The 72,089-nt window shown below is 40.1% G+C and overlaps 2 protein-coding genes across 3 annotated transcripts in view; both read left to right on the top strand.

Annotated features, from left to right (window-relative positions):
• SKIL (SKI like proto-oncogene) overlaps positions 1 to 26,424 on the top strand; it is a 30,020-nt gene extending 3,596 nt beyond the window's left edge. For both annotated transcript variants that reach the window (XM_023260407.2, XM_023260406.2), the window contains exons 3-7: positions 14,991 to 15,088; positions 17,077 to 17,309; positions 20,554 to 20,795; positions 21,112 to 21,336; positions 21,991 to 26,424. In XM_023260407.2, the coding sequence (XP_023116175.1) occupies positions 14,991 to 15,088; positions 17,077 to 17,309; positions 20,554 to 20,795; positions 21,112 to 21,336; positions 21,991 to 22,149 (957 nt within the window). In that variant the 3' untranslated portion in view covers positions 22,150 to 26,424. The remainder of the gene's footprint in view (positions 1 to 14,990; positions 15,089 to 17,076; positions 17,310 to 20,553; positions 20,796 to 21,111; positions 21,337 to 21,990) is intronic.
• Positions 26,425 to 40,016: 13,592 nt separating this feature from the next.
• Positions 40,017 to 55,106, top strand: CLDN11 (claudin 11). The gene is made up of 3 exons (XM_003991920.6): positions 40,017 to 40,449; positions 44,191 to 44,355; positions 53,819 to 55,106. Exons 1-3 carry the CDS (start codon positions 40,224 to 40,226, stop codon positions 54,049 to 54,051), a joined length of 624 nt encoding a protein of 207 aa, XP_003991969.1. The 5' UTR covers positions 40,017 to 40,223; the 3' UTR covers positions 54,052 to 55,106.
• Positions 55,107 to 72,089: the final 16,983 nt, after the last annotated feature.

Genomic DNA, 72,089 nt, shown 5'->3' with positions numbered 1-72,089 from the left:
ACTTAACCTGTGCGATGTTAAGAAACTGTTACTGCTCATGCAACAACAAAAAATACTGGTCTTTGTAATGTGTTATGTTTGTATCACACGTTTTAGGCTATAAAGCGCTTTCCTGTGTGTGTGTTCATTTGATCTTTCAAACAGCCTAGTGCAAGAAGTAGGATTATTCCCATTCTACAGATAAAGAGAATGAGGCTCAGATCAAGTGGCTTTCCCAAGATTATATAGACAGGGTGTGGAGGATTTGGGGCTTCTTTGTCAAGTCATGATCTCTTTCTTTTTCACACATCCTGCTTTTTGATGACTAGATCTGTTGTTGTCCTAGGACTCCAGATAATTTACACTTTGGTGTTATTTCCATTTGCAAATGGTATAATGGCTGGCCAAAACAATTCTGGTTGTGGGCTTCAAACAGCATTTTTCCAAGGTAGATCTAGGATTTCTGACATTGTTTTTATCCCTGGATATTCAGGTTTGATCAATATTCGGAATAAATGGAAAAGACAGGTTTATCGGAAGAATTTGTGATTCTGGTAAGAGGTTTTTTTAAAAGAAAGAAATAACTTAAAAAAATTGTGACAGCTAGAATAAATAGATTATTTTAGGCTAAATAAATACTAATATAAAAACCTGTCAGCAAAGAGATATTACTATTTTTCCCACTGCAATATCTGCTAGGCTAAACTAAGGTCTTCATTCTGAGAGTCTGAATGCCTGGGTAATAAACAAGATTTGGGTTATTAAATATCCAGCTTGTTGATTTGGTTGTTAAATATATTTTTTACTTGATTAAAGTTAGTATAATAGCTAGCACTATTTAACACTTACATTGTGGCAAGCATTGTTTTTGAGCAGTTTCACATATATAATTTTATTTGAGTTGTACAATGAAAGATTGGCCATGTTTCATCGTAAGAATCTGAGTTTTCCACTATTAGTTTTTATTTCTTGAAATAATCTCTACCTTTTCTACTTCACAGAAGAAATGAGTGAAGCGTATTAAATGACCGCAGCTTATTCACAGCAACATTAGAGCTTGGGCTTGAATCTAAGATTTTGGTGTCGTGTGCTTTATTATGGTACCTTTAAGGTTTTGAGGGAAATTTAGTTACAGTTGAGTTTTAAAACTGTGATTTGCTTCTGAAGCTCAAGAAGATAATTTTAGACTCTTAATTCAGGGTAGTTTGCTACTTGCTGCTTCCAAAGGGTCAGCACTCTGAAATTCCTTGCCTGTGGCTACTAGATAAGTTTATATTGTTCATGTGCAGTTATTGACTGATTTTGAAGCAGGATTGACTTCAAGCCACTTCTCAAATTACTGGACTTGCTTACAGCTGGATTGGTCCCATGCTGAAGCTTGTGCTTGGAGATGATCTGTATTCTCAAAATGTGGAATGCTCCTTTTGATATTTATGATATCTTGCTCAATGCTAATTAGAGCCCTACCCTTACATGTCCATAGGTGACCACATTATTTGCTAGATATTCTTACTCCAGTCTTCATTGCTCTGACATAAGCGTTTTTGGGATAAACTGCTTTGCCTGAAGTTCCTCTTCTGTATTTGTGAGCAAAAACATCTGAGAACCATGATAAAGATTAGAAAGAAAAAGGTGATGAATTTACTTAACTGAAACTGTATGTGCTAGGGTTTAGGTAAAATTGAAACCATTCTTCATTTGAATGTAGTCCTTTATTGTCTCAGAAATGATTAATTTGAATTCATTTTTTTTTGGGGGGGGGGAAGGTGTGAGATTTTTTTTCCCTCACCTTTTGGCTGTTATCTTTTTGCAGGATTTACTATAATGTTTTTGGTTTCATCTTGGTATTGTTTCCAATTTTATGTGAATTGTAAGCAATGTAAGGGAATTTAAGAAAATTTCTAGCAATGAAATCTTTAAGAAGACTTTTGGGTTCACATGTAATACATACTTGAGTGGTTGTTTTATTATGCTTATCACTCCATATTTTGAAAATTTAGTCCTGAAGACTTTTTTGAAGGTCTGTGAACAAGGTTTCTTAGATGAGAAACCAGTCCCAGATGGGTCACATGTTCTGGTTGTATAACTGGTGGGTGGTAGAATGAGGAGCTGAATGCAGTTCTTCTGACTTGAAGTCTAGTAATTTTCACTGCTTTTCCCTAAAGCAAACTTTGTAGTACAAACTACTACTGAATTTTGAGAAACATTAACTTCTTATCAATTTTCCTTAGTGTAATGGTTCGTAAACTCTGTGTTAACTTGAATTTTATACTAAGGTCCTTAACAGGGAGGGGGTGCTAGGAGATATCCTTGACTGGGGAACGTTTTTTATTATCTCCTGTGAGTCAGTGAGTTGGTTGCCAAACAAACCAAATAGACCCAGAGGAAGCTCATTTGAAGAAGTCAATACAGGCTTTCTTTTCTTTTCTTTTTTTTTACATAGAAGAGTAAACTAAATATATTAATATTTTATGTAAAGAACCTTATGTTTAATGTGAATACTAACGTAGTTCAATACATTTATACATAGTTAATTTAGTTAAAGTATTGTTTTAGATTAAAAAACCAAAATTATGAAACTCAAAAGGCAATTGTTTGAAATGTAGCAACTGTTATTTCCAAGGTTGGAAATTATATTAGTAATGATCACCTAACTATTTGCATAACTAATAGCTCCATTTAATTTGCATAGTTAGTAGCTATATTTAGATGGGAGAAGTAAGTGGTATAAGGTCAGTGTTCTAAGTGAAGAACTGGCTCTGTGTAGAAACTAACGGTATATTTTGAAGCCTTTCTTACTCAGGTCAGGACAAGAAATACAGCTGGTTTTAGATCTGCCTAGGTGGCTTTGTAAAATGATGTTCTTAAGCAATTTATTTCTTCGTATCGCCTGAACTTTTTATGCTTTTTGTTAGAAATATGGCTGTTCTATTATTTATTTGATCTAATTCTGATTTAGTTGCTCTTACATTTTTGTCTATGGAAAAAAGGTTGCTAAGCAAATTGATCATTTGTAAATAAAATTTGAAGGGTGATGTTTAAGATTATTTTCAAGCACATTGGAAAAGCCCACTTGTAGTGATAGGTGGTTCTTTACTCTTACAAAATGTGACAGAAAATCTTTAAGTTAGAGATGGTGTATGCCCTTATATTTAAAAAAAAAAAAAACATTTAAAATGTAGATTTTTTAACATTCAGAATTGACTACTCTTAGGTAAATAATAATATGGTATTTACTTAGCTTAGGAAAAAAATAGATTATGATGCACATAAATGACCTAAAGATATCAATTTAAACTTTTTTTAAAGCCTGTTAAACATTTTACTATTTTTAGTTTTGCATTTTCCTTTCAGTTCCTCATTTTTGCAGAAGTCATTGGAATAATAATAGTACAAAAAAATTCTATCTTGTAAACTGTTATTTTTCTGTTTAGGAAGTGCATTTCTTAGTCCAATAAGGTAAGGAAATACACTAGAGAAAATGGGCAACTACAGAGAGTAGTGTTGAGACAAAATGTGTTTCAGTAATAATTGTGGCCAATTTGGTGGTAATTTGTTACATCAGTGATATAGTTTGTATTTTGCGATTAGCATAAATTTTGATCAAGTGGGGGGTAAGGTTAGAATCAGATGAAGTATTTGTGTTCATATGCACGACGAGTATGAATATTTTTGTCTACTTTTCTGAAATTAATAATTGACTTCATGAGTTTAGAGACCCTTTTTCCTGTTTTCCCAGAATGTAGTTTAGTGCTTGGTGCATCAGAGGCAGTCAATGAAATCTTTTTTTAAACTGAATACATTTTTGAAGAACAACACACTGCATTATATTTTAGAATGTTTGGAGTTTTTGGGTAAAATAATGGTTTGATCTGTAAGTAAACACCTGTGATTTGCAAATAAACTGTTGAGTGAGAGAATGGAAGCCAGAGCATTTTGGAAGAGTCTAGAAATGTAGGATGGTACTTCAAACTATTATTAAAACATTTACTAATACGTATTTGGGGACTTTTCCTTTCCCCAAACATCTTCTTGACTTACCTGGAATTATGTGAAGACATTTCTAACACAAATGAGATAACTGAGTAATGGGTTCAAATGTATCCCACTCTTAGTTATTTGTACACAGCTGTTATACTAGTTGGATATTTTGTTTACTTACTAAAAATGAAGTATGCAAGAACATACAAAACAGGTCTATTGTAAGAATTATAAGGACATTTCAATGAAATCTTTAGAATGGCTTTGGGAATAGTGCCCCCTTATGGTTTAGGAAATACAGAGCCTATATTCGTTTTTACCATTAAAAAAATGGTAAAACACTTATAAGTATTAACATTTTTAAAAAGGCTGGTGGTAAGTTACAACTTTATTCTTTTTGATCTGATAAATGGGAAAAAATTAAGAAACTTCAAGGAAGAAGAAAAAGGGTGTACTTGAATCACTGTGTAGGCAGCCAGCAGTGTTCTCATAGCTATGCATACGTTATAATTTATGCCACTGGGAGAACAAGGAAGTAATCAAGAATTGGGTTAATTTCAATTCCTTTAGTATTCTGGGAAAGGAAAGTGTGGAGCAAAACTCATTTTGTTCAAGTAAAGAGATAGAACTAGTTTGGGAATAGCTTTAGTAATGACTGGAAACTGTATTTTGTCCACATGCAGAATTTTGGTCTAATGAGGGTTCATATACTTAAAATAACTTAAGGATTTTATTGGACTGTGAAAAGCAAAAAGAAGATATATAATTAAATTCTAAATCTTTTCTTAAGGTGAAGCTTGCTTCATTCACTAAATTAAGTATTACAGTACCATGCTAGGCAGAAAAAGGAATGAATAGAAAGATATAAATTACTTTAAAACTCATACTGGTTTCTAGACTTAGAAGTGGGTCACAGAAATATGTACATAAAGACTAAATGGAGGCTCCTTAGGGCAGGACTTTATCTTCTAGTTTTTGAATCTAGAATGTGGTAGATGTTTAATAAAGGTTTGAATAACTGAATGAAGAGTCTTAACTAGCCCTCTAAAGTTACCAGTGATTTTTGAGGAGAAAAAGAGGCTTAGTTTTAAAGCAAAGCAGCATTTTGTTTTTACTTGTGGTATTGAATTTGTTTTGAGATTTCAAATAGCCCTAAAAGTGCGTATTTTGTTTATCTTATGGGGACAAGGAATATGAAAGTTTAGAGGCTCACTAAAGATCATTTTGGTAACACTAGGGCTTTTATTCCACATTAAAAGTGTTTTTGTTGTTTTTTGGTGTGGTTATGAAAGCAATATAGGCCCACTGTAGTAAATCCTAAACAAGTGCAAAGAAGAAAACACAATTTTGTAATTCATAATTTCAACATAGATGATAATTAACACTGGAGTTTATTCCATTACACATGTAATCCTTTGTAAATCTGTGCAAATGCACAGTGCACAAGTGTTATTATTAATACAAGACTAGTTGTTGAAAAAATACTTGTGGACCAATTCTAGGATCGTTCACTTAGAGCAAGGTTTTTCAAATTGCAGTTTGTCACTCACGCAGCCCTTTTCATCTGGGGTTTCAAGAAAGGAGATTTAAGCCCTACAGAAAATGATCTGAGTGATGGTTTCATCATTTCTCCCAAAGATGGTGTATACTACCATTCTCAAAGCTTTGAAGTGAAGTTAATTCATTGCATACAGTGGATGCCTTGGGGCATTTGGGCTTATCTCTTGAGAACCCCAGTTGAGGGCCAGGAGGGTTACGAAATCAATTTAGTGGGTCACCGACATTAAAAAAATGAAGTAGAGTAAAATAAAAAATAGACTACATTGCATATAGTAAAATTAATCTACATTAAAGAATTAATCTTCATTTTGATATTCTCAATATACATTAATTGAAGGCCAAAATGATCTGAGATCATAACTTTTTATTTTTATTTTTTTTAATGTTTATTTTTGAGAGAGAAAGAGACACAGTGTGAGTGAGGGAGAGGCAGAGAGAGGGAGACAGAATCTGAAGCGGGCCCCAGGCTCTGAGCTGTCAGCACAGAGCCCCACGCCAGGCTGGAACCCATGAACTACGACATCATGACCTGAGAGAAAATTGGATGCTTAACCAACTGAGACACCCAGGCGCCACAGAGATCATAATTAAAAACATTTTTTATTAATGTTTACTTATTTTTAAGTGACAGACCGTGAGTGGGGAAGGCACCATCATAATTTTTTTAAAAAGCACATATGCTGGGGGGCCCCTGGGTGGCTCAGTAGGTTGAGCTACCGACTTTGGCTCAGGTCATGATCTTATGGTTTGTGGGTTTGTGGGTTCTTCCAGCCCTACATTGGGCTCACTGCTGTCAGCGTGGAGCCTGCTTTGGATCCTCTGTCCCCTTCTCTCTCTGCCCCTCCCCCACTCATTCTCTCTCTCTCTCTCTCTCTCTCTCTCTCTCTCTCTCAAAAATAAACATTTTTTGAAAAAGCATATATGTTGAAATGGGCTGGAAAAGCAAAACCTTAGATTTATACAGATATTTTAGTAAAAAGATGTATGTGACATGGAGATTGCTAAGTTATTGTCATACTAAATGAATTGGTCTCTGTAAAATTCCAGTATAAAAATTTTTATTTTTAGGGGTGTCTGGCTGGCTCAAATCGGAGGAACACATGACTCTTGATCTCAGGGTCGTGGGTTCACACCCCACATTGGGTGTAGAGATTACTTAAATAAATAAACTTATTATTATTGTTTTTTTATTATTTTAGAAGTAGGAACTTAACAGGACTTATATCAGTTTGCTCCTTTTCCTTCACATTGTGAAGGGAGTGGTATCATACTACTAACTTCACATGGCTTTATTTCCATAAAGGATTTAAGATAATAGTTGCACATTATAAAAACGTGAGCCTTTGCTTTTCCTGTGAGCATCTTTGAGCACTTATTTAAACTTGAAATTGGCTTTGTGAAATAGGTGGTGTCTTTCAGTGTGGGGGAGCAGCAGACGTTGCTAGATCTCCAGAAGATCTATCTGGTTTTGGTAATTCAGTGGAGGTGCTTAGATCATATTGTTTCAGTTTTGCATTAGGTTGATTAATTCTAATAATTACAATGAAGTGAGGCACAAGATTGAGCCTTAAAATCTCTTAAGTAGCTATTTGCTACCTTGTAACACTATTCCTCTTTCAGTTGTTGAAACGCTCATTCACAACATGTTGGAAGTACTGAGGAAACTTGATCCTTCAGTGAGAGATTCAGTTTCTTTCAGTAAGAGTTGTTGGCAGCTGTGTGGTAGGGTGTCTTTGTGTCCTTCTGAAATCATTTATTGACCACTTGAATGCCTTAGTATTATAATAACACAGCAAAAAGGCCCTGACAGGTATATCCACTTTATTCCTAAGGAGTTATTGCTTAGCTGTGTATTCAGTCATGTGTTTAGTAAGGTTGCTAATGACTTATGTTGGGCTTGTACAAAGTAATGTATATTTAATGTATATTATCTTTTATTTCTTGTGTAAGCACATCATTAGAATAGTCTGTTAAATTTACCAATCTGCTAGTCCTTTGTATGCATACTGTTTTAGGAATAAATACCACAATCTAAAAATTTACCTCTTATAGCTCTTTCTAAATTCTGTTTTTAAAAATAATTTTTCCACATATTAAAAAAAATTTTAATGTAATTTTTGGAGAGACTTTGGAAATCCTACCAGTATATGTTGAGGATATTATCTGGATTTCTTTAGTTCATCAATATATGTCATTTGGATTTAATTAAGGGTCATAATATTAATCTGTTACTATAATTAAAAACTAGAGTATCATCTAAAAGCAAAGTTTATTATTGGAGATAAGTCTAGGAATTGTAAAGTGTTGTGTTTTTTTTTTTTTAAGTATAAATTGGAATGTTTATATGTGAATAGTGCCGAGTGGGTAGGATTGCTTTTGTATCCAGAAAGTGGTGACTAAAATGTTTATTGTTTTTTGTTTTTTTTTTGTAAATGAAATCAAGTTCTCTAAATTATTTGTCATTGTGAGACTAAAAAGCATTGTACTACCAAAAACACAATAGTTCTTTATTAGAAAATGTGATTTTTAAAGGATCATGTGTATATAACACCGTAGGTTGAAATTTAGAGAAATTTTTATAAAACATTTCCTAATTTTTATTTATTTAAAATTTACTCTTGTGTACATTTTGGGATTGTTTTAATTTTGCTTTCATAGATGTTATTTGTTGTTTTATGACTTAGAGAAAGAATGAAATAATATGTCTGAAAATTTTCCTGTGTTTCAGATGAGGATGCCATCTGTTCATTTCGCGGTAGATAACGGTGGGGAAGTTGGGCGATAAAAGCATTTAAAAATGTTTAGGGCTCTAACTTAAGATACTAAGTGATCTACTTCTCTCCTTTGCCAAGTAATGTAATGAATTCTATTCTGATGTTTAAAAACACCAAGTAAATAAATTCTTCCCACCTTGAAAAGTGAGATAAGAGGCAATACGTGCTCATATCTTGGTATCTAATTTTTATTCCTGATCAGTAGTAGCAACACTGCTGTGCCATTTAATTACATTGTTCTTTTTTTGAAGACCTAATTTGTATGTTGACACAAATGCAGAATAGATGAGAAAATCTGGCATGCCTGTGAATGTTCTGTTGTATAATATGTGCTTTTCTTAATTGTTTTTAACACACAGTTAGGATAAGTTGTTATAAATGTGTTTATGGCTTACCACATGTTAGATAAAATCAAATCCCAACATTTTATCATGGTTAGCGTTGTATATTTCCCCATCATTTGTATTATTTAATTTGTAGGTCTGATTTCTAAAAATACACCCCAGAGACTGTTGGGCTTTCTGGTACTTCATGGAGTAGAAGGATATTGAATGTGAAAGAGACTATCTTCTTTCTCAGTTTCATGGTAGCACAGTAACCCGATAAAAGGCCACCCTGGGAATTAATGAGCTAAGCTGTCATTCAGGATTCATTCAACAAATATTTATTAGTTCCTTCTACATGCCAGGCATGGTGCTAGGTACTGAAAATACACAAAAGTAAAGAAGATGGCCCTTGACCTAAAGCTGCTGTACAAGCAGAGGCTGGATAGCCACTTGTCAGTGATTTTGAATAGGGAATTCAGACGTTGGCTAGGGGACTGCACTAGGTGATCTTTAAAGAGGGTTTCTTTAAAGTCCCTAGACTGTGATTCTGTTAGTTGGATTGTGTGAGATTAGAAAATAAAATAAAGGGCAGAAATTAGGGGTGGATATTTAAAATGCTAGCAATTCTTTATGGAGGCATCTGAAGTTTAGAGATGATAGAAAATAGAAATATGCACTGGCTTTGGATCATGAATAAAATAGTAAAACTTAAATCAAGCTTTGAAATGAACTTGATCAAAATTGAGTCAGATTTCAAGTCAAGAAGTTTAGAACTTGCTATTCAGGAGATTTGAGATTCCAGATATCTATAATAGAAAAAACTTTTGGGGCGCCTGGATGGCTCAGTCGCTTAAGCTCTTGACTTTGGCTCAGGTCATGATCTCACGGTCTGTGAGTTCGAGCCCCGCGTTGGCTCTGTGCTGACAACTTGGAGCCTGGAGCCTGCTTCAGATTCTGTGTCTCCCTCTCTGTCAGCCCTACCCCCACTCACGCTCTGTCTCTCTCTCTCTCTCTCTCTCTCTCTCTCTCTCTCTCTCTCTCTCTCTCTCAAAAATAAACATTAAAAAAATTTTTGAAGAAAAAACTTTAGAAAATGTCTCAATTTTGGTAATTTTAATTAAAAAAAAGAACTGAGAAGCAACTGATATCTTGGGCAGTACATCCAGAATTATTTGGGATATATAACTGATTTAAAGTGGAGCTTGCTTTATTTTCTAAATAATGAGTTTAACAAATGACTTCTAGAAAAGAAATTCCGATTTAATTGAAGCTGATCTATTTTTTTTAATATTTATTTATGTTGACAGAGAGGGAGAGTACTTGTGCATGAGTAGGTGTGGGGCAGAGAAGGAGAGAGAGAGAGAGAGAGAGAGAGAGAATCCCAAGCAGACTCGATCCACACTCAGCACAGAGCCTGACACCAGGCTCGATCTCATGACCCTGAGATCATACCTGAGCTGAAATCAAGTCAGATGCTTAACCGAGTGAGCCACCCAGGCACCCTAGCTGATCTTATATTTCATTGATTTGTTACAGTGAGCTTATCCATGCTTATTAACACCTTGTCATATAGTGTTTTGGTGAAAAATGTTCTGCCTAAATGAGTTTTCTGGATGATGAAGCTACTCTTTTCAGCACTGTGTTCTTAAAAACTTTAACCTTTTTCCTGAATTCTAAAATGTCTTAAATAGTTTTCAGTCTTTCTAAGTGGTAGGTATGTATGTAAACAGTGTAGTATTTATATCTGGTATAAGTTATAGAATATAGTTTAGCTATGTCATGTTAACTCAAGACTTTTTAAATATCAGTTTCTGTGCTCTGTTGTGAAGGTAGGGGACAAGTGAGCTTTATTAAATTATTTGCCCTGGTCTGTGATAAAGCCCTTAGATTGTCTTGCTTTTTGAATTAGTGTTTGTGTTTGCATTTTGTAATTCTCCTTAGGCTGTCGATTGTCACCTGGCATCTATTATTTAGTATCGTTGTTACCAGCAATATCCTTTCTAATTTACTTGTAGAACTAAGTTATCTGAGAAACTATGTAAACAAGAGATTGGCTTATTTTATAAATAAACATATGATTTTGCTTCAGATTCTGAACTTTAGAATTGATCAGGATTGTGAGGTTGTTGTTGTTGTTTTGTTTGTACTCTTGTAGAGAGCCTAGGGTCCCCTCACTGAATACTCAATTCTTAAATCCTTTGAAAATCTCTTTATTTCCCCTAGTCTTGTGGTCTTGTTAGTTTTTCACATTACTTGTTTATTCTTTTTTTTTTTTAAGTTTATTTATTTATTTTGAGAGAAAGCAAGCGCTTGAGCGCCTGCAAGCAGGGGAGAAGCAGAGAGAGCAGAAGGCTAGAGAATCCCACGCAGGCTCTGTGCTGCCAGCGGGGCTTGAACTCACTAACCGTGGGTCTTGATCTCATGAATCGTGAGATCATGCTTGAGCTGAAGTCAGGTGTCAGATGCTCAACTGACTGATCCCCTCAGGTGCCTTCCTTGTTCATTTGGTTAACAAAATGTTGGCCTCCTACAAATAGAAGTTACCATATTTTTATTTTTGTGGATTAAAAAAATTGTTTTTAATGTTTATTTTTGAAAGAGAGAGAGTGCGCGCGTGTGCGTGCATGTGAGTGGGGGAGGGGCAGAGAGAGAGGGAGACACAGAATCCGAAGCAGGATCCAGGCTCTGTGCTGACAGCTCAAAGCCTGACGCGAGGCTCAAACCCATGAACTTCAAGATCATGACCTGAGCCAAAGTCAGACACTTAACTGACTGGGACACCCAGGTGCCCTGTCCATATTTTTAATTTTGGCTTTTAATTGGCCTGATTGATCAAGTTGTGTAATGTTTGCTCCAAAAGCTGTTTTCCTTTTCCTTTTTGGCCCATTAACAAAATGGGTAGTGGGTTGTCAGGTTTCTTCTGAGTTTCTTCCCCCATGAGTGAGATCTCCCCAATCAAACCATGGACAGTTTATGAATTAATTTTGCTTGAATCACAACTGCTTAGCATCTAGAGCTCTGTTTCCCTTCCATTTTGTGTAGTTTCTTGGTTCTGAACTGGAATATTGGGACATGAGGCAAAATAGTTTTCTGGTTTCTTGGTATTTGGTGGCTGTCCTCTGAGTGCTGTGTTTATGAATTATCGGATGATGGGATCATTTCCTACACACTTTACCCAGTTGCAGAAGTGAATGGAGACTCTCAGAGGCAGTGTCAGAAGAATATGAAGCTCTCCTTTTTGTCACATCCTTCTTCTTCTTCACCTCATTCTTAATTCCATTCTCTCTTACTCCACTGGGTTTGTCTGTTAGCCTCTTGTTTTTGTTCCTCACCCAAATACGGCCACCTTTTAGCTCCCTCCTCTACCAAGTGAGTCTTGTTCCCCCTTTAATAAGATACTCTTTTCCCACAAGAGCAGGGTCATTACTGTAATGTGAATGGTGGTGGTGGTGGTGGGAGTAGGAGTGGTAGTGAGGAGGCCATGTGAAACAAACCAAATAAGGGAGAAGTTAGTAGCCACAGGTTATTCTTTTCTGTTTCTTTTCTTTCTTTAAAAAAATTTTTTTTAATGTTTATTTTTGAGAGACAGAGACAAATCACGAGCAGGGGAGGGGCAGAGAGAGAGGGAGACACAATCCGAAGCAGGCTCCAGGCTCTGAGCTGTCAGCACAGAGCCCGACGTGGGGCTCGAACCCACGAACTATGAGATCATGACTTGAGCCGAAGTCGGATGCTTAACCAATTGAGCCACCCAGGTGCCTCATCTTTCTCAGTTTCTGAACCTCACTTTTCTAATGTGTAAAATGGAGATCATGATACCTACTTAATGTAAGTTATTGTTAGAATTAAGTAGGATGTATAAAGTTCTTATCAGGTAGGTGCTCATTAAGTAGCCAAAAGGGTTTACCTTCTTCTTTGCCTTTATTTACAGGTACAGTTTATGAGGAAGTATGGTTTACTGATAAGTGTTAGGCAAAGTAGTTTAGCTTGGCAAACTTTTGTGGTGCTTGTGTGTTTGTTTTTTGTGATGTTTATTAGAGATCAGTTGCCTGTGAAAGGAAGGGAGTAGGGGCAAGACTGGGTAGAGGGAAGGTAAAAATGTGCAATGCAATCCCATCACTGTTTCATCCAAGTTGGTAGGGAGCTGTGGAGTGAATAATGCCCATTTGAGTTGTGCCGTAATAGGATAAATTGGCTGCTCTTTGGACTCCTACCCCCCTCACATCAGTCACCATATTAGCTGCATGACCCGGCTTTGAGAAATTTCCTCACAAGCATGGGCTGCTCAGGTACTATGCTGAATTCTTTTTTTTTTTTTTTTCAACATTTATTTATTTTTGGGACAGAGAGAGACAGAGCATGAACGGGGGAGGGTCAGAGAGAGAGGGAGACACAGAATCGGAAACAAGCTCCAGGCTCTGAGCCATCAGCCCAGAGCCTGACGCGGGGCTCGAACTCACGGACCGCAAGATCGTGACCTGGCTGAAGTCGGATGCTTAACTGACTGCGCCACCCAGGCGCCCCACTATGCTGAATTCTTGAGGTAGACCCTCCACAGATCTGTGGAGTTCTCTCTGGGCACCTTTCTCTGTGCTGCAGACTCTATTTGCCTTGGTCTTTCTGGACATTCTACTCCTCCACTCAGGTTACTCTGTGAGGCTCTGCTTGGGTTCCCTTATCTTTTTAATTTTTTTTTTTTAAAATTTTTTTTCAACGTTTATTTATTTTTGGGACAGAGAGAGACAGAGCATGAACGGGGGAGGGGCAGAGAGAGAGGGAGACACAGAATCGGAAACAGGCTCCAGGCTCTGAGCCATCAGCCCAGAGCCTGACGCGGGGCTTGAACTCACAGACCGCGAGATCATGACCTGGCTGAAGTTGGACGCTTAACCGACTGCGCCACCCAGGCGCCCCAATTTTTTTTTTTTTTTTAACATTTCACTATACTTCTTTTATTATATATCTACCTATTCATCCCTCTATCAATTCACTTTTCTTCCCCTCCAGTTTTATTCAGAAATAATCGATATCATCACTAAGTATAAGGCATATAGCATGATAGTTTGATTTGCATATATTGTGAAGTGAATTACCACAGTAGGTTCAGCTAACATTCATCCTTCTAGTGTAGTCTGTCTTCGTTTCTGAGGCGCGATGGGGCGCTTCAGCTTCACCACCCCCATCTCGTGTTACAGCATTCTCTCACTGGTGACTTGCCCTTGAATAGATGTTAGTTGTTTTTCTTGCATGTGGCAGGGGTGGTGGGGCAAAGTCAGGAACAACCTATGTTGCCATCTTAGTGACCTCACTCCCCTGGCAAATATTTGTTGCTATAGAATGCCATCTAATCCATTAACAAATACTGTAGGGAAAGGGTATATTCTAGCTGATTGTAGCAGCAAGAAGGATCGGAACTTACCAATGCTGTGCATTTGTAAGGTGCTACTTAAAATGGATTTAAAAAATAGATTCCAGCAGTGCCTGGCTGGCTCAGTGGGTTAAGCATCTTACTCTTGATTTCAGCTCAGGTCATGATCTCACAGCTGTGAGGGAATCTGCTTGGGATTCTCTTTCCTCTCCCTCTGCCCCTCCCTTGCTTGCACGCTCTCTCTTGCTCTCTCTCAAATAAACATTAAAAAAAATAGGGGCGCCTGGGTGGCTCAGTCAGATAAGCATCTGACTTCAGCTCAGGTCATCATCTCATGGTCCATGGGTTCAAGCTCCATATCAGGCTCTGTGCTGACAGCTCAGAGCCTGGAACCTGCTTCAGATTCTGTGCCTCCCTCTCTCTTTGCCTCTCCCCTGCTCACGCTCCATCTCTCTCAAAAAATAAACACTAAAAATTAAAAAGCATTTAAAAAATAGATTCCGTAAGTATGAAATTTTATGAAATCATTTGTGATAATCCATGTTGAACATGCATACTGAAACTATTTCTTTAAAAAAAAATTTTTTTTTTTTTAACATTTATTCATTTTTAAGAGCGACAGAGCATGAGTTGAGGAGGGCAGAGAAAGAGGGAGACACAGACTCTGAAGCAGGCTCCAGGCTCTGAGCTGTCAGCACAGAGCCCGACATGGGGCTCAAACTCATGAGCTGTGAGATCATGACCTGAGCTGAAGTCAGACGCTCAACCGACTGAGCCACCCAGGTGCCCCTGAAACTATTTTTGAAAGGATGGTTGATGTTGTTTTGAGTGACTAGATTTGGTACTTTAAGGACAGACTGCCTTGTTAGAAGATGACTCTTAAATAATGTAACTCTTACTAGGGTTCTCCGGAGACATCCTATGGCCCTATCTGGTTGACACATAAAATTAACCATCACATCTTCCTTCAATGAACTTTTTCCCTTCTACATTTTTCTACAGATAGATACATCATCAGGAATGGAATTACAGTCATGGTACCCTGTTATAAAGCAGGAAGGTGACCATGTTTCGCAGACACATTCATTTTTACACCCCAGGTGAGTGGGTATTGGCTTATTTGTTTGTTCGTTCGTTCATTCATTCATTCATTCATTCATCATTCCTTCAACATCTATATGTCAGGTACTGTTCTAGACTCTGCCAATTCATTATTTAGTTTTAGGCTTGTTAATAAATGAATTGTAAATTGTGTTGAATATTTGAGATGACCTTTTCTTGGTGTGTATGTTCTTTCTAGGAAATCATCATTTCCTTTTCACCCTGAAGTAAACACTGAAAATTTTCCTTTAAGGGGCGCCTGGGTGGCTCAGTCCGTTAAGCGGCCGACTTCAGCTCAGGTCATGATCTCGCGGTCCATGAGTTCGAGCCCCGCGTCAAGCTCTGTGCTGACAGCTCGGAGCCTGGATCCTGTTTCAGATTCTGTGTCTCCCTCTCTCTCTGACCCTCCCCTGTTCATGCTCTGTCTCTCTGTCTCAAAAATAAATAAACGTTAAAAAAAAAAAATTAAAAAAAAAAAAGAAAATTTTCCTTTAATTTCCTTCCTTTTAAGAGGTAAATCAACTCTTCAAGAGTTTGGTATGCAACTTTGATATTTTATAAGGAAATTTTTTGAAATTAAGTTTTCATAGTAACCATATCCCTCAAAATCCAGTGTTCACATTTTCAATAAAAATCCACCTTAGATTATAAACTTTTTATTTGTCGATTCCTAGATTTTTATTGCTGTAAATATATATCCCCCCCCCCCCCCCCCAAACACGGTGATGAAGAATCTCAGTCTTACTTACATTTGCACAGTTCCTACCATTCCTACTGTGTGGAAGTAACTCTTTGGATATTATTAAACCTGTCCGTTTTCTTAGCAGAATACTGAGTTTTCATCTGCAGAATTCATGTGATTGGTAAAGAGGAACAATATAGATTACTACGTAAAGAAAATCAGATGTAAGAAGAGATCATTAGCATTTAGGGAATGAAGTATTATGTCAGTTAAATGGTTGCATCTTTTGGCTAAAGGTTATGCAGATTATAGTTAATAGTATGGTACTTCAATATCTAGCTCCAGTTTGTTCCGTGGGTCTCTCAGGTAATCTGCAGAAAATTTTATGTGAGCTTTGAGCAAAATTGGTAGTCATGCCTTCAATCTTAGTTTTGTGCAACTTACTATTGAATTTTTATCAAATTAGGAAGTACTGAAGTATTTTAGGAAGATCACTCTGTGGGGTTTCAAACAAGTAGGACTTGTTGCCCAGTAGCAGTGTTCAGACTGCTATAGAAGACGGGCCCTGGGAGCTCCTGATTGGGCCTGTGGTGAATCTGGCTCTAGCCTATAGTGTGGAACTGAATCAGCCTCTCTATAACAGAGCAAGGATTCCTTGCTTTGGACGGGTGGCAGGCAAGAAAATGGTTCTCCAAGTAGTATATGGTCTGTTTTCTTTCTAGCATAAGCCTTACCTATTTAGGGCTATTAAATAGCTCTAAAAGTGCTTGATGCCTTTAATTCTCAGGTGGTTTTGAGGGAAGGAGATGAGACTAATTTTCTTTCCCTGTAGGTATCTCTCTGTGCTTAGAGATTACTTTTTGCAAAATAACGAAAATTACTCATAATTTTGCACTTACTGCCTAAAGTACTGAATTTTTTTTTTTTTAATTTTTTTTTTCAACGTTTATTTATTTTTGGGACAGAGACAGAGCATGAACGGGGGAGGGGCAGAGAGAGAGGGAGACACAGAATTGGAAACAGGCTCCAGGCTCTGAGCCATCAACCCAGAGCCCGATGCGGGGCTCGAACTCACAGACCGCGAGATCGTGACCTGGCTGAAGTCGGACGCTTAACCGACTGCGCCACCCAGGCGCCCCTAAAGTACTGAATTTTTAAGGAATTCTTTTCTGTGACCCTTATTTTCTGAGTTGTTATGTTGTCTGTTTCAGTGTAAAATTTTTTAATGATAGAAATAGATTTAATGTATTTTGCTTTTTTACCCAAGTGTAATATGTGTCTTATTTTGCCTTTCTCCATCTGTAGCTACTACTTATACATGTGTGATAAAGTGGTTGCACCAAATGTGTCGCTTACTTCTGCTGTATCCCAGTCTAAAGAGGTCACAAAGACAGAGACAAGTAGGACCGTACCAAGACCATCAGAGAAGCCTCATAGTAGTGGGAAACATCAAAAAGTGGTATCGTATCCAGATGTCTCACTGGAGGAACAGGAGAAAATGGATTTGAAAACAAGTAAAGAATTATGTAGCCGTGTAGGTAAGTATTCAGAAATTATTTTTTGAAATCAAATATCTAATTAATCTGTTTTTTCAGCACTTTCAAAGAAGATTTCTAGGTAAGAGAATGTTCCAGATAATTGAAGCTTTTATCTTGAAAAAAAATGTACCTTCAAAACTCTGAGTTTTTTTTAGCACGGTGATAGCTATCGTGGCTAAAGATACAGATATGTGGACTACATGGTTTCATACTGTGGGTGATTTTTGTATGACTTTTTTTTTTCCTTTCCTGCCTTTTTTTTTTTTTTCTGTCAGTTTTTTTTTTCAGAAAGTCCTTTTTAATTTGCTGTCAATGGAGAAACCATTTACTAATGCTAAGACTTAGTACGTAAGAGTAGTGAGGTGTAGGACTCAGGGAAACTTAGTCATGGGATAAGCAAGGAGTGAAAACTCATAGCTGTGAGTGAGAGCCAAGCAGATGGCATAAAAGCAGAATGCTGGCTGGACATCTTAAAAAAATAAAAGAGCTGCCTATTACAGTGGCTTTTAAAGTGCCGTGGACCAAACAAGACATATCTGTACAAATGCTGCTTCTTTTATCCTCTTTGTAGCAGCAGAGCTTTGCTTACAGCTTAGGCAAAGTGTGATAGTTGTTGCAGCTTTCCTGGAGTAGTTGAAGATTCTTGGGGTCAAGGGGGTTTCTATACTTTAATTTTGAGATTTTTAAAATTCAGCTTTCTTTGGATTTAAATATGGTAAATAATAACCGGTAACATACTAGTAAGTCTTATTTGCAGTATATCTCCCAAATTAATTCTAGTGACTTGTAAAAAATTGTTGGGATATAGTTCATGTACCATAAAATACACCTTTTTAAAGTGTACAGTTTTGTGACCTTCAGTAAATTCATAAAGTCGTTCATCAGTACACCTATTTAATTTCAGGACATTTTTCTCACCCCCAAAAGAAACCGTGTAATCCATTAGAAGTTACTCCTCATTTTCCTCTTTCTCCAGCCTCTATTTATTTTCTGTTTTTATAGATTTGCCTATTCTGGACATATCATATAAAAGAGATCATATATTATGTGACCTTTTATTGTCTGACTTCTCACTTTGCATAATATTTTCTCAGTCGTTGTAGGATATTTTAGTACTTGTTTTCTTTTTATGGTTTAATAATACTCTGTTGTATAGATAAATATACCACATTTGGCTTGTCCACTCATCAGTTGATGGACACTGAATTGTGTCCACCTTTTTTTTTTTTTTTTTTTTAAGTAGGCTCCATGCCCAACATGGGGTTTGAAGTCATGACCCTGAGATTAAGAGTCTCATGCTCTACTGAGTGAGCCTGCCAGGCACCCCAAATTGTGTTCACTTTTTGGCTATAATGAATAATGCTGCTGTCAACACTTAGGCACACATTTTAATGTAGACATGTTTTTTCATTTCTCTTGGGTATATATTTAGGAGTGAAATTACTGGATCATATTTAACATCTTGAGGGACTGCCAAACTGTTTTGCAAAGCAGCTATACCATTTTCCTTCTCACCAGCAGCTTATGAGGGTTCCAGTTTCTGCACATCTTTGTCAACACTTATTGTTGTCTTTTGATTATAGCCATCCTAGTTGTTGTAAAGTGGTATATCATGGTTTTGATTTGCAGTTCTCCAATGACTAATAATATTGAGTACCTTTCTATGTTTTATTGAATCTCTTCAGATCCTTTGCTTATTTTTACTTTGGATTATTTGTCTCTTTACTATTGACTTGTAAGTGTTCTTTATATATTCTGGATAGTAGACCCATATCAGATACATGATTTGCCATTCTATCAGTTGTCTTTCATTTTATTGTTGGTGTTTTTCGAAGCACAAAAGTTTTAAATTCTAATGAAGTCCAATTTATTTTGTCTTTGATTGCTTATGTAGATGTTATTCTCAGAAACCATTGCCAAATTCAAGATCACAAAGATGTGCATATAAAAGTTTTAGCTCTTACATTTAGGATTTTGTTCCATTTTGAGTTAATTTTTACATACAGTGTGAGGTTCAACCTCACTCTTTGTATATGAATGCAGTTGTTCCAACACTATTTGTTGAAAAGACTGTTCCCGGGGCGCCTGGGTGGCTCAGTCGGTTAAGCATCCGACTTCGGCTCAGGTCATGATCTCGTGGTCTGCGAGTTCGAGCCCCGCGTCAGGCTCTGTGCTGACAGCTCAGAGCCTGGATCCTGTTTCAGATTCTGTGTCTCCCTCTCTCTCTGACCCTCCCCTGTTCATGCTGTCTCTCCCTGTCGCAAAAATAAAATAAACATTCAAAAAAAATTTTGAAAAAAAAAAAAAAAAAGACTGTTCCCTCCTGACTCCGTTGTTTTGGTGCCCTTGTCAAATACCAGTGGCCCATGAAAGTATGGGTTTATTTCTGTATTCAGTGTTTATGCCAGTACAGAGTCTTGCTTTCTGTAGCTTTGTAGTAAGCTTTGAAATTGGGCATTGTGAGTCCTACACATTTGTTGTTTTTCAAGATTGTTTTGACTATTTTGGATTCCTTGCATTTTCATATGAGTTTCTGAATCAGCTTGTCAATTTTTGCCACAAGCCAGGTGAGATTTTGATAGGAATTGCATTGAAAAAGTAGATCCCCTTGGGGAGTATTACCATCTATCTTAGTCTGTTCAGGCTGCTGTAACAAAAATACCACAGACTGGGTGGCTTATACCACAAACATTTATTTTTCATACTTCTGGAGGCTGGGAAGTCCAAGATCAGGGCATCAGCAGATTTGGTGTCTGGCAGGGCCCTGCTTCCTGGTTCATAAATGTCTGTGTTCTGCTCAGATACATGATGGAAGTCCTCACATGATGGAAAAGGCAGGAGAGGTCTCTGGAGTCTCTTTTATAAAGGCATAGATTCCATCGTAGGTCTTATGACCTAATTATCTCCCAAAGCCCCCGCCTCCTATTACCATCATTGGGCATTAGTATTTCAACATACTGAATTTTGTGGTCACTGACATTTAGTTCATGGCCCCATCTTAACTGTAGTAAGTCTTCCAATGCATGAACATGGGGTGTCTTTTCATTTATTTAGGTCTTTAATTTCTTTCAATGATACTTTATTGTGTAGTTTTCATTGTAGAAGTCTTGCACTACTTTTCTTAAGTTTATTATTTTATTATTTTTATTTTATTTGTAAAGGAAATTTTTTTCATTTGTGGATTGTTCTAGTGACTTTTTAACAGTGATGCTCATTTTTTGTTACCTCATTTTTCCTCTCAAAGATCCATCAGTCTCAAATAATTCGACAAGTAAAAAGAAACCCGAGTCTACCACTTGCAATTTCATCAGAGACACAAGCAAGACAGGAACTGACCGTGATATTGTAGCTTCATCGCCACTTCTTGTCAAAGATATCATTTGTGAGGATGATAAGGGAAAAATCATGGAAGAAGTAATGAGAACTTACGTAAAACAACAGGAAAAACTGAACTCAATTTTGCAGAAGAAGCAACAACTTCAGATGGTAAAATCTAAATGATAGTCTATTGTGAAAACAGGCTTTTGCATATCTTTAAGAAACAAGAGATTGTAAATGTGTTTAAGATTGTTTAGAGTTTTATTACTCATAAGCAATTTTCTTTTAAATTTTTAGAGATGTTTTCTTTTTTTTTTTTTAAATTTTTTTTTCTTTAGAGATGTTTTCAAGATAATTACTTCTATATGAAACTGATACGACAGCTGAATATTAGATGTTTTCTGACCTATTTTTTTTTCTGCATTGAAATTTTTAACATGATGGAAATAAAATAAAAATTGTATTGTAATTCTTCATATTACAGGAAGTTGAAATGTTGAGTAGTTCAAAAGCTATGAAGGAACTCACTGAAGAGCAGCAGAATTTACAGAAAGAGCTTGAATCTTTACAGAATGAACATGCTCAAAGAATGGAAGAATTTTATATTGAACAGAAAGACTTAGAGAAAAAATTAGAGCAGGTAATGAAGCAAAAATGTACCTGTGATTCAAATTTAGAAAAAGACAAAGAGGCTGAATATGCAGCACAGGTAAGAATTACTCAGTTTGTATAATGTTGCCCTTTCAGTGTGGAAATTGAGGTTGTTACCTTCTCTATTAAAGAAGTTACTTTTTATCAAGCTCATTTCATTGGGCAAGATTTAAAAATAGATAATTCTGTTAAACACAAGTTTAAGCTGTATCATCCAAGATGATTTTTCTATTTTGATTGCTTTATTAAACTTTCATTAGGTTTCTGTAGTTGCCCAAAATGCTACTCACTAGCTTTTGAGTAGCAAATGTTACATTATCTTAATATAGAATATGGGCTTTCACATCAACAAATTAACAGACATGAACTGTTGCCCACTATGTTCAGAAGCTCTCGAGCAAAAATGAATAGTAGCTCACTGGGGAAGGTGATCAAATAACCCTTACCATGAGCAGGCTGTGTGAGAGGTATATCAAAGTGTAGGGCATAATGAAAGTGCTCTAGGTGTTATGTTAGTTCTCTTCCCTTTGTTTTTCTTTCAATTCAATGCTATGTCAGAGTCAGACGAATAGTATTAATCAAGAGATTGTAATATGCACGAAGTAGTTCATTTTGTAAAAAGTAATTTGAAAGCAGGTCTTTGCCATGATCTGAGGACTAAATGGAAAAACAAAACTGAATGAAAACTGACACAGTCTTTTAAATCCCACAGTTGGCAGAACTGAGACAGAGATTGGACCACGCCGAGGCTGATAGGCAAGAACTCCAAGATGAACTCAGACAGGAACGGGAGGCAAGACAGAAGTTAGAGATGATGATAAAAGAGCTGAAGCTGCAGATTTTGAAATCATCTAAGACTGCTAAAGAATAGAAACCTTTAAAGAGATACGTCTGTGTTTCCCAACAGGGTTTATTTTTGTTCTTTCTGTGTGTGCTTTGATTATTGAATTCTGAATAACTTGTCTGCATGAAGATAACTAGGCATTCTGTCCATTTGTAGATCAGAGAAAGTGAAGAGATTATATATTAGTACATAAATTTTTACATTTTCCAAATGAATGAAAATGTGTGTTTCTTTGTACTTTTTTTTCAATTGGCTTAGTGACAGTAGTACATGGTTTCAACTGTTAGATAATCTGCCTAGATTCTGTTGCAAATTTAGCAGTTGTACACTTTTTAAAAGCCGCATTGTGTGATGGATAGTTGTGGTCAGTTTTGTTATCCATATTTCACACTCAATTTTACATACATTAGTGACTTCATATTTCAAATATATAGAGCTATTGAAGGAGTTGAATCTCCATTTTTTCATTAACACAATCTCCTTTCTAAATTGATAACAGTTTTACTCATTATTATATATAAAATTTGCTTTTATTTGGTTCATATTAATGAATTTCCACCAGTTCTTTTCTTTTTAATGTCTCCTAAGAGACATTTTGTCAAAAGAGGAATTTCATTGATGGGGTTATAGCACACCCCATAGGCATAATGAGGAAGGATAACATACTTTGTTATACGCTGCTGTTAAAACACAAGAAGTGGTTGTAATTTGTTTTTTGGTTAAATGTGGTTGTATTTAGAATTTTTTTATGTAGCAACTTTAGAAGAGGGAATAAAATGTAATAATTTTTGAACTTTTGTTTATGTTGTTAATAGAGGTGTGAAAATATTAATGTTCTTGAGAAAAACTGATACCATTGATGTATATCAGTTTGTATACAATCCATAATCCTCCTGTACAGTTTTTATATGTAGTTATGGGTCTTACTGAAATTTATATAATAGATTTGTTTTCCTTAATGGGTTCATTTTTCCTTAAATTGTAAAATATTAAATACCTTGAAGGTTATTTTAGATTTTTGTATGTTTAAATGTTAAGTCTTATCAATATTTGCACGAATGGACCATTTTCAATTACTACTTAATATCAAAATCAGGAATTTACAGTCACCTGATAGTGTATGAGAGGTTAATATAGGGAAGTTTAGTTACCTGCTACTAAAAGGTTTTTAGATAATTTTTAGAAGACAAAGAAATTCCATAGTTTGGGGGGAGGACAAATCTTCTGCACTTTTTTTTTGCACAGAAAAGTCTGTCATTCTTTAATGGCAAATTTCATATTCTTTAACTCTTGGCTTAAAAAATACTAGGTAAAGTTCTTAGTATGCATTTTTTAAAGGAAGTTTCCTGAAGTTACCATTTACTGATATTATTATTCCAGTAATTTTATGTTTATGTTCTCATGTAGGGTACTGTATGAAATTACTTGAGAGCTAAATTTATTTTTGAAATAAATCAGCTAGAGTTAAGGTTATATACTATTCCCAGCATAGACGATAGATGCTCTACTGGTATAGAACTTCAAAAATCAGTAGGTTATCATTCAGCCAGTTATTTTCGTATTTTGCTTAATGGTACTTACATATCCTAAAGGAATTTTTGTACTTCTCAAAGTATAGTTTCTTTACAAGAGTGTGATCTAAATGTGTATTTTCTATTTTCCATTTAATTTTACTATATTAACCCTGCAATTTAATTTGTTGATTCTTGGAGTCTCTTCAAGGAGGAACAAATGTTAAAATGACATACAGGAGCAAATGTTAAAAATGATATAATCTCCTAATACCTTTTTTTTGGATCTGGAGAAAGAAAAAATCATGAAGACATTTTATGATAAAGTTCATTTCAGTTGTGTCACAGTAAGCTTTTTGGGAGATAAACTCAAGCCTTATAATTTCATTTTTCTAATTTATTAAAAAATCTTTGTGCTTGTGTTACATAGTAAATGACAAGCTTACTTAAGTTTCAGCCCAAAAGTTCTAAAACAAATTGCGATTTGAAATATTTTATTTTAAAATTCTAAGCAGTGCTTAAACACCTTTAAATTATCATAAACTCTTGATGTTGAATTGACTAAAGAAATATTTTTTCTAGTCCTTTGTGTAAGGAAAATTTGCCACATGAAATTGTATAGTCTTCATTTTCCGGAAGATACATTGATGTGCCATAGGTTTATGTCTGTCTTCCTTGAAAATATAGCTTTTTAGTCAATTGTAAATATTATGCCTATTCTAGTTAAAAGTAATTTTAAGTTAAACTGCACCACATAGCTTGAAAATAGATTTTGTAATACTTTAAAAGTGGCCTCTGCTGAAATAACCTTATCCATATAAACTTATTCTTCTATACTTTGCATGCTCATTTTGTGTGTTGGTTGCTAGCTTAAAGTTTGTTTTGGTGTTAGTTTTTGTGTGCCAATTCATTAGACAAGCAGATTTTGCCTCAGACTTTGTAATATTATTCTTTTTAGGAAAAATATAAAAATATTTACTTTAAAAAGCTGCATTAAAGAACGGCCTAGCAAAAGTGCTAGAGCATCTTAAGGAAAAAAAGATAGAATATTAGCTTACTGGGTGATGGGTGATGTTTAATTTGGGTGATGATAGTTTCTATTCTTTAAATGTTACGAGTAAAAGGTACCAAATCTATAAAGGTAGTAAATGTAAAACCTGCTGTCATTGAGGAAGCTCTAAACCACCCTGATTTCACAAATGCAACTTGTAACACTATCAAAAGATTTGACCAACCACATAAGTTTGGCTTGTGCTTTAGTTCTGTAAAGCATATTGTTTTGCTTGAATTTCTGTGTCCATGAGAGTCGGGATGTTTTATGCTTCTTGAACTAATTTTATAACATATTTAATATATTACCAGTTGAGATATAAAATCATTTGTACATATTGAATTAAAAACCAGTTGCTAAAGTAGGTGAAATAGATTGAGAACAATGATATTCGCAGGTTATCCATATGTTTCAGAAGTCGTGACCGAACAACCAATTTCTTTGCACATCTATGACTTCTGTTTGAAGGAAAGTAGAATGGTAAGGAAACTCGAGTAATATGAAGTGCGTTCAAGATATTTCCCTAAAGTTAGTTGTAAAGCTGATGCTGAAGGTTTTTTATCAGCTTCTAATGTTTTCTTCTCAATGACTTCTGTTTTGATTGCATAGGGGAAAATCCACATTTTCATTTGCTCTTACGCATTTAATCTGCACGACAGGACATTAAAAGTCAATATAATGAAAAGTTGTGCTCATACTGTACATCTATTTCTGTGCTTAGAACTACTTGTTAATTTTTATTGAAGCTGTCAGCAATAAGAGACACATTACTGCTGTATTATACGTTGTGGGATTGAATAAACAGCTTAAATTTTTTTTTCTATTGTAGGATACTGAAGCATTTCCATTACTGGAAGAAGTTTGTATGGGTATTCTGTATTGCGTCTTTTTAAAAGGACAGTTTTTTTTTTTCTTTTTTTAAATTTTTTTGTAAAATCTTTCCATTTTAGATGGCTTCTAAGCTGCATAATGCAACCTGGAGCCTTTTTCTTTAGTAATAGACTTAAATGTCTTATATAGCGCTACTGTTTTTGAATTAGAAAATGATCAAATGTAAAAACTGAAATTTAAAAATTAAGCCCAGAAAACAAAATAGTGTATTTAGTTGAATGTAAAAGAAATTTGTAAGATTTTTTCTTCAATATAGATACCTCACTTGAAAATAAAGCACAGCATACTTAAAGTAGTTCTAGTAAAAACGTCCTGCTAAAAGAATTGCTTAATCTAGGACAACTTTGGGGGGAGTTATAGTTTGGGAAACATAAAATACACTTGCTTTTAACCATCCTGTTAGAAGTATTTGCTTATCCTGATGATTTTAAGCCAACACAGTAGTCTTAAATTATTTCTGAATTTCTAACCTGTGAAAGCAGTAAATGAAATACCTGTTCTGCAACTATTGAAACAAGTTGTTGACTATACTATTATTCAATTTAAAATTTTGCCAATGATGTACAGTTTTATGGTTAAAATTGCTGTGGTTGGTTGCATCACATGACACAAAACTGTCCTCTACCTCACGTGAAATAAATATTTTATATGGTTTTACTATAAAACAAGACTCATCTATCTGGTCACTTAGTTTACAAATTTTGAATTATATTTATTGAAACATGACATACTGTGCTCTCAGCTTATACCTCAATCGTATTTTGTGCTGTTTTCCATTTTCATGCCTTGTAAATAACTTGTATAGATTGTGGATTAAATTCTGAATAAAAACTTTTAATGCCAATGAAACTGATTCAAGCTGTCTTAATATCCTGTGTGAACTCAACTTTCTTGTCTCTTAAGATTGACATATTCTCCTTTTGTCCTTTAAAGTTTATTATTCGTGACACACTAAATGATTAACTTGAGAAATATTTTTAAGATTATAAATTAAGACATTTAAAAAAATTTAACGTTTATTTTTGAGAGAGAAAGAGAGGGGGAGGGGCAGAGGGAGACAGAGACAAAATCCGAAGCAGGCTCTAGGCTCTGAGCTGTCAGCACAGAATCCGACATGGGGCCTGAACTCCTGAGCAGTGAGATGGTGAGATAGTTACCTGAGCCAAAGTCGGATGCTTAGCTGACATGAACCACCCAGGTGCCCCTAAAATAAGACGTTTTATGCAATATTTCAGGTGCAGAACACACCAGCATTTGCGATGATTTTCTTTCATGATGTATTCTTGTTTTCACATCTTTCCCTTATTCCTCTATCCCCACCTCTGGTATTAGTGGTTTATGACAGCATAACAAATTACTCCCAAATTTAGCTGCTGGAAATAACATTTCACACAGTATCTGAAAATCAGAAATGCAAAGGCAGGTTAGCAGGGTGTGATGGTTCAGGACCTCGTAGTAGTGTGCAGTTACTATGTTACCTGGGGCTGAAGTCATTTGGGAGCTTGACAGCTGGAGGATCTGCTTGCAAGTTTATTCATATGGTTATTGGCAGCTGTTCAGTTCCCTACTGTATGGACCTGTCCATGGAGCTCTGTACAGCGTGGTAGATGGCTTCCCACAAATGAATGATCCAAAGGAGAGTAAGAATGATGCCAGTTTCTTTCGTTGCTTAGACTAAGTGAGTCCCAAGTCCAGCCCATATGCGATTGGAGAAGATTACAGAAGGGTATGGAATACCAGGAGGCAGGGATTACTGAGGACCATTCTAGAGTCTGATTACCATAACTTCCCAAGTTTTTTGTGGCAAAATACACATAACGTAAAAGTTAACATTTTGACTATTTTTAAGAGTGTAATTCAGTGGCAATGGGTACGTTCACAATGTTCGACTATCACCACTATATTCAGACTTTTTCATTATCCCAAACAGAAACTATGTACCTATTAAACAGTAATTTCCCCCTATGTTTTCTTCTAAGATTTATATTGTTTTAGCTTTTCCATTTAGGTCTTTGATCCACATTATGTTACTTTTGTATCTGATGTCAGGTAAGAGTCCAATTTTATTCTTTTGCATATGGGTATCCAGTTCACAGCATCATTTATTGAAAACTGTCCTTCCTGTTGAATGGTTTTGACACCTTTGTCCAAAATCATTGACCATATGTGTGAAGTTTTATTTCTGGGCTCTCTGTTTTATTCCACTGGTCTATGTATCTGTCCTTATACCAGTATCACACTCTTTTGGTTACTGTAGCTTTGTAGTAAGTTTTGAAATGAGGAAGTGAGTCTTCCAAATTTGTTCTTTTTCAAGATTGTTTTGCCTATTTTGGGTCCCTTGATATTCCATGTGAATTTAGGGTGGGTTCTTCTATTTTTACAAAAAACACCATTGAAATTTTGTTAGGCATTTCACTGAATCTGGATCACTTTAGATGGTATTGTCATCTTAATGATATTAGGTCTTCCAGTCTATGACCATGGGATATCTTTGCATTTATTTAGGTCTTTAATTTCTTTCAGCAATGTTTTATAGTTTTCAATGTACAACATTTCCCCCTCAGATTTATTCTTACATATTTTGTTCTTTTCGATGCATTGTAAATGGGATTTTATTAATTTCCATTAAGATTGTTCATTGCTAGTTTGTAGAAAATGCAATTAGTGTTTGTGTATTAATTTTGTATCCTGGAACTTTGCTGAATTTGTTTATTAGGTGTAACAATTTTATCATGTGTGGAATTTTTAACATGTAAGATCGAATCATCTGCAAACAAATAATTTTACTTCTTCCTTTTTAATTTGGATGCTTTTTATTCATTTTTCTTGCCCAATTATTCCAGCTAGAACCTCCAATACTATATTGGATAGAAGTGGTGAAAGCAGGCATCTTTGTTTAGTTCTTGATCTTGGAGGGAAAGCTTTTAGTCTTTCATCATTGTGTGTAATGTCAGCTGTGGATTTTTTTTTTTCAACGTTTATTTATTTTTGGGACAGAGAGAGACAGAACATGAACCGGGGAGGGGCAGAGAGAGAGGGAGACACAGAATCGGAAACAGGCTCCAGGCTCCGAGCCATCAGCCCAGAGCCTGACGCGGGGCTCGAACTCATGGACCGCGAGATCGTGACCTGGCTGAAGTCGGACGCTTAACCGACTGCGCCACCCAGGCGCCCCAGCTGTGGATTTTTCATATACGGCCTACTTATGTTGAAAAAATTCCATCTATATCTAGCTTATTGAGTGTTTTTATCATAGAAAGGTGTTGAATTTTGTCAAATACTTTTTCTGCAACACTTAAGATGATCATGTGTTTTTTTTCCCCTTCTGTTTTTGTGATGTGTTACATTGCTTGGTTTTCATAAGGTGAACTAGCTTTTGCATTCCAAGAATAAATTCCATTGCTCATGGTGAATAATCCGTTTAATATGCTGTTATTTAGTTAAATGAAATATATTTGACATACAATGTGTAAATTTAAGGTGTACACTATGTTAATTTGATACATTTATTTAGTTTTTAATATGTTGAATTTAGCATTTTGTTGAGGGCTTTTGCATCAATACTCATAAAAGATATTGGTCTGTAGGTTTTGTTTGTTTTCTGTAGTGTCATTGGTCCTAGTATTGGGATAATCCTAGCCTCACAGAATGACTTAGGAAGTGTTCTCTGTGCTTTGATTTTTTTTTTTCTTAAGATTCATTTTATTTTTATTTATTTTTTTAAGAGAAAGGGAAAGAGTGAAAGTGCAAGAACATGGAGGAGGGCCAGAGGGAGAAAGAATCTTTAAAAAATTTTTTTGAAGTTTATTTATTCTGAGAGAGAGAGAGAGAGAGAGAGAGAGAGAATGCACGGGAGAAGGGCAGAGAGAGAGGGAGAGAGACAGACGGAGAGAGAGAATCCCAAGCAGGCTCCGCACTGTCAGTGTAGGGCTGGATGCAGGGCTTGAATTTACGAACGCTGAGATCATGACCTGAGCCAAAATCAAGACTCTGACGCTTAACTGACTGAGCCACTCACGTGCCTCAAGAATCTTTCTTAAAAAATGTTTGTTTGTTTATTGTTTATTTATTTTGAGAGAGAGCACGAGCTGGGGAAGGGCAGAGAGAGAAGAGTGAGGATCCCAAGCAGGCTCTGCATTGCCTGTGCAGAGCCCAATGTGGGGCTCAAATCCACAAACCCTGATATCATGACCTGAGCCCAAATCAAGAGTGGGACATTTAACTGACTGAGTCACCCAGGCACCCCTGTGCTTTGATTTTTTGGAAGAGTTTGAGAAACACTGGTGTTAGTTCTTTCTTCAGTGTTTTGTAGAACTCCCCACTGAAGCCATCTGGTTCTGCACTTTTCTTTGTTGGGAGTTTTTTTTTGTTTTTTTTCGTTTTTTTTTTTTAATATAATTTATTGTCAAATTGGCTTACATACAACACCCAGTGCTCATCCCAACAAGCAACCTCCTCAGTGTCCATCATCCACTTTCCCCTCTCCCCCACCCCCCATCAACCCTCAGTTTGTTCTCCATATTTAAGAGTTTGCCTCCCTCCCTCTCTGTTTGTAACTATTTCCCCCCCTCCCCTTCCCCATGGTCTTCTGTTAAGTTTCTCAAGATCCACATATGAGTGAAAACATATGATACCTGTTTTTCTCTGACTGACTTATTTCACTTAGCATAATACCCTCCAGTTCCATCCACATTGCTTCAAATGGCCAGATTTCATTCTTTCTCATTGCCAAGTAGTATTCCATTGTATATATAAACCACATCTTCTTTATCCATTCATCAGTTGATGGACATTTGGGCTTTTTCCATAATTTGGCTATTGTTGAAAGCCCTGCTATAAACATTGGGGTACATGTGCCCCTATGAATCAGCATTCCTGTATCCCTGGGGTAAATTCCTAGCAGTGCTATTGCTGGGTCTTAGGGTAGTCCTATTTTAAATTTTTTGAGGGACCTCCACACTGTTTTCCAGAGAGGCTGCACCACTTTGCATTGTTGGGAGGTTTTTGATTAGTGATTTAATCTTACTAGTTACAGGTTTATTCAAATTTTTTATTTCTTCATGAGTTATTTTTGGTGGATGGCGTGTTTGTAGGAATTTGTCCATTTCATCCAGGTTATCTTTTTTGATGGCACATAATTGTTGATACTACTCTCTTAAAAATCCCTTTTATTTTTGTAAAATAAGTAGAAATGTTCCTATTTTCATTTCTGATTTTAGGAGTTTGAGTCTTCTTTTTCCTTAGTCAATCTAGTTAAAGTTTCGTCAATTTTGTGATCTTTTCAAAGAACCAGCTTTTGATTTTACTGATTTTCTCTACTGTTTTTTCTTCTCTATGTCCACTCTTATCTTTATTTTTTCCTTCTACTGAACTTGAGTTTAGTTTACCCTTCTTTTTTTTTATTTTTAAATTTATTTTATTTTATTTTTTAAGATTTTTTTTTCTTTTTTTAATGTTTATTTTTTGTGTGTGAGAGAGAGAGCAAACATGAGCAGGGGAGGGGCAGAGAGAGAGGGAGACACAGAATCTGAAGCAGGCTCCAGGCTCTGAGCTGTCAGTACAGAGCCTGACGCAGGGCTTGAACTCATGAACTGTGAGATCATGATTTGAGCCGAAATCTGACTGAGCAACCCAGGCGTCCCTTAAGATTTTATTTTTAAGTAATCTCTACACCCAGCATGGGGTTAGAACTCACAGCCCTGAGATCAAGAGTCATATGCTCCACTGAATGAGACAGCCAGGGGCCCCTACTCTTTTTTTTTTTTTTTTTTAGTTCCTCAGGATTTATAGTTTGGTTATTGATTTTGGATCTTTCATTTGTTTGTTTGCTTGCTTTGTTGTTTTTTGTTTGTTTGTTTGTTTAAGTAGGCTTCACACCTAGTGTGGAGCCCAGTGTGGGACTTGAATTCACAAGCCTGAGATCAAGACCTGATCCAAAATCAAGAGTTGGATGCTTGACCAACTGACCCACCCAGGTGCCCAACACCCCCTTTCTTTCGAGAAGAGTTTTATCTAACTTCTTTCCCCTCTTGATACCTCCACCAACCATGCAGCCAAACACAGATGCACATGACCCTGACATCAAGAGTCGCATACTCTGCTAAGCCAGGAAAGTGCCCCAGCATATTTGCTTCTTAACTGAACACTTAGTTGAAATGTAAGTTGAAAAACTTAACTGAATACTTTTATAATGATTTTCTTAGGTAGACTTTTAGAAGCTGGGTCAAAGAATATACATATTTAAGTCCTTTATATATTGCTGAATTATTTTGAAAAAGCATATCATTTGTGTTATTGGTATTTTGTAATGTTCATTCTTTCTGTTGGTTATTTTTATTAAATCACTTTGATAGAGGGTTAATGAGAGGCTGTGAGAGCCCTCCAGTGGCTAAGCTGATTTCTGCAAAAATATTATCATGAGTGGAATTAAAAAGGAATTGTATCTAGTTGCTGAATCTTAATGGCAAAAAGAGGGAAGTGCTAGAAATATCTTGCCTGTTGAAAAGGGCTTATCCTTTAGTTAGAGTAGGGCTGCCATTTGCTTTCTTTTCAAATTCTTGTTCATCTGCTACCAGATTATGAAATGTTTTGAATTTCACTGCTATGTAATATGAAGATTATGCTGGTTTCAAACAGGTTTAAAACCAACTGATTGCTTATAAAAGCTAACGTTTATTGAGTACTTATATGTGTCAGGCACTGTTTCAAGCATTTTACATACGGTAATGGATTTAAATCTCATGGTTATTATAACATAATTACTATTTTTCAATTCCATTTTACTGGCAGGAAATAGAATTCTCGTTACTAAATAGAATAGCTTAACAGAAAGTTTAAATAACTTGCCCACAGTCACACAAATCATAAGTGATGGAGTTAGAATTCCAACCCAGTGCTCTTAACCACCTGCTCTAATGTCTCCTTTGGATCTTGGTGTCCAAGAATGTTCTCATTCAGGACAATTCATAAAGTAGAATCTTTATTTATGTAACAAATGAATGAACAAAGAAAACAATCGGTACAGTTGAGACACTGGCTTCCCTTCTAGTAGTTCTTTAGGAACAGTATAGTGTTGATAACATAATTTATGATTTTATATCATGTGTTGAATGAATAACAAGAGGACACATGATAGTTGTGATTATTTTATAATTCATACATTTTTCAGTGAAAGACTTAAAGTTTGACAGATTGCTCTGTATTTTGACATCCTAGGTGGGTAAGTAGAAATACCTGCTCTTAATTTCTAAGAGAATTTAATGGTGTGGCTTTCTAGTTAATTGTCTTATTTTCCTTTCAGTACTTACATACTTTGCTACTATTCTATTTTTAGAAAATGTGATCTCCTGTTTGAACTAAAAATAAAGACTTCTACTGTTCTTCAGGATGTATGATCTTTTTTAAAATTTTTATTTATTTTTATGTTTATTTATTTATTTTGAGGGAGAGAAAGAGAGAGACAGCGCATGCCCATGTTGGGGAAGGGCAGAGAGAAGGAGAGACAGAATCCCAAGCAGGCTCTGCACCATCAGCACAAAGCCCTATGCGGGGCGGGAACTCATGAACCGTGACCTAAGGAACTCATGACCTAAGCCATGATCATGAGTCAGATGCTTAACTGACTGTGCCACCCAGGTGCCCCTAGGATGTATAATCTTACAGGTTGAATGAGGCCTATTATCTAATGTATTCTGAAACTCCTGGTAGAGAAGCAGATAAATGGCTATTTGAAAGCAGAGGAGAAAACACATTCTGGAAGGGACTCAAACCTAACAATCCAGGTACAGCTTTTTATTATTTTGCTTTATCTCTGAGTGGAAGGAGGAGAAATTTGGAATAAAATGGCTCCTGAAGGAATTAAAAAAAAAAATGTGTATTTATTTTTGAGAGAGAATGAGAGCGCATGTGTGCGAGGGCCAGAGAGGATCTGAAGCTCTGAGCAAATGGCACAGAGCCTGAGGCGGGGCTCGAAGTCACTATGAGATCATGACCTGAGCAGAAGTCAGACACTCAACCAACTGAGCCACCCAGGGACCCCTGAAGGATTTTTAAAAAATGTTTATTTATTTATTTAAGAGAGAGAGAGAGAGAGAGAGAGAGAGAGAGAGAGAGAGAGAGGCAGAGAGAGAGGGAGACAGAGAATCCCATGCAGGCTCCTCACTGTCAGCACAGAGCCCGATGTGGGGCTTGAGCTGAAACCAAGAGTCCTACACTTAACTGACTGAGCCACCCAGGTGCCCTAGGAATGTTGTTTTAATTGCATGATGCAGGCCAAGAACTGGGACCCTGAAAAGACAGTTGTTGTTGTTGTTGTTTTTTTTATTTTTATTTTTATTTTTATTTAAAAAAAATTTTTTTTCAACGTTTTTATTTATTTTTGGGACAGAGAGAGACAGAACATGAACGGGGGAGGGACAGAGAGAGAGGGAGACACAGAATCGGAAACAGGCTCCAGGCTCCGAGCCATCAGCCCAGAGCCTGACGCGGGGCTCGAACTCACAGACTGCGAGATCGTGACCTGGCTGAAGTCGGACGCTTAACCAACTGCGCCACCCAGGCGCCCCGTTTTTTTTTTTTCCCCCAGTAGCTGAAGTCAAAATTCTAGATGGAAGTAATTTGTGAAAGTGCTGCTTTGCTCTCAATGGAGTTACCTTGACTGAGGCCAGTATCTCTAGGTAATCAGAGACATTCCTGCTTGAGACCTGAGCAGCACACATTCCTTACTGGAGAAGTCTCTTCCTTACCAAGGACAGCAGGTGGGTACAGAGACCACATAGGGCCTTCATTACTGCCTCTTGCCTGCTCTCAGACCAGTTCTAATCCCTACCTCCTGACTTCTTCTTCTTCAGATTCCCATCTGCTATGGACTAAATATTTGTGTCCTCCCACGATCGCTGGTTGAAACCTAAACCTTTGGGAGGTGATTAGGTCTTAAGAGTGTAGGCCTCGTGCATGAAATTAGTGCCTTTATAAAAGAGACCCCGGGGCACCTGGCTGGCTCAGTAGGTTAAGCATCTGACTTTGGCTCAGGTCATCATTTTGTGGTCCAAGAGTTCGAGTCCTGCGTTGGGCTCTGTGCTGTCAGCACGGAGCCTGGATCCTTCTTGGGATTCTGTGTCTCCCTCTCTCTGACTCTTCCTCACTCACAGTCTCTCTCTCTCTCAAAAATGAATAGACATTTAAAAAAATTTAAAAAAAGAGAGAGAGAGAGCCCCCAGAAAACTCCCTTATCCTTTCTATCATGTCAGGACACAGCAAAAAGACTACTGTCTATGAACCTAGAGGAGGATTCTCAGCAGACACAGAATCTGCTAGTCAGTTCCTTGACCTTACACTTCTAACCCCAGAATTGTAGAAGTAAGTTTCTGTTCTCTATAAACTACCCAGTCTATGGCGTTCTCTTTTGGAAGTCCAGATAGACTGAGACAGCATCTTAGTGAAACTTGGAGGCTTGCAAATGCAGTCTCTTTTTTGGGGGGGGAACATTTCAATTCAACTCCATTCAACAGGTAGGTACAGAGTGACTTTAAGTCTTTCAGACACTGTGCCACACTTAGATTTCAGTGATCAATAAAATAGACAAAACCCCCAAACTCACAGGGCATTTCACATTTGCTTACACTATGAGTTTATATTACACTGTGAGTTTATACTACAATATTTCTTTTTTTTTTTATGTTTATTTATTTTTGAAAGAGAGACGGTCAGAGTGTGTGTTGGGGGTGGGGTGCAGAGAGAGAGGGAGACACAGAATATGAAGCAGGCTCCAGGCTCCAGGCTTTCAGCATAGAGTCTGACATGGGGTTTGAACCCACGAGCCATGAGATCAAGACCTGAGCTGAAGTTGGACGCTTAGCCAACCGAGCCACCCAGGTGCCCCTATACTACAATATTTCTTAATTTTTTTTATTTTTTATTTTTTTTATTTTTTATTTTTTATATTTTTTAATTTTTTTTAACGTTTATTTATTTTTGAGACAGAGAGAGACAGAGCATGAATGGGGGAGGGTCAGAGAGAGGGAGACACAGAATCTGAAACAGGCTCCAGGCTCTGAGCCGTCAGCACAGAGCCCGACGCAGGACTCGAACTCACGGACCGTGAGATCATGACCTGAGCCAAAGTCGGCCACTTAACCGACTGAGCCACCCAGGCGCCCCTCTTAATTTTTTTTTAACATTTATTCACTTTTGAGAGACAGAGACAGAGCGTAAACAGGGGTGAGCAGAGAGAGAGGGAGACCCAGAATGCAACGCAGGCTCCAGGCTCTGAGCTGTCAGGACAGAGCCAGATGCAGGGCTCAAACTCACAAACTGTGAGATCATGACCTGAGCCGAAGTCAGATGCTTAATGGACTGAGCCCCCCAAGCGCCCATATACTACAATATTTCGAAAAATGTATGTGTATTTGGAATTTTGTATTACCAAATATTAAAATCCACAAGAGGAATTTATCCTTTAAAAGAAGCCTTATTAAAAGTATTTTAATTATTTTTTTAAGTAAGCTCTATGCAGGGCTTGAACTCGCTACCTCAAGAACAAGAGTCGCATGCTCTACTGACTGAGCCTGCCAGGAACCCCAATAGTATTTTAATTTTTAAATGAATGATCTCACCCAAGTAGTATCATATATGTCCTATGCCTTCACATTTTCTAAAGAAATGCATGTTTCTTAATATGTGAGGAAAGCCTTTTTTTTTTTTTTTTTTTTAAGATTTTGTTTTTAAGTATTCTCTACATCCATCGTGGGGCTTAAGCTTACAACCCTGAGATTGAGAGTCACCTGCTCTACTGACTGAGCCAGTCAGGCGCCCCTGGGAGGAAAGCTTTCTACAGAGAAGTGTACATTCCATTTGGGGCTAATGATCACACATGTAGAATGTGGGAAGTTGCTGTTAATCATGTTTCTCTGCAAATCATAGGCCCCTTGACACAGAAAATGTTTTCACCAGCTATGCAATGATAAAAGACAACCATTAGTAGTCGCTGTAAGCCCACTCCTTTGGCCCAAGTTTTGCTTTCTGTGTGGGCTTTTGCTGCTTGTAAGCAAACACACTTGTCAGTGCCTAGTGCATTAGTGCTCTAACTGAATCACAGGCTATGTGACTATGTTTCAGTGTGAATGGTAGAACAGTTAACCACGCCGACTCCTTTGTTCAGTACATATCTGGGGTTAAGGTCATCAACTGCCTTTCTAATGCTCTCCATTATACATTTTTGAACAAGATTAAGGAAGGAAAGACCTTCTTACATTTTTTGTAATGGAAAGGATATTGGACTTAGGGTTGGAAGAGCTGGGATCAGATTTCAGCTTTACCTTACTAGTTCTGTTACACAGAAATGTGAAGAGATGGCAAGGCACAGTTTTCTGAGAGAAAATTAACTGGAAAGACATTGTCTGGGAGGACTGGGAGCCCACCGTTGACTGGGGTGACTGGACCCTGAGAAACTGACTTTCACTGCTGAAACGGTACCCAGGACTGTGGTAGACCTGGAACGTCAGTTTATTAAGTCATGCCATGTGGGAAGTCATTTTCTAATCACAAGGAAGCCTTGGGGAGTAGAGTCACCACAGGAATGTGGATGATTTTAGGGTAGGTCCCTCAGCTAAAATAGCTTCCGGGACTTCCCCAGTATACAGGGAACCTTACCAAAGGGACAGTGTTCTTGGTGTTGGTGGGTCACTATACCATCTCCCATGGATAGTAGAGGATTCTCATGGCCTCTTGGCTTCCAGTTCCTTGTGCTTCCATGGCTGCCCAACTTCCTTTCCGAGGGACATGCTCTGTTATGGCTAATTAATTCAAACAGGTTACAGTTTGCAGCTCTTCCTCCAGTGGCCTTGTGTACATCTGTGTTGTGATTGTTTCAATATTCATCTTAGGATTTCTCTTCTGTATAACCTAATTATTTTATCTTTAGTTTCTATCAAAAGCAGCTCATATTTTCAATTAATCCATTTTGCCTACGGATAATGCTAACAGTAGCTAACATTATGAGCGTCCATTTGTAATATATATGTGTGTATGTATATGTAAATAAAGCACATATATAAATATTCAACTTTGCATACGTTATCTCACTTAACCCGAACAATAACCCTATGGGGCATCGACAATTCTCACTTTATAGATCGAGAACCTGAGAGTTACATAGGTTAAGGGACAGCCCAAGTGATAAAGTTGGAATATAACCTCAGGAGGTTCCATTCCAAGAACTTAACAACCTGGCAACCTTCTACCATTTAGTGTCTGAGTTCTAAAATCTGGCTTTACAAATACCTCTGTGTGTGTCACCTGGGGGGGGTGGGGGCTGAGCGTTGTTGAATTCTGATTGGTTGAATTTTTATTGTTGGAATGTCAAATGCTAATGGAGTCATAAGAATGCAGATTTCATAATTGCTTTTTCAATGAATTGATGTTGGGTTTTATAGTTTTTAATATATACATATGTGTATCTATCTATATCTATCTATATCTATCTATCTATATCTATCTATCTATCTATGTTTTAAGTTTTAGTTTAAGTAGGCTCCATACCCAATGTGGGTCTTGAACTTACAATCCTGAGATCAAGGGTCACATGCTCTACTGACTGAGCCAGCCAGGCAACCCAGATTTTATAGTCTATATTGTACTTAAAACAAAAGCTCTTTTGTAAAAAAAAAAAAAAAAAAAAAAAAAAAAAAAAAAAAGGTTATGAAGGAAACATCTGAAAACATCCAGGTCAATAGATCCTGGTGATGAAATGTCCCAAACACATGGCTCCTTCAAAAAAGGGACATATTCCTACAGCAGTTTCTACAAACCAAACCTGTATGAATGCAGAGAGAACGTAGGAGTGAAAAGCAAGAGTTCTGAATCGTTATTCAGGTTTACTGAGCGCTTTGTACCAGATATTGTTTTAAGCTCTATATGTATATTAAATCATGTAACAATCAAGAAACCTACGAAGTAGGCACTATTTTCATCCCCATCTTACAAATAAGAAAACTGAGGCCCAGAGAGATGAAGCAACTTGGTCCCAAGCTAGTTAGTGGTGGAGCCAGGATGTGAAGTCAGGCAGCCCGGGATGCGTTGTTCACCACCACCGAGCTCTCCCCAGCGATTGTTGTGGGCTCTTGTCCTTGACACTCTGTCATCTATTTGTGGAGCCTTTTCTGTTTGTGCACTTGGATTCTTTGGGGTTTCCTCAAGCCTAGTCTTCCCTAGGAGATCTGGTGATTTGCCCTGACACCCAGAATAGATATGGGAAGGCTTAGTAGCTGTGATTCATGATCCATATCTTAGATTGAGTAGGAAGTTTTGTGTTTGCTGAAATCCTCATCTTTAAATCTCATGGTTGTTGATAGAGGGATATAATAAGATAAGCCAAAGGTATCAAAGGGAATTGAAATTGTTTAATGTAAATATAGTCCGAGGAGGACTTCTCTACTTGATAAAAAAGTGCATATAATGGGTCTCATTTGAATGCAAAGAGAGAAGGCAGCTTAATGATGATGATGGTAGTAAGCACTTGTAGAGCACTCACTTTTGGCTACCCAGAGTTCTCACTGGAGTACAGATACTAACTTAGCCTCAGCCAGAGCAGTCAGCCTAGCTTTCAATGTGTCAAAACACGGAGTTTGAGCCCTTCAAGAATTTTCAGAAAGTGATTATCAGGAGAGGTTCCCAGGAAGGGTTAAGAGGCCCACGTACTCTCTTCCCACCTGGCTGTGTGACATTGGGCAATTGAACCTCTCGTGCTATTTCTTCATACGTATTATGCGTAAACAATGGTTCCTACCACAGACGGTTGTTATGAGAATTAAATAATACATAAATATAAACACGTGCATATAGTACATGACAGTACAATTGGATAAATTTGAGTTGCTATTGCTGTTGTCACCATTAATATGGCCATGTCCACCTCTGATGATTTTCAAGCACAAGAAAGGATCATTTTCTTTCCACTAGTAACTGTGGTATGCCGGATGCTTCTCCTCTGTTCCTCAGGGCAATTCTCAGCTCCTCCGTTGTTACCCTCTTGGGCGGTGGAAGAACTGTCCCAGCTCTCAGCTGGGAAGAAAGAGCGGGTGGGGAGAATGAGGAGGGAGGGAGCGAAGCGGAGACCCAGAGACAGAGGTGACAGAGGGGCAGCAAGAAGAGAAATAATTTGCAGCGAAACAGAACTGGAGCCTGACGCGGGCCCTCTCATCGCTCTCCACTTCTTGGACCTGCAACGGATTATTTTACTTTCTAACCTGGACCCGCGACGCCGCGCTGGGCGCAGAGGCCACATAGCCCCCTCTCTGACCCTGCTCCCCCTCCCCACCCCCCAACTCCGGGCTCCGCCCCGCGATTGGCTGGCTCCACCCGGGCCGTCGCCGATTGGCGCTCGCCAGCCGGGTCTACGGGGTTTAAAGAAGGGGGGCGGGGGCGCACTGCCCAGCCGCGCTGCTGTCCCCGCCGCCGTGCGCCCGTCGCGCCGTCGGAGCTGGGCTCGCGGCCTCTCTTTGCCTGCCGCCGCTTCCAGCGTCGCACGTCCGCCCGTCGCCGGTCAGCGGCTCTCGAGGGCGCGCGCGAGAGGACCGCGGCAGGTGCCGTCCAGTCCCAGGCGCAGGCACAGCTGGTGAGGGGCGAGGCCCGCAGACGCCAAGGTGGCCACCATGGTGGCCACGTGCCTGCAGGTAGTGGGCTTCGTCACGAGCTTCGTGGGTTGGATCGGCATCATCGTCACCACGTCCACCAACGACTGGGTGGTGACCTGCGGCTACACCATCCCCACCTGCCGCAAGCTGGACGAACTGGGCTCCAAGGGGCTGTGGGCAGACTGCGTCATGGCCACGGGGCTGTACCACTGCAAGCCCCTGGTGGACATCCTCATCTTGCCGGGTAAGGACCCCACCTCTCGAGCGGCTGCTCCTAGCCCTTATCGTCGGGGCAGACCCGGGATGGGCGCATTAGATGGCGTTCACAGAAACGTTTCAAGGCCTTGAGGACCTTAGCGCACATTTTGATACCTTCAGTCTCACCTTGTAGAGAGATTAGGCAGTCCTGAATTTAGCCTCTCTCAGCCTCAGTTTTCTTATCCGGAATTTGGGATGATAGTGGTAGCCACTGGCCGAGTCACCCTGAGAAGTTAATAAACTGAGACGCAGACACCTAGTTGGAACTCTGTCCATGTTAACGACTGACGGTCACCCACCTGCCTCAGCCTCCCACCGTCAGTGGTTCAGAAGTACTGTACTTCCCTCCACCCGCCCCTCCCCCCCCCGGGGGGGCCTCTTCCCTCGGGCGTTAGACTCCACCCGCAGAGGCGAGGAGGAGAGAAACCCTAGCATTCCAGCGATCCCAACAGGAGTAGGCCGAGTTACCCGGTCTTTCGTCTTTGTGAGACTGGCCACAAGTCCCGGACCTCCTAGCTCTGCCAGGTCGGTTCCCGTAGGTCCGGGGGGCCTGTGTTACTCCCCCCACCCCTTGCCCCCGCAGTGGGGGCGTCGGTCCGCGGGCCTGCGGGGATTCCCCTCCCTGCCTCTGCACCTCTCATGTCCACTAGGGAAGAGCTGTCGTCCCCAGGGGGGCCCACTCACCTGGCGAGAAGGCGCGCCACCATCGGTCGCTCGCTCCCCTCCAGCTGCGGGAGACAAGGGAAGAATTATCTAGCCTCCCAACTCCTTCGCCAGGCCAGCTGGGGTCGGGTTCGGAGGGGGTGGTGGGCATTGAGAAATTCTGGGCAACAGTTTCAATTCAGATGTAAACCTCGAGCCAGTGGGTGGTTGGGTGATGGGCGAGGTCGTGGGCTCCCCTTAAGGATTGCCTTCTGTCCCCGCTAGTCTTTGAAGATGGTGCCCATTTAAAGGCCTATCCTTAACCAGCGGGGCAACTTGGTCTCAAGACCAGTTTGGGAGCCTTTGGCTTTGTGCCATCTCCTGGGTGAGCCTTTAGCTCCCTAGAGACTCTGCTCCCCCTTTAAACCTACCCCAAAGTGCCTCCTATTTCCCGGTCCTTGTGGTTGGAATCAATCCCCCCTTCCTCCTTGCTGCCCTGGGATTTGACTCTTGTTTCCATCAGGGCACATTTTGACATTTTTGTTCATTGTGAACCAAGTTTTCCTACACATTTTAAATTCCTCAAAGATAAAGATGGCGTCCTACTCTCTTTCCATCCTCTCCTGCATCAGGAAATCCGGGGAACAGGGCTGGTGCACACAATGTACTTTCTTCTTTTCCATTTTGAACTTTCAGAATGCCAGAGATGGGGGGAACCCAGATCTTCACTTACCTTCACTTAATGGTGGCCTTGGTAGACCTGGGTCAGACTCTGGGATCCAGTGCTCATAACCTGGGTAATTTAGGACAATTCACTAATGTCTGTGAATCCCAAATGTCTTCCTTTAAAAAGTAAAAGCAAACCAACCACCTATCTTACAGAGTTGTTTTGGGGATTAGATATGAGAAATGTAAACCTCCTTTGATGTAGTGTAGGCTTCATAAATTGTAGCTATAATTTTTTTTTCAAAAAGCTGGGCATGGTATTTGTAGGAATCTGATTGAAGCATAAAATCACTCTTTCCTTCCTTCCCCTGAAATTAAGTTTACTGAGCACTCAGAGCCAAGTGGTTTATTTTCGGAGAACAGACCATGTTCCATCCTACAGATGGAGTACATTTTAGGGAGGGCCTAATCCTTCCTGCTGTCCCCCTCCCTCACACCTGGGTGGGGACAGGAACAGATCTCAGTGTCCATCTTTTGTTTTTTTAGACATGGCCTTGGCATCTAGCACATGGATAGCCTGCACTATGAATTTCAGAACCTCAGTTGCTAGTTGACCGTCTCCGTTGCGTTCACCCTGCTCTCCTATAAGCTGCAGGGGCGTAGGACTTCCGTCAGAGATCCTGTTTCAGAATCCTGTGGCTCCTCTTTGGGGGGGTCTTCAAGACAATAAAGTCAATAGTTGAGTGTTTACCCTTAATTTTGAAGAAGCTGAGGTGGGTAATGACTGGAAGAGTACCCTTGTGGAGTCTGAATTCTGGTAAAATAGCTAGGTCTTGCTAAGAGACAGTGTTGCAGTTGCGTCTTGGTATGAGAGTCGGGTGGAGTGTGTGGAGGCAGAAATCAGGGCTCATTTTTGGCTTTGCCTTTAACTCTACCCACCCTCCCACCTGCAGCCACTAGCTTAATTTCCTCTGAGTGAAAAAGGAAGAGTAATAAGTACAACCCCCTCCTTTATTTTTGGAGAGGGGAGAGTGTTTTAATGAGAAACAATACACTGAAGTCTGCCATATTCTGTTAGTATCTTGTCAGATTTATTTTACATAAATTTGCACATATTGTAATCTGTTTCTTAATGAAATTGTTACCTGGCTTTTTATTTGACAGCATAACGTTCAGTTGGGTTTGCTCCACTCTTATCATTCAACTTCTTTTTTTTTTTAATTTTTAATCTTTATTTTTATTTGGAGAGAGAGAGGGAAGGAGAGAGAGAGAGAGAGAGAGAGAGAGAGAACATGAGTGGGGGAGGGGTAGAGAGAGAGGGAGACACAGAATCCAAAGCAGGCTCCAGGCACTGAGCTGTCAGCATAGAGCCTGATGGGGGGCTCGAACTCTTGAACTGCAAGATCATGACCTGAGCTGAAGTCGGACGCTTAACTGACTGAGCTATCCAGGTTCCCCTATCATTCAACTTCTTATTCCTTAATTCATAATTGTATGTTTACGTCATCTGCTGGGGGCACTGTGTTAACTCCGTGAAGACCAAAGCAGGAGTCTGCCCTCTAGGAATCTTTGGGGCCAGAGAGATGCCTTTAGAGCAGATACCAGACCGTTGTGGAAGCATGCCCAGGAGACTGTGGGTGAGGCAGGAGATGGAGTCTGACCATCAGTCAATAGGGGTCAGGATTCGTGAGCACAGCAGTCTCTGGGGAGATGTCAAGAGAGGAAGCCTGAGTCTTAGTTTAGTTAGGGCCACATGCTATATACAACGTGAATTAAAAGCACATGGTTAGGACAAAATCGCCGAATATACCTAGTATAAAATGACTGCACTGACACAGAGTAATAACACTGGTAATAATAGCTAATCTTTTTGGAATACTTAGTATGCACTAGGCACTGTTCTAAGCACTGTATGAATTAACTAATTTAATCTTAGTTGAATTCTTTTAGAGAGATATAGGTACTATTATTATATTTTTACTTTATAGATGCGGAGAGGGTCAAGACATAACAGTTCAGTAACTTGCCCAAGGTCACACAGGTAGAGTGTATCAGCAGCAGGCTGGAGTCCACATAGACCCTCACAGAAGGCCTCTTGGAAGATTTGAGTTTTAATCTGAATTTTTCATAAGGTGATGCAACAGTGTAGGTGGACTCTTGGCCTCTTCATCCTGAAGGCTTAGACAAGTGGTCTAGCCTAGAGCTCTCCATCCAGTATCTCCAGCCTCCAACCTCCCTTTCGTGTCATGGAGTCACTTTAAAAACTGAACACGTGAAGTGATCTTAGATAACATTTACCACATTCTAAGTCCTGGAATGGGACGAGAGGAAGGCAGATGGTGCTGAATTCCCTTGAGCCGGGGTTCAGGGGTCAGGGAGACCCACGGTCTAACCCCTCTGTGTGCTCTCTTGTGTCCAGGCTATGTGCAGGCTTGCCGAGCCCTGATGATCGCAGCTTCAGTCCTGGGTCTGCCGGCCATTCTCCTGCTGCTGACGGTTCTCCCCTGCATCCGAATGGGCCATGAGCCTGGTGTGGCCAAGTACAGGCGAGCCCAGCTGGCTGGCGTTATGCTCATTCTGCTAGGTAAGACAGCTTTCTGTATAGCACCCCAACTCCAAGTGAGTCTGATGAATCTCAGACCTTGCTGCTGCTTCATTGAGTTCAAGAGCATGTAAAAGGAAGCCAAGTGAATCCACCCAGGAAAAGATCCCCACAGTGTGTATCCCTTTATGTTTCCTGCGTCGTTTATGCAGACGGATGAGTAATGTCTGCGGGGGTCACCAGGCATGAAAATAAATTTAAAACCAAAAGGTAAAAAGGATTTTGAGGGTATACTTAAGAGAGAGACCAAGCGACAGAAGAGTAACACAGTGGACTCTTTTCTTTGGGAATACCTTTGCCCGGATCCCATAGCAGGTCAACTGAGTCAGAATTACCTGGCATCAGACCAAGCAAAGATATTTTTGGAAAGCTTCCAGGTGATTCTTACTTGTAGCCACGATCGAAAACTTCAGTTAACCTATAAGGAAAGAGTAGAGAAAGGAGGGCAAGGGAAAAGCAAGATGTTGAGGGTGGTAGATCACTAGTGATGATTCAGTCTTTTATACAGTAAAGATTCATTGGGCATCTGCGGAGTGCCAGGCATCACGGTTGGCACTGGGGACCCTGGGGAAGAAGGTAGTCTCTGCTTGGAGTGCACTTGGATATTTTTATGGAGTGTGGCATGTGCTCATCTAAAGAAGGTACACAGATTGTGCACACACATAGGAAGGAACCTAAGCAAGACTGGAGGAGTTTCCCAGAGCAGAGGATCCCAGTGATGAGAGTTGAAGAGAAGGTGGTGAGATCCTAGATTGCGGGGAGTGGAGGGTGGGGAGGGGGGACAGCCCAGGCCAAGGAAATGGCACGTGCCCATTCCATTTTCCTTGTTGTGCTTGCCCACAGAGGGCTTGATTTAACAACCTAGGGAGGATCCTTCTAGCTCTGCTCTCTTGAGTGACTTCGTTTCTCTCTCCTTTTTTCTTGAGTGCTAATTCCATCAGCACATTCTAAATCCTAATAGAAGACATGAATTTTAAGAACAGTAGCTCTTGTTGCAGAGTGCACTGATACATCGGTGAGCACCATCTGGTCTGCATATGGGTTATACACGAAGTCAGGTATTCCTGAGACAAGGAATTCCCATCCCCAAACTGGTATCAGACCATGTGCTTAAAGGTAAGGGTCAGGGTTCTATGCGGGTCAATGCCACTTAGTAATGGTCACACACAGTGATATTGGTGAGGTAAGGGGACATGAGAGGTAGGGATGCCATTTCCCAAGATTGCAAAGGGATGGAGGTTTTCAGGGGCTTGTGAAGCCACAGAGAATTCAGAGGAGGGGCTTGTACACAAAAGTGTGTGTGTGTGTGTGTGTGTGTGTGTGTGTGTGTGTGTATGTGTGTGGAGGGGGGAGGGGTGGGTAACAGGAGCAAAAAGGCCAGAGGCCCACTGTCATTTCCAGAGAAGAACCTGGGCATGGACATTTTGGGTCCAGCCACAAAGAATTTGTGATGGAGTGCCCCATGGAACACACAATCAGTATCATGTGACTCATCTAACTCACAAGGTCCTCTTTACAGTGCTTTTTGGAAGTCAGATCTTTACATTCAAATTCTCTTTCCAACAGTTAGACCAAAGCTCTACAGGTAAATTGGTTTGCGGAATCCAGGTGGAAACCCTTGTCATCTTAGGCAGGCAGCATGATTGCTTTCCGCATATTCTTACAGAAGTCCCACAGGGCTCTCTCTATCTCTGAGCGTGCCAGAGCCAAAAGTGGGCCTGTTGTATTAGGTGTTCATTTTTAGAAATTCTGGCCTTCCATCTGAGAGTCACCGAATATCCACTAAGATATTTTTGGCTGTGAAATTCCCCAGGGCTTTCAGATAATGCAGGAATGTGGAGTTTTCAAGAAGGAGGTACTGAAAACAAACAAACAGATAAACAAACAAACAAAACCCAGCCTTGTTGGAAAATAAAGATATAAAAGCAAGTACATACAGACAAATTGGTATTTAAATAAACTCTAAAACCAACTGAATCGTCCAGCTGAATAGCAAGGGTTATTAAAAAACCAAAGGCAACCAGTTGTTTGAAACTTCCTAGCTGAATTAAAGCTTTTCTTTACGTTTTTCAAGTGGGTTGGTTGGTGTATGTGGACAGAATCACAGAGAGGAGCGTGAGGTGGGGTGGGGAGTGGTGTGGGTCCCTCAGTCCCTGACTCCTGTCTGAGTGAAAAGATGGAGGGGCATTGAGTGATCTGGCCCTCTCAGAGCGGCTGTACCTTTCCAGCCACTCACTATTAGTTTGGGGTGAGGACACCTCCCTGTGCCCTCTTGTAGCATTTAATTTCCAGTGTTACCTGCCGCCTCTTTCACGGCTCCTGCCGGAGTTATTTCTCAGTGCGTGGCCATTTGCCTTCAGGTTGGATGTTGTTTTGACAGGAACAAGCTAGCTCTGGAAATGTAATGCTCATTGTCTCAGCTGTGGCACCGGCTGGTCTCCTCTGGGTCTTCTTTGGAGCCCGGTGCCTCGGTTCCCCTGTTGGCAGTGGGTGGGAGGAGCTAGAGTGAGTGAAGGCTCCCTTTGTGTTGCTCTGGATTGGCTTCTGACGCTCTGCTCTCCCCGGAGAAGCCAGTGCTGGGCTCCTGCTGGATCCTAGAGGTCACCAGTGGTGCTCCCGCTGAGGTGTGGTCACTGACCAAAGGGGACTAGGCAGCAACGGGGGTTTTGGGGCCTGGGAACTGGAAACAATACCAAAGCTAATCTTGGTATGGGAACTGTAAGGACTATTAATTAAAATCAGTTCTTCCTGACCCTGAAAATTTTTATTTTTCCAAAAGCTTAAAAAAATTATATGTCTGTTGTACAATAGCTTTATCTTCTCAGCTGTCTTAAGTTTGTGAGGATTCAGCCCTGCTTTGGGGGAAGGCATGGGAGCCAGATGTAGCAGGCTCCTTAGATCTAGGGTGGATCCAGGCAGGCATAGTCTGTAGTTTTCTTTTCTTTTTTTTTTTTTTAATGTTTATTTATTTTTGAGAGAGAGAGAGAGAAAGAGAGAGAGAGCGAGCGAGCATGAGTGGGGAAGGAGCAGAGAGAGACAGAGACAGAATCTGAAGCAGGCTCCAGGCTCCGAGCTGTCAGCACAGAGCCTGATGTGGGGCTAGGACTCATGAACCATGAGATCATGACCTGAGCCGAAGTTGGTAGCTTAACCGACTGAGCCACCCAGGCGACCCTAGTCTGCAGCTTTTCAAGAGCCCCTGCCAAGGCAGGAAGTGCCTATGCCCTGAGCTGCTTTATCTCATCACTGGGAGCCAGACCAATGGTACTGAATCTCCAATCTACCACTTTCCAGCTGTGTGAACTGGGGCAGTTACTTAATGTCTTGGAGCCTTTCTATGAAATGAGACCATAATGCTTTCATCTGAGATTGGTAAGAATAGTGAAAGGAGGTATGCAAGTTATTTAGCCTGGCGTCTGGCACATAATAAGTGCTCAACAAATGGTTGTTATTATAATTGCTGTTGTTGTTAGAGGAAATAGAGATGTCTTTTGTTGATGTCTCATTTCTGTGGGGTAATGTCCACACATGGCACTGGTCAAGAGAGACAGTGAGCTGTTCCTGGAAACACTAGGTTGGTTGCATCCTGGTCTAATGGAAACATTTCCATTGTTTACTTTGTAGAAACTGGAGTGTAGGGATCAATAAATAGTTGGAGTTTTTTTGCTTATTCCATTATAGGAAGCCATGTTAAGCTACCCAACTGAAAATGCTCAAGCTTAGTTCTGATTTGGTCTCATTCTCACCTCATTGTAACTTAGAAAGTCCTTGATTTGAGTGTTTCTTGGGGAGATGAGGTAGGGAATGGACAGAAAGAAAGTGTATATTCCTCCCTAAGTGGGACCCTCTCAACTTCTCTCCTTTTTAAAAATATGGCCCCAAGAATCCTATTTGTATTGGAAAAAAGTTGTTTTAACTTGAAACTTACAGGTTAATAATGGAATTGCCGTAAGATAAAAGGCATGTGCAGATGTGGGACAGGGTGAGTTTGTCCGGCACACAGAATCAGATGTCCTAGGAAAGGTCTCCCTTGGATGTGTAGTAAACAGTGATGCTCTTAATCCCGGGGTCTTAAGCAAGTAGATGGAAAAAGTCTTCCTCTAAAGTCATTAGCTTTCTACAAACAAGTCCGTAATGTCAGTCAAATTTTATGTGGGTAGTGGGAAGGCTGCGGTATCTTTAGTACGGTTGTGGCTTAAAATGAACTTACTGGTAAAATTGGAGGAGTTAACTGGTTTATGAGGTCTCTCCTATCTCTAAATTCTGTGATTAAAAAAATATTAAATAACCATGAGACTGGCTTTTAAAAAAGGTTATGGGAAAAAAAAGATAATGATGTGTGAAATAGAAAAATAAAGGAAAAAATGTTGAAAGCAGGCCAGGAAAAATAATATAGTCAAACATTCCTTTGACTTGATTGTTTTAAATATTAAATCTTCATAAAAGCCATAGTATAAGAGGAGTATGTCTTTTGGCAACTATGTTTTCTTATGTCAAAATTTAGAGAATGACAAATGATAAAAATAAAAAGTAAAATTTTTCTAGATTCAAATTATAAGGAAACAACAAATAACTATGACTCCAGCCAATAGCTCATTAGAAATCTCCTTACTTGTTGCCTTAAGTTAACTGGCACAAAGCTAAAGTTTGTTGCTATTTAGATCATATGTTATAATAGCATCAATTGTAGAAGGCAGCATTCTTTGCATTGTAAAACGTTTAAAAGGAGAAAGTTTAAGAAATAGTTTTTATTGTGGAAAATTTCATACATACACAGAAGTAGAAAAAATAGTATAATGAACGCCCATGAGCCCAAACTCATTCTCAGTCACAGCCAATCTGCTTCATCCATGTACTTCTTTTCTTCTAGTCCCCAGATTTTTTTTTTTTTTTGAAGCAAATCTCAGATATAATGTCAAGGAAGAATTTTTCCAGTATTACTTATATCATTCAGAGTAATTTATGTGATTTTAATGGAAATATTGCTTGGTGCTAGAAATAATGCTCTTAAAAGTACTATCAGTTCTTAGTTCTGAAAGTGACAAAGCCTGAAAACAGAGATGTTCATTGGGGGAAGGAAGAAATGAATCTGGTGCCCTTCTGCCTTTTTGGGCCCCCTTGTCAGTCTTTCCCTCTGTCTCTAAATTGTTACCTTCAAAGTCAAACACACATGTACTAATATTATTTAATTTCACATTTATTTAACTCCGTATATCACTGTGTGTCATTTAATCCCTAAAGAAATTAAAAGCTGTGTTTCCATTTCATTGCTCTAAAGTTGCTTTTCCAACTGTTTTCTGTGTTTGGCTCTATCGAGATCATTGTTAACTTTTAATAAGGCTGTATTCTGTCAACTAAAGAACACATTGTATTACATTATTTGAAACTTACCAAAAGAGGCAAACAATTTATTCTATAAAGAGCAGGAGTTCTACTGGTGAGAGGACCAAGTCTGGATGAATCTATAATCTACACAGTGAAGCTTTCTCCTCCCCTGCTCTCCTTCTCCTCCACTTCCCCCTCCTCCTCCTTTTTTTTTTTTTTTTAATTTTTATTTTAGCTAAGTACATCCCCAATTTTTACTTTCTGCTCCCTCCCAAATGACTTATTCCTGCCCCCCTTGCACAGTTAACTATTGCATCTTTTGAAGGTAGAAGAGGAGAAACAGATTGAAAAATCTGAGTGTTAAAATTCTTCTGTTAGAGACTTACTTTAAAAATACATTCTGATGACATGAAAAGAAAAGCAGTGAAAATTCTCTTTATCTTTCTTCACTTTTCTTTACCTTATGGGAAACTGTGACTTTTTTAGAAAAGCATTTTCTTTTCTCCAAATAATTGGGAGAGCCATTATAAACTCTGTGTGTGTGTGTGTGTCTGTGTGTGTGTGCACACGTGCACACAAACAGAAATAAATCCAGCAGGCCTTCTGTGTCATTAAGACAGCCCCAAATTATTGCCAGTTTTATTAATATTTTACATCTTTTGGTTAAGTAATGATTTGACTTGCATTTTAACTTTACTGCTGAAAACATTCCCCTTTCCCTTCAAACGATGCTGAAATTGAGTAAATTCTCCTTTTTTAGTTTCTAAACATTCTTCATTCTGAGTTCAGTTGAAGGTCACTGTTTGTATTGAACCTCTCATTTCCCTTCGTGTTGTGTGGCGGCCTGTCATCTTTTGGTGGTTTTGATGTGGCTCGTCTCTGAGAGCCACAGGAATCCGACCCAGAGTTCATTTATCTGCTAGGAAATAAAGACCCCGCTAGCACTGGTCTGCCTTGTTTTGCATGGATTATAAAAGGAGGAAATTTTTAATGAGGTAGATCATGAGTTTGTAACTTTAAGTGTGTTAAAGTCACATTAAGGTTTTATGATTTTGGAAGTCAGTTTTGATGTCTTTGAAGTGGAAAGTAGACTTGAAATGAGACCACCTCTCATCCACTCACCCACCCATTCAGTCCTTATAGGCTCATTATTTAAATGTTTAGACATGTTCCTGATTTTTCCTTTTTCTAGTGAATTACACTGGAATAAAATCTAACAAAATCCCTGAAGCAATCAAAAAAGACTGATGGTTATTTTTGGAATATTGAGCCCGATTTCTTTCCCTGTGTGAAGATACTCATTATTTTGCTTAGGAAAGGGGGAAGAACTAAATGAAATTAGAGGCAATTTGTTATCTTATTCTATAAAATCTACATCAACTCTGTATTGGAGTTAGGTTTACGTGAAATGTGGGGAATACTTGTGAGTGTGTGTGTGTGTGTGTGTGTGTGTGTGTGTTTTATGTATAAATATGAAGTAATTGAAAAATATTATACCTAATTTGAACCATAAGCTGTTTTCAAACCAGTTGTTTGGCAATCAAATATTTTTTTTCCTATGGAATTCATCTTTTCACTCTCCACCTTCTCCCTCTAATCAAGCTTGGGTGTTTGGAAGCACTTGCTAAGGTGCTGTTTTGCTCAAGAAGAGAGTGCCCCCTTTGGGGGTCTAGGGGTGTGTAGCTAGGTTATGTGTTGACACGAAGAACCAAGGGCAGTTCTCTCTGGCTGAAATGCTCTAGAAGAGTTTCTGTTTCTTGTCCTGACAGAGAAGAAGACTTCTCTCTTTCTCTGTGCCTTGCTGAGGACAGTAGGCAGGCTGTTCTCCGTGAGTGCCACACTTGGAATGTGCGGCTGGAGGAGGAGAGAAAAAGACTCCCCCACTCCCACCCCCACCAGGTGTTTGAGGTCCTGAGCTGGAAAGGGAAGCTACAATTAACACTGGTCTTCTTCTTTTTTAATTTAATTTAATTTAATTTAATTTAATTTAATTTAATTTAAAGTTTATCTATTTATTTTGAAAGAGAGCATGAGTGGGGGAGGAGAGGAGAGCGTGGGAGACAGAGAATCCCAAGCAGGTCAATGCTGTCAACACAGAGCCCAATGCGAAGCTCCATCTCACAAGCTGTGAGATCATGACCTGAGCCAAAATCAAGAGTTGGATGCTCAACCAACTGAGCCACCCAGGAGTCCCAGCACTGGTCATTTTGAGAACATTTTATTCACAGAAGGAGAATACATAATCTCATGGTGTCTCATACAAACATTACAGAAGCTGGCATGATTGATTTTACTCTTTCAAGAAAAAAATGAAGACATTAATATATAGACAGATAATAGCTTCTTAGATGATCTATAACAACTCCTTAAATATGTGAATAGTACACAATTAATGGAGTGAATTTAGGCTGTTAGAAAGTCAATTTGAGCAATCAAAGCCCCCAAATTCACTTTCTTCCTTCTGACTTCCACTTGGGATCTATGTATTTTTATGATAGGAATCACATCTATTTATGTGTATCTGTACCCAGCTTGGGGGAGTGAGGTTATGTTACAAGTTACACAAATGCAGTGAGCTAGTTTAAGAGATCTTTCAAAATGGGTAAGGCTTCAATCTTTAGTTCAGTTTAGAACTAATGTACGAGGCTGTTAGAATTGAGTGCTTACGTGTACAGAGAAATTATATTTCTTCTATTTGGGCCTAGAGGTAAGTTAGAAAGTCACTCAGTGTGAGTAGAAATCAAAAATGCTTGCTGAGTTGAAAGTAACAAGGATACTGTAGGCAGCAAACATTGCGGTGCCCTGCTTTGAATTTATTGCAAACTTTATGGCTTATGATTGGAAACCTCATTGTTACTGTTTTCTTGATCTGCCGACTTTAATGTATCCTCCCAATTTAAAGCTTCAACTAAAATTTCTGTCCTGCTTGTATTTGTGAGAAATCAGATGATACCAAAGGAGGTTATGGAGTTACTTTGTCTAGAGTTGTGCTGTTCAACACATGAGCCACCAGCCACATATGACTATTTAACTTTTAATTAATTAAAATTCAAAACTCTGTTTTTTGATCTCACTGGCCTCATGAAAAACATTTAAAAGCCCATGTAGCTAGTGAGTGCCGTATTTGGCAGTGCTGGTGCAGAGGTTTAAATTTATTTTTTTTTTAAACTTTCTTATGGGCTCCTGCCTGCCCTTGTTTAGCTGCTTTGCTTAGGAAGAGAGGAACTAAATGATATAGAAGCTATTTCTTAGTTTATTCTTTCAAAGCTACACCAAGTCTGAAAGGCTGGTTGGTGGAAGACCATAAAATTCTACCATTGCGACCCATCACAAATTCCAACACCATAAAATCCTCGGATGGGTAAATTCTTTTACCTTGAGTGCTGTTTATGGTATGTTGAGATTTTGTGATTGCGAACAGCATCACACAAACTCAAACTCTTAGCTGATATTCCACTGGTGTCTAACAACATTCATCACAGCAAGAGAATTCACATGGCTTCTTCAGGTCTTTGTAATGTGAATTGACCAAATTGAAAAAATAGAGTGGATAAATGGAATGGGCACCGCTGTGTTTCTCATTTCGGACTACCTCAGGCGATGCAGTCATTCAGCTAGTAGACGCCGAGCACATACTATGGGCCTCATAGTGGGTTAAATACTGACTTTACAAACATAAGTAGGACATGGCCACTGCCGTCAAGGAACCCAGAACTTGGAATGGGAAATAGACATGTGAAGAGATAATTATAATACAAGTAGGTAAGCATAATAAAAGAATCATAAGTATAGATATACGAAGTAAAGGTACATAAGTAAATACAAGTACATATTTTTCGGCCTCAATGATTTATTTCTGGGCTTTTACACTGGAGTTCTTTTATCTCTGCCACCAGTTGAAAAAATAAGCATCTAGCAGTTTGACACAGCTTTCGATCGGTTGATTCTATAGATGCAAACTTGTAGGTTCAGGTTGCCACGGGAGCAGAGCTGTGCGTATCAAGCTTTCTGGAGTTAGTTGGAGGCCAGAGGAGTGTGCATGTGGAGTGAAGGGAAGCCTGTCTGCTGCTCGGGGTGTGTGATGGGTGTGCCCAGTCATAGCCCTCTCATGTCTCCCCAGCTCTCTGTGCCATGGTTGCCACCATCTGGTTTCCTGTGTGCGCCCACCGCGAGACCACCATCGTGAGCTTTGGCTACTCCCTGTATGCAGGCTGGATCGGTGCTGTCCTGTGCCTCGTGGGTGGCTGTGTCATCGTCTGCTGCGCTGGAGATGCCCAGGCGTTTGGTGAAAACCGTTTCTACTACTCTTCGGGCTCCAGCTCCCCAACCCATGCCAAGAGTGCCCACGTATAAGAGGGCTGCTAGCTTGCCCACGGAGGTGCTGCAGATACTGGGGCCACGGCCCTCGGTTTGCTTGCCACAGGCGGGGGAAGCCCACTCCGCTGCCAGGCTCCAACGCCAAAGGTCCAGAAAAGCATCCTGTCTGGCATTTTTTAGTCTTAACACCCTGCTCCCCATTTATTGCCTTAAAAGAAATCTTTAGCTCAGAAAATGCCCACACACTTTTCTCATGGTTTTGCCCATTATTAGCTCTTTTCTTGGGCATTAACTTTATTGTTCACCAGGATATATACATATATGTATGTGTATATGTATATGTATATGTATTTTCCTCTCTCTCTTTAAATTTTAAATATCTTGCAAACATTGCTGAGTTGGGTGTGGGGAGAGAAATAAAAGACACTTTTCAAACCGTTACAGATGACAATGGGAGCTTCATAAAGATGCCTCTCTGTTCGCTCCCTCCTCTTCAGCTCCAAGGTCATTTAGTTATAAGCGATAGAAAAAAATAGAACTGGGACATGGGGTGGGGAGGGAGGGGACTGTGGAACTTTCCTCTATGGGAAACTTTCCCTTTTGTAAGTCGAGTGCAAGGGGTGGGGATATTTTTTAGTTTGTGATTTTACATTTATCTGTACATACTTTTTCAAGATTGATCATTTTTATAACCATGGTTTTCCTGAAATTCTCAATTCATCAGTATGAAGGAAATGAACCGAATAGACTTTAATTATATGACAAATAACAGTACAAGTGAATATAACTGTGACTGACATTCCACAAAACGTTTTTGGTTTCCAGGTTTGTACGATGTAGTTTTTAATCCTACACTTGCATGTGCTTCAAATTAACACATTTTTAAAGCTTTTCCCCCATTCTCTATTTTCATTTTGTTAGCCATCTTGAAGTGATATTGTTTAACATAAATTGTGCTGTTGAATTTGGCTTTACGGGTGTAAACACTGATAGTGTATCAGTATCTGAGACCCCAAACTCTCCAAACATTGATGGTGCATTTTGTTCTTTAAGTGAAATCTGTGCAATAAAATAACAGACTGTCTGCAAAAGTGGCCTTTAATATTCTCTTATTTTCAAAAAATTTTCAAAAATGTCATTAATCTCTACTAATAATTTATAGGAACCTGGTCAGTGACCCAAGAACAAGTTATTCTGCCCGGCCCCGAATAATTAAGATGTTCTGTATTATTTACTGTATCCTGGTGGTCATGTGTGGTCATAAAAATGCAACCTAGGTGCTCTGTTAGATTTCTTTAGTGGAATGATGTTATAGCATCTTTAAGTCATATATAAATGGTCAACAATTAGAAACCAAGTTCCAAGCATTACACAGTTAAACTCTTTATCTACTTTGAACACTGAGTGAAGAAATTGGCTAGGTATAAAAGGAAGTATAAACCACACACAGTGTAGGGTATTTTGGTAATAGTATCTAAAATGCATTTTTTTTCAAAATTGTTTTGAAAATTTGGAAATTTTGGACAAAGACAGATGCATTGAGTTGATTTTTATTTGTTTTTTATTCCAGAAACTGTGTCAGGTTATGAATCTGTTATAAAACACACAGATTACAATCTATTTTGGCAGTATTTTTCCAAAAATACTAATTTCATTAGCTGATAATATAATAGACATTTCCTCTTTGGAAATATCCATTTGGGCTAGTCATTTTGGTAGATATCTGTGTATGTTAGGAGATTATAACTATTTCTAAATTACTTGTGCAGAAGAGACAGTCTTCCTGTTGACCAAAATATTTGCTTAGTTATGATGCAGCTTTTGTAAGGACGTAAGTCGTGTAATTGTGTTGGAGGACTCTCTTTAACTAATAAAACTTGTCAGGTGTAATGCCTGTAAGCACTAACAGAGCAAAAGGCATCCAGGGGGTGGGGACAAGACAAGTAAGACCCCCACATACCCTCTCCTTAGCACTGCTGGCTTGAATTCAAGGTGTTTCAACTGATAAATCTATGCTCTTAAAGACTGATCTCCTCTGGGGCGCCTGGGTGGCGCAGTCGGTTAAGCGTCCGACTTCAGCCAGGTCACGATCTCGCAGTCCGTGAGTTCGAGCCCCGCGTCGGGCTCTGGGCTGATGGCTCAGAGCCTGGAGCCTGTTTCCGATTCTGTGTCTCCCTCTCTCTCTGCCCGTCCCCCGTTCATGCTCTGTCTCTCTCTGTCCCAAGAATAAATAAACGTTGAAAAAAAAAAAAAAAAAAGACTGATCTCCTCACTCAGCCACCTCCTTCGTTGACATTGCTGCTTGCTTTCTCACATGAGGGGTCATGCTACATGAGCCCACTTTTCCCTGCAGTGGGAGGACAGACACCCTAAATCTCTCCTAGCTGATCGTTGCCTGTCTAGTTGGGAAATCCCACTTAGAAATTTTATTTATTTATTATTATTTTTTAAGTGTTTATTTATTTTTGAGAGAGAGTGGGAGACAGAGCATGAGCAGGAGAGGGGCAGAGAGAGAGGGAGGCACAGAATCTGAAGCAGGTTCCAGGCTCTGAGCTGTCAGCACAGGGCCTGGCATGGGGTTCAAACACCTAAACCTTGAGATCATGACCTGAGCCGAAATGGGACGCTTAACCGACTGAGCCACTCAGGTGCCCAGGAAACCCCATTTTGTATGTCATAATTACAGGGTTGGGTTTTATTATCAGTGCTAGGGAGGGAGAGGAGGATAACTGTTCCTCCAGAACAGTAGTGTCCAACAGAAATACAATATAGCCACATATGTGATTTAAAATTTTCTAAAAGTCACATTAAAAAGCTGAAAATAAACAAGTGAACTTAATTTTAATTTATTCTATTTAATCTGACATATCTAAAATATTATCATTTCAATATGTAATCAATTAATGGGATATTTTATGCCCTTTTGTATTGTTTTTGGATTCCAATGTATATTTTACACTTATAACATGTCTCTGTACTAATCACACCTTTTTAAAAACATTTTTTTGTATTTATTCATTTTTGAGAGACAGTGACAGACTCTGAGTGGGGGAGGGGCAGAGAGAGAGGGAGACACAGAATCCGAAGCAGGCTCCAGGCTCCGAGCTGTCAGCACAGAGCCCAATGCGGGGCTCAAACTCAAGAGCCTCTAGATCATGACCTGAGCCGAAGTCAGACGCTCAACCGACTGAGTCACTCAAGCGCCCCTGTATTAGTCACACCTTAAGTGCTCAATGGCCACATGGGCTATTGGCTATTGGATTGGACAGCACAGCTCTACAACTACAGGTTCTGCTTCCATAATCATCCAGTGGAATTCAGACTTGATGATTTTGTCTCATTAGAGCCCTGTTGGAACCTGGCAATACAGTGACAGCAATTGTTAGCCAGGGGAAAAAAATGCCCCCCCCCCGCCCCAATCACAGGTAAAATAGCAGACCCAAAGTGCTCTACCTGAACAACTGGGAAAAGGGAATTCATGCTCTTGGGACCTCTTTGTGTCAGGAACTTCAGACTTTTAATCCTCCCCACAGTCCCCAGTGTATAGAGAGGAAGAGTTTAGGTTATTTGTCAAGGTCAGATAGCCACTATACAGGAGAAAAATGGGGTTTAAATCCATCTAATTTTAAAGCCCTTGTACTCTCATATATGAATCACTGCTAGGAAGTCAGGTAAAATGCAGATTCGTTCACCTCACCCCCAGAGGCCACTCAGTAGTTCCAGGCCCGTACCCAGGAATCTGCATTTTCATTACGCACCCCGGTGATTTTGATGAGATGGTCCCCATGCCACACTTTGAGGAAAAGTGAAGGGAGGGGCCTCTTTCTCATGTCTTCTGTGTGCAGCTAACCACGTCCCATCCCTCTCTGAGGGCGAGATGACTTTGAGACGTAACATCCAGCTTTCCCTCCTTTGGCCTTTTCGAAAGAGACCCCACGCAGGGGATCTTTGGTTTGAAATGAACCAACTGTGTTCATGCTTTCCACGAATTTGACAGCAACCAAATTAGAGAAAGAATGTTTCAAGGAAATCTCTGAATCTGGGGATGCTAGTTAGAACAACAGCAACAAAGAGGAGAAGATTATGCAGCTAAAGAATACAAGATACATATTTGTGCTGAAGTGGTGGTTTGGAATAACAATAGAACAAGGTTTGGTTGTGTCTTGCCCTGTGTGTGTGTGGTTTTTTTAAATTTCAAATCTGGCTGTCAGTGTTTCTCTATACAATGTACACAATGTGAACTGCAACATCTTAAATGTTTGGCAGGACATTCATGCTCATGACATCACATGCTGGGAGGACAGGGAGGCCACTGTAGGGCTGGCCCTGGGGAGAAGCAACATCAGTGCTGCCATTGAGATGTCCCCACAAAAGAGTGTGTGACGGCCAGATGTGCAGCTTAATGGAGACTGAACCAGAATTGTGGGTGGAACATTGGCACATGCTGCTTAATGGCTTGAATAGCAGCTCTTGAGGAATCTATATTTCTCTACCTCACGCAGAGTCTCAGAGCTCAGGCTTTGTGGCCCTGTGGCCGGGGGAGGGGACGGAGATGGAGGGACTTGTCACTGTTCCATGCCCCATTGTTGAAATGAAAAATGTGGAAATGTTAAGCCATTTCTAGAGGATTTTGGATTTTGGAGGTAAGAATTGCTTACACTGTACATCAGAATGACCTTCCAAATAGTAAAGGGCACCCAGTTGTCACAGCCTGGGGCTTTCTTTATTTAAAACTGTTATTTCTAGGGGCACTTGGGTGGCTTAGTTGGTTAAGTGTCTGACTCTTGATCTCAGCTCAGGTTTTGAACTCAGGGTCTTGATTTCAGGGTTGTGAGTTCAAGTCCTGTGTTGGGCTCCATACTGGGTGAGAAGCCTATTTAAAACAACAACAAGGACAACAACAACACTTACTTCTCCTATGTTGAGTTAAATACAGCTTTGCTTTTCAAAGTATAATGTGCATACAGATCATGGAGTTGGGGGGGGGCATTCTGCATTTCTAACAAGCTCTCAGGAGATGCTGATGCTGTTGGTATAGATTCACACTTGGAGTAATATGTACTCATTAAAGAAAATGTGAACACTGTAGAAAACTGAAATAAAATAAAAAAATTACCCATCATTTCATCGCTAGAGCAACTACTTTTGTAAAACAAAAACTTCTAATATACTATACATGTAGTTTGTAATCTACGTAAAAAAAACCTTAATGTGTAGAGCACATTTTCTTTTATCATTAGGTGTTTTTCTAAAACAAAGATTTTAATATTTCCATAATCTCCCATTGTTTGGATGTACCATAAGTTACGCAAGGAGCTCCCAAGAATATCTTGGTTACCTTACTTCCTTTCTAATTTCTTCTAAGTAATTTTGCCATCAATATCCTCACAAGTAAGTCTTGCCCATACACATGATGATCCCTTTAACGTAAATTCCTAGAAAGGAGTTGCTGGATCACATATTCCAGACGGTGTTTTAAGAACAGTTTATTTTTTTGATAAGGGTGTGCTTAGCTTCCCCCAATAGGATCGGGTGTATCAATGTAGTATGCTGTTTTTCACATTTTTAAATTTTTTATTTTTTTATTGGGGAGAGAAGAGCAGAGGGAGAGAGAGAGAGAATTTTTAATCAGGCTCCATGCTCAGCACAGAGCCCGACTCAGGGCTTGATTCCATGACCCTGGGATCGTGACCTGAGCCAAAACCAAGAAACATACACTGAACCAACTGAGCCACCCAGGTGCCCCTAATATGCTGTTTTTTTAAAAAAAAAATTATTTGAAATCTTTAAAATTTCAGTTGTGTTGATAGGGAATTATATAAAAACAATACTTGTAATAAATAGTCAATGGAAAATTCCAGAAGTATTCACAATAGGAGAAAAGGTGTGGAGAGGGGAGGTGGGGGTCTGGAGTTCAGCCTGCTCTACATTACAATTCTGCTTCAGTTGACTCTGGTCTATAGGGGATCCAAACATGAGCATTTATCTCCAGGAGACCTTGTGCTGGGAACACTCTGATCCCAATAGCCCTGGTTAGGAGTGGGAAGCTCTGCGAGCATTGCTAGCTGAATCATTCTTTATTTTATTTGCCCCTCCCCCCAATAATTTATTAAACTTGAGATAAAGATGAAGTATGGTAAAAACGAGTCACTTGCCCTTGCCTCAAACCTTCTAAATGTTAATCCTGTGCATATGGTGGAAAGAGAATTTACCTGGTTTCTCTTGCTGACTGCTTTTGTTTCTGTTTCAACAAAGGGTCAGAAAAAAATTACGCATAAAGGAGTGCTTCTAGAGGCATGAAAAGGCCTAGGACTGTTGGGGATGAGGGCAGCCAGGGACCTTTGGGTGTTTCCTTTGGTCCTGCTTTGGTTCCCATGAGCAGAACAGAACCTTCTCAGCATCCAGTCAGGAGACCTCACTCGTGCATTCCAGCCCACAGGCTGACCTGGGGGTACTGCTCTTCCCTTCGATTCTAGGCTATGGCAAACCCTTCCTCCTCCACCTTGGCCTTCCCTGAGCCAGAACACAGTTCCTATGTGCCTCTGTCATAGACTGTCTAAGCAAGGATCTCAAACCATTCCATTCATTATTTCTAAAGCATGGCACAGGAGTCACCAACATAAGATTTATTCAGTAAATGCAGATTTGTGGGTTCTGCCCCAGACTTACGGAGACAGTATCTGGATGGAGCCTGGGAATCTGCATTTTAAATGACTCCTTAGATGATTCTGACACACCCCAAAGTTTGAGAACCATTGAAAAAGTTTCAATGAATGTAGGTACTAGAAGAGAACATTACAGAAAGAGTATCTGGTCAAATGAAGAAACTAGAAGCCAGAAAGTTTGCTGATTTGCCAAGGCCATATTCTAGGGAGTCATTCTTCATTTCCTAGGACTGTAAAATTATGAGGTCATGGTTTGGGGGACCTTCTCCTTCTTTGAACTAGCCAATCCATCAGAATGAGGACTTCCTTTGTCTTACCTGACCCTTCCTCCCTGGTCTTGGAGCAAGCACCTGACTCAGGTTCTCCCTGAGAGGACAGGGGTGGCCCATCCAAAACTGGAGCCCATCCTTTATTGGAGCTGTGGGTCAGAGCACGTTCCTCTCTGAGAGCCAGGCTGGGAAGATGTGAGATTGGAAGTTCTTAGAGCTGCACTTATGGCCTTGCGGAAAAAGGGAGCCTGGGGCATATGAGGCCAAATGCAGAGGGAAGTAGGGATAAAAGAGAAGAGAGTATAAGGGGACCTGGTTCCATCATTTCTGAGGCCACCTTTACAAAAGCTCTTTGGTTACACAAACCAGTACCTCCGTTTACCCCTTTACTTTACTTTTTTTTTTTAAAAAAATTTTTTTTTTCCCAACGTTTATTTATTTTTGGGACAGAGAGAGACAGAGCATGAACGGGGGAGGGGCAGAGAGAGAGGGAGACACAGAATCGGAAACAGGCTCCAGGCTCCGAGCCATCAGCCCAGAGCCTGACGCGGGGCTCGAACTCACGGACCGCGAGATCGTGACCTGGCTGAAGTCGGACGCTTAACCGACTGCGCCACCCAGGCGCCCCTACCCCTTTACTTTTCTTAATTGAATTCTGTCTCTTGCATCCAAAAGAATTCTGACTAGGAAGAGGCTGTACTTATAGGCACAGTTCCTACACTGTCCATGCCAGTCTTCTCCTCTTCCTCTGGGCGTTGTGCCTTTTTTCATTAGCTGCGTGGTCTGAGTGGGACTGTGTCCCTCCTCCTTTGCCACAATGAAAGGCCCAGAAGATGGATGTGTGACTCAAGTCAGGCCAATCGAGTTCTCTCCTGGAATTTCTAAAAGAGGTGACCTTTCTTCTCCAGCTGGGAGAGTTTTCCAGTCTCCATGGCGTCCATCAACTTTGTGAAGCAGCTTATCTGTAGGAATGGAGGGAAAGAGAAGAAATGGGGTAGGGAGGGCAGAGAGCCCAACAATATTCAGGTTTCTAGTTCTAGGTGACCTGGGAACCAGCACCATCGTTTATGCTTAAAGCTAATCTGACCTGGTGTGCTGTCACTTGTAATTAAAAAAGTCATCTGTCATAGAGGGCCCTGTGAACGGTTTGACTTAGACCCGGAGCCTGAGGCTGTCTCGTGTTTGGGCTTCTGCTGTGGTATGTTTATGCAGGGCGGAGGGCTGGGGTTTCATCACTAGTGTTGATCTTAACTGAAACTCACGGACACCTCCTCACACCACTGTCCCCTTCCTTGCCCCCCATATACTAGCTGCTGAGTCCTATTTCCGGAAAACAGAAACCGACTTAGGGTTACAAGCAGAGATTTTAGTAAAGGGGATTGGTTCCAGATATGGAACAGCTGAAAAGCCAAACAGGGTGGTGAGGTAACACCAAGCCAGCAGGAGCAGGAAGCCACTAGCAGGGGATGGAGAAGCAATGGGATGGGGCCATGTGACCAGAACCCAACAGCTGGGGCCATCTGTTCAGGGCTGGGTCCACGGTGGGTATCTGGTAACGGCTGAGAGCACAGAGGGAGAGGCTGTCCTGTGGGATGTGGGACTATGGAGGAGACTCAGCCCCTGCTCAAGAAGCCACCAAAGCAGAGTGAGAGAAAGAGAAATACCCTGGTGTCTCCCCTTCTCCTACCCTCTAGTGTTCTGACAGTGCCTCTCTTTGGCAGAGCTTGCCAGAAGTCAGCAGAGGTCAAGGGAACCTGGGAAATATAGAGGGAAGAGTAAGAGAAGGGCAGGGAATTGTTCTCAGAGCACATGGGCAGTTAAGTCTGAACATGGCAGAGCAGGTGCAAAGATTGGGGAGTCACAAAATCTGGAAGTTGCTGAGGGCAGAGGGGGTCCCGGGGGTGAGTGGGTAGGCATTTTCTGAGAGGCTGCCTGTAAGTACCTCACAGATAGGTACTTCTAGGCTTGTTTAAGATATTGATTCAAAACTGATTTCCAAATCTACCTTCCCCACTGGAATCAGTGATGCTCCTAATAGTGCTCAGCATTGCCCTGCAGTTCTATTGCTCAGGTTCAGAGATGAGATTGCTTCTCTTACTGTGTTCCCTAGAACCAAAACCAGAACTTGAGTTCTGGACCACTTCCTTTCCCATTGATGCTACATAGGCTGTACCCCGGGGGGCCCTTTCACCTGTCCATTCTCACTGTCTCCTTATTGCCTCAAGAGTACATCATCTCCTTCCTGGATGACTCTTCCCTCTCTTCCTTCTATCCATCTTCTGCCTTCACATCCATACACAAATCTCGACAACATGTGTTTCTCTGTCTTGACATCCTTTGATATGTTCCCTTTGCCCACTGGATAAAGTGCAAATGCCTTAGCTTAGCATGCAAGGCTTCACAATATGCCCCTAAGATACCTGGCTCTTATTAAAAACGATTTGGTTATGAGTAAGAGAAACAGACTCTGGATAGATGAAATTAACACACAAAAGATGGTGGGGAGGAGAAAAGGATTTTTGGAGAACAAAACTTAATTTTTCAGGAAAACTAAACTCCGAGAAGGGCAAGCACAGGACAATTTTGTAAGGGCTTTACTGCTAGGATGAAGGAACAACAATTATGTTTAGTGTTTTGTCACTCAGCTTAAGATTCGAATACCAGGAAGAGAGCATCTGATCAGGTACAAGGGTTATGTTCCTGCTCCTGAGCCAGTCTCTGAAGCTAGGGAAATTGGGGCAGGCCTGGGTCATATACGCCATGTAGATTTCTTTTCCTGCTGGATGAGAAAGAGCATGGCTTCCCCAATGGAAGTTACAGTGCTTTTACCAGGAAAGGGCACAATGATGCTGAGAGGACCCAAAATAATATATGTCCATTACACTTACCAATACCTGAAAGTTTAATTCAATCAACAATCTTCTTTTACATTGGCCTGCTCTGCCTTATTGCCCTGTGATCTCATCTAGAGAGTCTTTTGGAAAGAATCACTTACGACCAAACAAGGGATATTTTATAGGAACAATCTCCTGGTGGATTAATTATTATAAATTTTAAACTTATTCCCTAGGGCTATTTATATTTTCGGTAAATTTGAAAACCTGTTATTAATTAAAATATTTTCCTCAATTTTGTTCAGAATAGAATAGAATTCTGAATAAGTTGGCCTTCAGGGTATGGTGCCAGCTACATAATTCACATGTTTTTAGGTCTGGGCTTCCCTAGAGCTTATTGACATTAAGATTTGAAATCTAGGGGCGCCTGGGTGGCACAGTCGGTTAAGCGTCCGACTTCAGCCAGGTCACGATCTCGCGGTCCGTGAGGTGGAGCCCTGCGTCGGGCTCTGGGCTGATGGCTCAGAGCCTGGAGCCTGTTTCCGATTCTGTGTCTCCCTCTCTCTCTGCCCCTCCCCCGTTCATGCTCTGTCTCTCTCTGTCCCAAAAATAAATAAACATTCAAAAAAAAAAAAAAGAAAATTAAAAAAAAAAGATTTGAAATCTAGCTTATTATTTAAAAATTCACAAGCTCTTAGACTTTTGGTCATTTAAAATAGATTGAAAAAACTGAGGAGTGCTGGAGGAGGGTGGGGGAGAGAGGGGTTAAGTGGGTGATGGGCATTAAGGAGGGCACTTTTCGGGGCGCCTGGGTGGCGCAGTCGGTTGAGCGGCCGACTTCAGCCAGGTCACGATCTCGCGGTCCGGGAGTTCGAGCCCCGCGCCGGGCTCTGGGCTGATGGCTCGGAGCCTGGAGCCTGCTTCCGATTCTGTGTCTCCCTCTCTCTCTGCCCCTCCCCCGTTCATGCTCTCTCTCTCTCTGTCCCCAAAATAAATAAAAGTTGAAAAAAAAAATTTAAAAAAAAAAAGGAGGGCACTTTTCAGGATGAGCACTGGGTGTCATATGTAAGAGATGAATCAATGGGCTCTACTCCTGAAGCCAAAACTACACTGTATGTTATCTAACTTGAGTTAAAATAAAATAAAATAAAATAAAATAAAATAAAATATAAAATAAAATAGATTTAAAGAGCATCTGCTAAAATTACATTATTCATTTATTCACTCATTGAGCCATTTGACTAGTTAATTGATTAAACAGACATTTAATGAGTGCTTGCTATGTGCCAGCCATGCATTAGCCACCAGGTATAAAAATAAGCAGGAAGGCAGCCCTCAGATAATGCACAGGCTAGTGGCATAGTCAGGCACATCATGAATAAGGATGCCGTAGCTTCTTATCATTGCCATCCTTAATCTACGTCGGAAAGTTACACCCTGACTGAGAGGGGAAAATAAAATGCCAACAGAAGCACATTAGTGCAGATTAAAGATAGGAGTTCACAGACTATCTGATATATAAAGGCGTATTGACTAGGTCATCTCTCAACCTGGCTCCTTTTTGGCTGAAAGTCAGCCAATCCCTAAACTACATAAAACCTATTGATTTAATTATGAGCCGAACACCGAGGAATTGGCAGAAAGTGCCTTCCCAAGGCTTTTGCACAATGTCCTGTTGAGACCTTCTGCAGAGAAGCATGTTGCTTCTCCTTAGGGCTGGAATTTAGTGGAAGGTGTCAATCTTTTCTTTTCTGAGTGATTTAAAAACTTCCTCTCCAGGGGTTGGGACTCAGTTTTTTATTGTGTTAAGGGCAACAAAAACAGCTGAGTCACCTGGCACTGACATGCATGTAAAAGACACGACCAGGTACAATGGGCACAATACAGTAGAGACAGTGACCTTCATGCTGGAAACTGTAGGTGGTCTGAGGCTGCTGAACTGTTCCTCCTCTAAAAATATGAGGAGTTGGGGCGCCTGGGTGGTGCAGTCGGTTAAGCGTCCGACTTCAGCCAGGTCACGATCTCACGGTCCGGGAGTTCGAGCCCCGCGTCAGGCTCTGGGCTGATGGCTCGGAGCCTGGAGCCTGTTTCCGATTCTGTGTCTCCCTCTCTCTCTGCCCCTCGCCCGTTCATGCTCTGTCTCTCTCTGTCCCAAAAATAAATAAACGTTGAAAAAAAAATAAAAAAAAATATGAGGAGTAATGTTTCTTTTCATAGTCGATTAAAAAAAACCAATCAAAACAAAAATCTAGGCGTCTATCGAATAACTAACATAGGCAATATGCTACCACATGAGTCATTTCATGAAATGCATTTCACAAACTGTAAAATTTGGCAATCCATAGTCTTGGCCTGATATGGTGATTCTTCTTCACAAAGCGCTCAGGGACCCCCGGCTCCTTCCAACACACTGCTTCATCAATCCTAGAAGTGGCTCTTGAACTCATGCTCCAAGATGGCAGCATCTACATTGCAGGTGGAAAAAGGATCGAAGAAAAGAGGCAAAGGCCCATGCCCACTATGTCCTGGGATAGTTCCCTGAAGCTGTCACAGGAATCTGATTGTAGTAAGTCACATGGCCACATCTAGCTGCAGGAGAGGTTGGGAAATACAATCTTCATCAGGGCTGGCTATGTAATCTGCAATGCCCAGTGTAAAATGAAAATGTGGAGCTCTTTTTAGAAAAAGCAGGGAAGGGGGTGCCTGGGTGGCTCACTCAGTTGAGCGTCTGACTTCAGCTCAGGTCATGATCTCACACTCCGTGAGTTCGAGCCCCACGTCGGGCTCTGTGCTGACAGCTCAGAGCCTGGAGCCTGCTTCAGATTCTGTGTCTCCCTCCGTCTCTGCCCCTCCCCCGCTCATGCTCTGTCTCTCTCTGCTTCAAAAATAAATAAAAACAGTAAAAAAAAAAAATTAAAAAAAAAAGAAAAAGCAGGAAAGAAGTGTTAAAGATAACAAAAATGTAAAGTTTTTTCCTTTTCCTGTGGTCTCTCTTTTGACTTGTCATGATCTTTCACTTTGTTTTGTTTTGTTTTGCCATTTAATGTTGTTCTAGGTAAAGAAAAATTAAAATTTTAAATTACTAGCATGAATTTTACTATTCTTTATATTGTGGAATGTTTGTTTTATTATTTAAATTTTTTAACTTTTATTTATTATTGAGAGACAGAGAGAGACATAGCATGAGTATGGGAGGGGCAGAGAGAGGAGGAGACACAGAATCCGAAGCAGGCTCCAGCCTCCAAGCTGTCAGCACAGAGCCCGACGCTGGGCTCGAACTCACAAACCGCAAGATCATGACCTGAGCTGCTGTTGGACACTTAACCGACTGAGCCACCCAGGCGCCCCTGTTTTATTATTTTTTAAATATTTATTTATTTCCTTTTGAGAGGGACAGTGATAGAGAGAGAGAAAGAGGGAGAGAATCCTAAGCAGACTCTGCACGTTAGCAAAGCCCAATGTGGGGTTCGAACTCAAAAACTGTGAGATCATGACCTGACACAAAATCACGAGTTAGACACTTAACCCACTAAGCCTCCCAGGCACCCCTGGAATGTCTGTTTTAAATGTAAATATAAAAAAATTTTACTTTTATGCAGAAACTTAAAAATCCCACAATTTGTATTTGGTCGCTCATGCATCTATTAGCACTTAATTCTTATTGAAACTGTGGAAACATTGCACCAAACTAACTAAATTGTTTTTTATTTTACTTCTTGACATGCACCCAGTCTACCAATTCTCTCTAGTTTCAGCTTCCTGATGAGTAAGGAAAGGTTGAAATGAAAAGGAACTGTAAGTTGCCCTATTTTTCCCTTTCCTTCTCTGTCATCCTTTTCAGTATAAAGTGGTTGGCGAATACAGGGAATTAATACAAGGATGTGATAGGGTTCCTTGGTCATTCGTGTTTCTTAGGATTCCATTCCCTTCTTTCTGTTTGAAGTGAGACGTGGTTTGAATGGTAGGTGTGGCCTCTGGAGACTGTCAGTGCACTTGCTTACTCAGTGTCTTAGTCTGTTTCTGCTGCTATAACAAAACACCACAGACAGAGTGGTTTATAAACCACAGAAATTTATTCTCACAGTTTGAGAGGCTGGAAGCCCACCATGAAAGCACCAGCATGGTGGCGTTCGCCCTCCTCCTGGTTCACAGCCAGTGCCCTCTCACTGTATCTTATGCAGCGGAAGGGGTGAGGGACCTCCCTGGGGCTTCATTTATCAAAGCGTTAATCCCAAGAGAGCTTCACCCCCAAGTACCTAAGTACCTCCCAAAAGATCCACCTCCTAATACCATAACTTGTGGGGTCTAGGATTCCAACAGATGAATTTTGGGGGTACTCAAATATTCAGACCGTGATACTCAGAGATATAACACACTCTTACCTTTGAGCTTGCTTTGTTTTTTTCCAACGTTTTTTAAAATTTATTTATTTATTTTTGGGACAGAGAGAGACAGAGCATGAACCGGGGAGGGGCAGAGAGAGAGGGAGACTCAGAATCGGAAACAGGCTCCAGGCTCCGAGCCATCAGCCCAGAGCCCGACGCGGGGCTCGAGCTCACAGACCGCAAGATCGTGACCTGGCTGAAGTCGGCCGCTTAACCGACTGCGCCACCCAGGCGCCCCTGAGCTTGCTTTGAATCTTGCTAAGCTCCCATACATCATGGACCCACTGGAATTCTGTGCTCGCGGGGCATTGTGAATGCTATATGAAAATACAGTGGCAAGAAATGTTGGAAACATGTATTGCACATATTTTCTCTATTCATACGCATGCTCTATTGTCCTGTTAGACTTGACTTAGAAAACACAAGTTCAATGGTAAAATTGTCAAGAATTTCAGGATGGCAACAGCAGAGAATTAAACCAAGTACAGGGGCCCCCTTCTTTCAGGGACTGTGAGACTACAGAGGTCATGTGTCCACGAAGCTGGCCCTGGCTTTTGTTCTAGCTGGCCTTTGTTCTAGCTGACTATGTACCCAGCTAAATTTTCAATTATTATTATTTTTTATTATTTATTTATTTATTTAGAGAGAGTGAGCAGGGGAGAGGCAGAGGGAGAGAGAGAGAGAGAGAGAGAGAGAGAGAGAGAGAGAGAAGAATCCCAAGCAGGCTCTGAGCTATCAGCACAGGGCCCGATGCAGAGCTTCATCTCATGAGCTGTGAGACCATGACCTGAGCCGAGATCAAGAGTCAGATGCTTAACCGAATGAGCCACCCCAGGCTCCTCGATTAAATGTGTAAGAAGAGAACAGATTTTGAGGGAAGCCTATGTGATACTTTCTAACAATTCTATGAGAAGGGTATCTGTCTTAGTTCAGACTTCTGTAACAAAGTACCATAGACTCGATGGCTTAAATAATAAACATTAATTTCTCACTGTTCTGGAGGCTGGGAAGTCTAAGATTAAGGTGCCAGCAGATCTAGTATCTGGTGAGGAGTCTCTTCCTGGTTTGCAGATGCTGCCTTCTTGCTGTGTCCTCATGGGGTAGGAAGAGAAAGCAAGCGAAAGCTCTAGACTTTCTTTCTTTCTTTCTTTCTTTCTTTCTTTCTTTCTTTCTTTCTAATGTGTATTCATTTTTCGAGAGAGACAGAGCATGAGTAGGGGAGGGGCAGAGAGAGAGAAGGAGACCCAGAATCCGAAGCAGGATCCAGGCCCTGAGCTGTCAGCACAGAGCCTGATGTGGGGCTTGAACCCACGAACCGCAAGATCATGGCCTGAGCTGAAGTCAGACACTTAACGGACTGAGCCTCACAGGCTCCCCTAGACCTTCTTTTTATAGAACACAAATTCTATCATGGGGCTCCTCTATCATGACCTTATCTAAACCTAATTACCTCTGAAAGGCAGCCCCTCCAAACACCATCACTTTGGGGATGAGGGTGTCAACATATGAATTTGAGGGACACACAAACATTCGGTCTATTCAACTATTAGTATCACCCCCTTTTTCCCATGTGAAGAAACCGGGGCTCAGGGAGATGAAGTAATGAATCACAGCGACAGCTCTAGCAAGTATCAGTACTTGGGGACCCCTGGGTGGCTCAGTTGAGTGTGTCCGACTCTTGATTTCGACTCAGATCATGACCCTAAAGTCGTGGGACTGAGCCCCACATCGGGTTCTGTGCTCAGCACGGAGCCTGCTTAAAGATTCTCTATCTTTCTCCCTCTGCCCCCTCTCCTGCTTGCACTCTTTGTCTCTCTCTCTCGAAGTAAAAGCCTTGAACCCACGCGTTCTAAAGCTAAGGCCCGTTCTGATACTGCTACAGCATACTTGGAGTTTACGAAATGAAGTTAAATTATGTTTCACAAACTAGAGCAGAATTACAATATCAAAAATATGCATCTTTCACATAGGACTTTAAAGAGAAGTATTGATCTTACCTAAAATAGTAACCGAGTTCATCACACAGGTTTTGTTCATTTAATTCTTACAACCATTCCATGAGTTAGGGACTATCACATAGTCATTTTTACAGATGAGAAAATAGAGGCGCAGAGAGATTAAGTAAATTGCAGGTTCCATAGCCAAGATTATAACCTTTGCATTCTGACTATAAAGCCTGAAGTATTAAATGCTACTCTAGCCTTCAAACGGAATTTGCCTCCTAAGAAAGTGGAGTGAATTACTATGGAAAGCCATTTAATAAAAGGACAGATACAAAATTAGTGTAAGAGTCTTTCAACGTTTTTTATTTATTTATTTTTGGGGCAGAGAGAGACAGAGCATGAACGGGGGAGGGGCAGAGAGAGAGAGGGAGACACAGAATCGGAAACAGGCTCCAGGCTCCGAGCCATCAGCCCAGAGCCTGACGCGGGGCTCGAACTCACGGACCGCGAGATCGTGACCTGGCTGAAGTCAGACGCTTAACCGACTGCGCCACCCAGGCGCCCCAGTGTAAGAGTCTTTAACATAAATCCTCTCCTTCTTAAAAATGTTAGTTTAGAAATAGAGTTAAATTCTGGACCTATTTTCAAAACAATTATTCTTAGAAAGGGATCATTTGTCTGTGGTCAAATGGAAAATAAAGGGAACTCAAGCTTCTCTATGGCATAAGAGCTATTGGATATTTGTATCTCTGGAAAGAGGAAAGGTAGACTCATATTCTCCATCAGGCCACAAATGGATTTTCAGGAAATAAGGGGAATTAGCTACTGAAGGGAGTGAACTCTTTTGTAGGCTTTGAAGTCCTAATGAATGACAGATCATACATAATCTGTATGCTAGGTATGGGCCACTGTGGTTACCACTTGCTAGCAGGGGGATGGGAGAGGGGAGGAAGGGGACATGGCCAATGTTCAGACTATGGGTTTGGTTTGCAAACAAATACCAAAACGAGTGAGCGCACTCTGTTTTTAGCAAAGAAATCATTGTGCTGGAAAACCCTCAAAATATCAATCACTCAATAAGACCTCTTTAGAAAAACAATAAGATTTTTGTACAGAGCCCTCTTGAAGTTAACCAGTTTGTGTTTAAAATGTGAAAATAAAAGAAGAGAGCACTCCAGGTCAGAAGGTCTTTCTGAGCTACTTTCAATCCAGCCAGACCCCGAAAAGGGAAGTAGGGCCTCGCTTTGGTTAAAGATTGGCCTCAGGATGGCAGAGAGGGTCAGGGTTCTGATTCTTTAGTCCTGTACTTCTCCTCCTAGCCCAAGGAGGGTGGACAGTGTCAAGACCAGGAGGCTGTCAAAGGCTCCCTCTGTGTGTTAGGATTTGGAATTTCTTTCTTGTTTAATGTTTTATTTATTTTTGAGAGACAGAGCGTGAGCTGGGGAGGGGCAGAGAGAGGGAGACACAGGATCCGAAGCAGGCTCCAGGCTCCGAGCTGTCAGCACAGAGCTGGACGCGGGGCTCGGACTCATGAACCGTGAGATCATGACCTGAGCTGAAGTTGGACACGTAACCAGCTGAGCCATCCAGGCACCCCACAAAAGCAATTTCTTTAAATATTTATTTTGAGAGAGAGAGAGAGAGAGAGAGCGAGAGAGAGCAGGGTGAGGGGCAGAGACAGAATCCCAAGCAGGCCTCCAGTTGCCAACATAGAGCCCCACTCGGGCTGGGAGGAGTGGGGATGGAGGGGGCTGCTGAATCTCAGGAGCTGTGAGATCATGACCTGAGCCGAAATCGAGAGTTGGACGCTTAACCGATTGAGCCACCCAGGCGCCCCCAAAAGCAATTGTTTTTCATGAATTGTTATAAGATCACAGACTCACAATGTTTGTTTTTAAAATTCTTAGATAACAAACTTTTGTACTTTTGGCTTCACTGTTTCTGCCACAATTTGTTAGTTTATGCTTTGTAGGAAGTT

The sequence above is a fragment of the Felis catus genome, chromosome C2 (assembly GCF_018350175.1).
Source record: "Felis catus isolate Fca126 chromosome C2, F.catus_Fca126_mat1.0, whole genome shotgun sequence".
In the NCBI taxonomy this organism is placed as follows: domain Eukaryota; kingdom Metazoa; phylum Chordata; class Mammalia; order Carnivora; family Felidae; genus Felis; species Felis catus.
Note: the sequence above shows the minus strand (reverse complement) of the source record. Positions and strands in the feature narration are given on the sequence as shown.

Coding starts and splice junctions, on each gene's coding strand:
- CLDN11 (XM_003991920.6), top strand. CDS start 40,224: ATGGTGGCCACGTGCCTGCAGGTAGTGGGCTTCGTCACGAGCTTCGTG. Junction 40,450..44,190: donor GGACATCCTCATCTTGCCGG/GTAAGGACCCCA, acceptor TCTTGTGTCCAG/GCTATGTGCAGGCTTGCCGA. Junction 44,356..53,818: donor CGTTATGCTCATTCTGCTAG/GTAAGACAGCTT, acceptor ATGTCTCCCCAG/CTCTCTGTGCCATGGTTGCC.